The sequence below is a fragment of the Brassica rapa genome, chromosome A08, assembly GCF_000309985.2.
Source record: "Brassica rapa cultivar Chiifu-401-42 chromosome A08, CAAS_Brap_v3.01, whole genome shotgun sequence".
Classification (NCBI taxonomy): Eukaryota; Viridiplantae; Streptophyta; class Magnoliopsida; order Brassicales; family Brassicaceae; genus Brassica; species Brassica rapa.
The window spans coordinates 14,828,626-14,886,718 of NC_024802.2; the positions used below are offsets into that span (position 1 = coordinate 14,828,626).

At 33.0% G+C, this 58,093-nt stretch overlaps 6 protein-coding genes and 1 pseudogene across 17 annotated transcripts; 2 read left to right on the top strand and 5 right to left on the bottom strand.

Annotated features, from left to right (window-relative positions):
- Nucleotides 1-2,035: 2,035 nt before the first annotated feature.
- Nucleotides 2,036-4,850, top strand: LOC103834747 (protein PHOSPHATE STARVATION RESPONSE 1). 2 transcript variants are annotated; one of them, XM_033277152.1, is made up of 7 exons: nt 2,036-2,306; nt 2,791-3,304; nt 3,368-3,560; nt 3,641-3,847; nt 3,931-3,988; nt 4,055-4,124; nt 4,229-4,850. In XM_033277152.1, the coding sequence occupies exons 2-7, from the start codon at nt 2,798-2,800 to the stop codon at nt 4,469-4,471; spliced, it is 1,278 nt and encodes a 425-aa protein (XP_033133043.1). In that variant the 5' UTR covers nt 2,036-2,306; nt 2,791-2,797; the 3' UTR covers nt 4,472-4,850. The 2 variants fall into 2 exon arrangements, with proteins under 2 accessions (XP_033133043.1, XP_033133044.1); XM_033277153.1 differs by lacking the exon at nt 2,036-2,306 and having other exon boundaries at nt 2,775-3,304; nt 3,641-3,717; nt 3,805-3,847.
- A 151-nt stretch (nt 4,851-5,001) lies between these two features.
- Nucleotides 5,002-6,886, bottom strand: LOC103835514 (salicylate carboxymethyltransferase). Its single transcript, XM_009111698.3, has 5 exons — nt 6,873-6,886; nt 6,605-6,752; nt 6,111-6,524; nt 5,697-5,969; nt 5,002-5,600 (listed from the first exon to the last, which is right to left on the bottom strand). Exons 1-5 carry the CDS (start codon nt 6,884-6,886, stop codon nt 5,259-5,261), a joined length of 1,191 nt encoding a protein of 396 aa, XP_009109946.2. The 3' UTR covers nt 5,002-5,258.
- A 6,491-nt stretch (nt 6,887-13,377) lies between these two features.
- Nucleotides 13,378-16,147, bottom strand: LOC103834748. Of its 8 annotated transcripts, XM_033277225.1 has the most exons (10): nt 16,008-16,130; nt 15,727-15,906; nt 15,363-15,591; nt 15,194-15,282; nt 14,971-15,095; nt 14,609-14,881; nt 14,374-14,531; nt 14,194-14,301; nt 13,919-14,104; nt 13,378-13,842 (listed from the first exon to the last, which is right to left on the bottom strand). In XM_033277225.1, exons 7-10 carry the CDS (start codon nt 14,515-14,517, stop codon nt 13,612-13,614), a joined length of 669 nt encoding a protein of 222 aa, XP_033133116.1. In that variant the 5' UTR covers nt 14,518-14,531; nt 14,609-14,881; nt 14,971-15,095; nt 15,194-15,282; nt 15,363-15,591; nt 15,727-15,906; nt 16,008-16,130; the 3' UTR covers nt 13,378-13,611. The 8 variants fall into 8 exon arrangements, with proteins under 8 accessions (XP_033133116.1, XP_033133119.1, XP_033133118.1 ...); XM_033277228.1 differs by having other exon boundaries at nt 14,209-14,301; nt 15,727-16,147; XM_033277227.1 differs by having other exon boundaries at nt 14,609-14,719; nt 15,727-16,144.
- Nucleotides 16,148-19,975: 3,828 nt separating this feature from the next.
- LOC103834750 lies at nt 19,976-22,839 on the bottom strand (annotated as a pseudogene).
- Nucleotides 22,840-25,407: 2,568 nt separating this feature from the next.
- On the top strand, nt 25,408-27,169 carry LOC103834751 (thioredoxin-like fold domain-containing protein MRL7, chloroplastic). Its single transcript, XM_009110834.3, has 4 exons — nt 25,408-26,114; nt 26,328-26,412; nt 26,550-26,661; nt 26,753-27,169. Exons 1-4 carry the CDS (start codon nt 25,441-25,443, stop codon nt 26,854-26,856), a joined length of 975 nt encoding a protein of 324 aa, XP_009109082.1. The 5' UTR covers nt 25,408-25,440; the 3' UTR covers nt 26,857-27,169.
- A 7,962-nt stretch (nt 27,170-35,131) lies between these two features.
- On the bottom strand, nt 35,132-37,769 carry LOC103834753 (TBC1 domain family member 15). Of its 2 annotated transcripts, none has more exons than XM_018653901.2 (10): nt 37,467-37,678; nt 37,291-37,394; nt 36,780-36,972; nt 36,589-36,711; nt 36,432-36,520; nt 36,253-36,358; nt 36,058-36,155; nt 35,723-35,962; nt 35,560-35,643; nt 35,132-35,466 (listed from the first exon to the last, which is right to left on the bottom strand). In XM_018653901.2, exons 3-10 carry the CDS (start codon nt 36,940-36,942, stop codon nt 35,452-35,454), a joined length of 918 nt encoding a protein of 305 aa, XP_018509417.2. In that variant the 5' UTR covers nt 36,943-36,972; nt 37,291-37,394; nt 37,467-37,678; the 3' UTR covers nt 35,132-35,451. The 2 variants fall into 2 exon arrangements, with proteins under 2 accessions (XP_018509417.2, XP_009109083.2); XM_009110835.3 differs by having other exon boundaries at nt 35,164-35,466; nt 36,780-36,979; nt 37,467-37,769.
- Nucleotides 37,770-37,923: 154 nt separating this feature from the next.
- LOC103834754 (casein kinase 1-like protein 6) lies at nt 37,924-41,219 on the bottom strand. 3 transcript variants are annotated; one of them, XM_009110837.3, is made up of 13 exons: nt 40,910-41,219; nt 40,795-40,835; nt 40,641-40,710; nt 40,416-40,564; nt 40,249-40,344; nt 40,099-40,169; nt 39,969-40,030; nt 39,824-39,887; nt 39,646-39,730; nt 39,366-39,578; nt 39,209-39,290; nt 38,992-39,131; nt 37,924-38,432 (listed from the first exon to the last, which is right to left on the bottom strand). In XM_009110837.3, exons 1-13 carry the CDS (start codon nt 40,983-40,985, stop codon nt 38,127-38,129), a joined length of 1,455 nt encoding a protein of 484 aa, XP_009109085.1. In that variant the 5' UTR covers nt 40,986-41,219; the 3' UTR covers nt 37,924-38,126. The 3 variants fall into 3 exon arrangements, with proteins under 3 accessions (XP_009109085.1, XP_009109084.1, XP_009109086.1); XM_009110836.3 differs by having other exon boundaries at nt 39,206-39,290; XM_009110838.3 differs by having other exon boundaries at nt 38,127-38,432; nt 39,227-39,290; nt 40,910-41,218.
- Between the last annotated feature and the right edge of the window lie 16,874 nt (nt 41,220-58,093).

Consider the following 58,093-nt stretch of genomic DNA (forward strand, 5'->3'; position numbering starts at 1 on the left):
ACGAATTTTGATTTAATAATATTAAATTTATATGTTATATTAAATATATAGTTAATTTTATTATTTTTCATATTTTATTAGGTTTTAAGCGTTTATATATGTCATTGATTTATTATTATTTTTAACTAAGTATTTATTAATTTTCACAAAACCCGTAATGAATTATAATGAAACACGGATTTTATTTTAATAATATTAAATTTATATTTATATTAAATAATTAATTATAAACTAATATAATAAAATTGTGAACATATATTTTTAAAATTAAGAGAATTCTTATATATATTGTATTGCTATCTGAAAACACTATTCTTTATTATAAAGTTAAAAATTAAGATATAAAACAATTTATAATTGAATATTAGTCAAACAAAATATTCATATAAAGATATTTTCTAACTAATTTTAATGTATGAGTGTTTTAAAACCCTTAACACAATAATAAGTATATACTTTGATGAACGTGTTTTTGATATATATTAATAATTCGATATTTGATTTAACTATCTGAAATCATAAATAATAACGTAACTTGTGACTGAGTTTAAAAAAAAAATTCTTTTAATTGCTTTTACTTAAAACCAGTTTAAGTTTAATCCGTGAAACATTATGGCTTCAGTTCGTGCCACTAGAAGAATGAAGAAAAATGAACAAAATGGAAAATAAAATTTCATTTGAGGAATTGAAAAAATAAAAAAAATATAAATTTTGTTCAATTTTTTTCTTATCAAAATTGCATAGAGATTTTTTTCTTTATAAATTCATTCCTCCATAGGGAGTTTAGAGGAAAAAAAATGGAATCTACCTTTCAATAATTTGACTAAAATTTCAATATAATTGGTATAAATTTTGAGAAACAAAGAATTCACCATAATTTTTTTTCTTTCAACATGGTCACCAATTAGAGTTTTATCATACTGATTTTTTGATTAAGAAGACATAAATTAATAAATATTCGTAAGATGATTATGTCCGTATGTGCAGACAAAACACCTAGTAAATAAATATATCGTAATTGATAGAATTTTTACTTTTATCCGAACTAGATTTATATACTCGAATATGTTAGCTCTTTTTTAGATTAATATCCAAAACGATATAAAATGTATAAGATATTTTGAAGTTGTCTAAAATATTTAAAAATATATACAAATAGTCAAAAGTAAATATCTAAAATAGCTAAAAATACTTAAAATATCTATTGATTCTCCATCTAAATATTCAAGCCAAACCAATGTTTATGTTAAGTTTAGGTATTTTGACATACATTATTCAAATTTATATGTTATATATTGTTTTTATTTTCAGATTTTGAGAAATTTAAACCATAAATTAATTAAAAAAAAATTAAAAATCATTTAAAAGGGTTATTAGAACCCGAACAAAACCCGAACCAAAATGTCTAAATACCCAAATTGAGCTAAAATCTTTAACTTCGAAAACTCAAAACCCGAATAGATCCGAAGCGAACATGAATGAGTACCCGAACGCCTACCCTTACAAAATAACCTAAAAGTCAAATTAAGGGGGGGGGGGGGTAATTATTTCCCTGCAACGGCTATGAAACAAAGTAATATGAAACAAATTAGGAAGATACAAAAAACACATCAACGCATTTTCTTATAGTTTTTTCATCAAAATATTGTGGGGTGGTTTGGGTCTGTTTGGGTTCTTTTTTCCAACCCTAGTTCTTTCATTTGATACTTTCATCATATCAGTTACGGGCTTTAAATTATAGGCCCATATTTATTAGGCATAACAGTAATATGTATGCTATTGAGAAAAAAAAAGATTTGAGTTAGGGCCTAAAACTGGGTTGAGATTATAAACAAGATGGAGTCGAGCTAATGATAACATCTCTATTCTTACTGGACAACGAAATACGAGTTATTTAGCAAAAAGATCAACAGAGACAACTTTGGGCCTAAGTAGCTTAATGGGCTTATAAGCGAACGAAAGGCCACAGATATCAGAAAAATAATTAAAAAAAAACACCGAAAAAGACCAAGCCTAACTCTTAATGATTCCTCTTATCCAATAAACAGTCTCCAAGTGTGAATTTTAGTTGGTTCCAACAAGCGAAATAACTCACGCGCTGTGACACACCGCGCGTAAGTGCACGACGACTGATCCATCCCCTTGTCAAGACAGCCACCACCTCCGAAATTACAAAAAAGAGGTCCACCGTCGTCGTCGCTTGCGGACCAGACGATTTCTCCGATGATAATTTTCTTCAAGGGTTTAATCATCGCCTAGATTCGAATTCGTTCGTCCCCGACGAGATCCGCATGAGTCGCTGCTAGGTGAGAATTTTCGATTCGTTTCGTTTCGTAATCATACATACATACAGGGAGAGAGATTGTTTATATCTTCGTTATGTTGGGCTTTCTCGAGATTCACGATTGGGTTTTTTACCTTTCCAGAGAAGTTGATGTTTGGTTGTTGGATAATGTGTTTTTGCTTTTGTTCGATGCTTGTGTTCTCCTTTATTACAATTAAGATTTGTTTTGTATGTTTCAGCTGAGTTTCTCATATTTTCTCGCTTAAAGACTGCTAATTTATTACAATGAGACAGGGACCTCGAACTCATGCTGTTTGTTTGCTTTCTGTCTCCTTTTCTTGAGATTTTTTTGGACAGCTTCTGTGTTACATTGAGTTTTTTATAAGTTTGGTGTTTAGTACTATTTAACAGCTTCTTTTGTGTTACACTGAGTTTTTACAGATTCTGACAACTTCAGTTTCAAGTATGGAGAGTTCATTTGTGTATTTTTGTTTTGTTTTGGTCAGGACAACAATGGAGGCTCGTCCGGTTCAGAGATCAGGTTCTAGGGAGCTCAGTAACCTCGCTCGCACTTCTTCAATCCCATCTACACCAAACCCTTCTTCAGCACCAGAAGCTGCTTTCATGAGACCAGACCACAAGCCATTAGGACAACAAACCTATCACTTGCTTTCTTCCAGTAACGGTGGATCAGTTGGACACATATGCTCTTCCTCATCATCTGGTTTCTCAACCAATCTCCACTACTCATCTATGGAGAAACACTACGCAGCAGCGTCGAGCAACGATGATAGTTCTTGGTGCAATGGAGGGTTTCTTGATTTCCCTGAAGACCACCAGGCCGTTCATAACAACAGCCAGATTGAGGACGGTTGCATTGGCATCGGCGCTGGGTTTGATGACATTCAAAAACCAAACGATTGGCAATGGGCTGACCACTTGATCACCGACGAAGATCCTTTACTATCGACTAACTGGAACGATCTCTTGATTGACACCAGTTCCAATTCAGACACAAAGGTTTGTTAAAGTTCCTACTCCAAAGTCTATACTTTGATTCCCTAATTGAACACTTGTTTTTAGGACCAGAAGTCTCTGCAACCCATACCACCGCAATCCCAGACTGTTCAGCAGCAACCTTCTCCTTCTGTGTCTGTGGAGCTGCGACCTGTCAGCACAACATCTTCAAACAGTAATAACAAGGCACGTATGCGTTGGACGCCAGAGCTTCACGAGGCTTTTGTTGAGGCTGTCAACAGTCTTGGTGGCAGTGACAGTGAGCATTTGTTTCTCTTTTACTTTCCATAAACTTTTTATGGAAAGATAATAATCTTTTTATCTTCTGGTTACACACAGGAGCAACTCCTAAGGGTGTGCTGAAGAAAATGAAAGTTGAAGGGTTGACTATATATCATGTCAAAAGTCATTTACAGGTTCTTTTAATTTTCTCCTCTGTGCTACAAATGCATACAGTTTTGTCTTCTTTAATGAAAGATTGTGTTTGCTTTATGAAACTGCAGAAGTATAGGACGGCTAGATATAGGCCAGAACCATCAGAAAGTGGTAGCTACCATTGTCTCTGCTCTCTTTTATTCCGTTGATGATTACTTTTTTCATGAAAATCAATTTATTTTTGAGCGTTACAGGCTCGCCAGAGAAGAAGTTGACACCGCTTGAACATATAACAGCTCTTGACTTGAAAGGGTAAGAAACATAACAAGTTCTGCACCATGTTTAACAGATTCTCGCTGACCATAATTTATACTACAGTGGGATAGGGATTACAGAGGCTCTGCGACTTCAGATGGAAGTGCAGAAGCAACTCCATGAGCAGCTCGAGGTAGACATTGCTTATAGCTTTGGTTTTTATGCCCTTTGTATGAGTTATGGATTCTAAAGATTATGAGTTTGGATTAAACTGTTTTTCTTTTGCTTTTGCTGTAGATTCAAAGAAACCTGCAACTCCGGATAGAAGAACAAGGCAAGTACCTGCAAATGATGTTCGAGAAACAAAACTCTGGTCTCGGCAAAGGCAAAGGGACAGCATCGACATCAGATTCACCATCCAAATCTGAGCAAGAAGACAACAAGAAGACCGCTGATTCAGAGGAGCTCGCACCGGAGGAGACCAGGAAATGCCAAGAGCCTGAATCTCCACAGCCAAAGCGAGTCAAAACCGACAATTGAAAGCATCTATCTACATTTACTAGGAACTGGTGTATTGCTGGATCGTTTCGTAGTTCCAGAGTTTTAACAGTTATAGAGAGAGCGAGAGAGAGAAAGAAAGAGAGCTCTCTTATATTGAGGGTCTTCAGGACTTCCTTCTGTCTCTACTGTTTCAACTATTTTTCTGATGGAAGACTCTCTCAACTCTGCTGTGTAGACAAAGAAGAAACCAAAAACAAAAATAAGAGTTGGTTGAGAGAATCTTCATCATTTGAATGTAATCTAAATGCTGTAACTCGTCGTTAGTTTACGGATACAGATTCTGTGTTTTAATACTTTTTTTGAATATGTAACCCTCAGTTTGTTTTCTTCTATTATGAATGTTATTTTGTCTTGTCATTATATAACCTGACAAAAACCTATTGAGTTTCTTTCAACTCTGGATAATTGATCAATTATTTGATTAATAAGAATACCAAAGCAAAAAAAATATGTTTCTGAGCACATCAAAAGATTCAAAACTCAAAAGCAAACATTAGAGATGTCAAATGTCAAACGGTTTTGGTTTGACTATAGAGGATAACTAGTTTATTACGGTGCCGCTTAGGTGAAGTCTCAATTGTGAATATCCCCTTGGTTAATCAAATTTAATCAAATATACAATACATGGAAAATGCTACATCAAGTAGAAATGAAAAATGATTTAATCAAATTTATTTGCTTGATATGTTTCCTTGATACTCTGGTTTTATTATCGTATATTCAATATTTGTCACACACACATAGAGATAGGTTTCATTTCTATGTTTCAGAGTTTCCTTTTTAGAACAACAACAAATGTAATGGGTCTTATGTCTTCCTTAGCCAACTCCTCGTCAATCAGTCTAGCATATGTATCAAACATCTTGTCCAATATCTTTTCTCCGAAGTGTTGAGCAAGCATTGACCCTTGAGACGCTCTTACCGTCTTTGCAAACACCAGACCGGCACTGATACCATCCTCCTTGCCCCACTTATTGGCCACTTCAATCATCCGTAGCTTCTCTAATTCAAAGGACCCTTCTTTGTTCACTTCACCTTCCATCTCAGCAGCACTTGGTGCGTAAAAGTGATTCTCGTAAGAATCGAGCTTCTCCTGCTCAGTTTCTCCCTACAGTTAAAACGGAAACGAATTACACAGTTTGTAAATAAATATCCATTTTTGTGACATCAGCTTATTATATATAATATATATTATAATATATACTTGTGCGACAAGATCTGCTATGGATCTTGCGAGGAGTTCGCAGAAGAAAGAGTTTCTTCTGCCAACAGGATTAGGACCTTCTCTTCCAAGTAGTATGAGCACTATTCTGCCTGTAGAAACCACCTCTTTTGATCGAAACCTGAGGAACATGGAGAAATCTTCCTTGAATTGACTGCAGTAAGCTTTGGAAACAGCTTCAGGGCTCCAGGAGCAGATGTTAATACAGCCTTTGTTTATGGACTTGCCTTGATCGTCATACAAACCTGGAGGAACCTGAAATAAAAAAAATAAAAAATAAAAATAAAATACCCAGTATGTATTAATGTATATCTGTATACTTACACTTGAAGGTATATATCTTGAATTACAATTATTATAGATTTTTTTAAAAAATTATTATATATATATGTTCACCTTGGAAAGCCAGTGCAAGCTAAAAGAGGAATAGATAAAATGGATGTTTTTTTCAGGGAAGAGCCTTCCATAGAATGATCCAGGGTTGGCTGCAATGAAAACTGAGGGGCAATCACCATAGTTAGTATCTCTCTTGAGCTCTGTGTGAAAGTCAGGCAAGGACTTGAATATAGAGTTGAAGTCATTGCTAGGGAGATCGTTAAGGAAGATGCTGAATTCGGGCAAAGGCTGGTTTGGGATCTCAAGGTGGTGAGCAAACTTGACGGCTTTGATGATGTCTTTAATGGTGGAAAGAGTGTTTGGTCCTGAAGAACATCCCAGGTCAGCTATTTTTAAACTCTTGGGTCTTGTCTCTTTGTAGGGTTGTTGCACTGTTTCTAATGTTATGTGTTTTGTCTTATCAGATGCTTTCTTCTGCAAATATCAAAAAAAAAAAAAAAAGTAATTACAATTCAAGATTTTATATGAGCGAAGATATTTGAAATATCAAGAACCTGTACGGAAGAGTTTCTGGCATAGTCTGTCATGTGAAACTCTCTTTCTATATCCATCACAGTGACGAAAGAAACTATTTCTTGGGTTAGGCTTTGTTCTTTTGGTGTTAGAATTTGCTTCTTAAAAGGACTATTTGGCCTCTCACCTCTTGCAATGTATATAAGAATCAAATAATACCGCTAGTTCGATTGGCACTAGGAAAAACTATTTTACAAACTAGAAGAGACTATTTAAAATGATCGGTTTCGGGCAAAAAGGTGAAATTACTCCCTTCCCTTCATTATCATCACCAGTGCTTTAAAAGCACGACATTATTGTTTTACCAAATTTAAGTTAATAAAAATTTTAATATTTAATTTTTGTTTTTGCTTATATTTGTAAACTGGTTTAGTTTTATTTTTTTTGGTGATAAAATGTTTATTTTTGTTTAAGTTAAAAATTTGGGTTTTAAAATTATAATAAGCTCAATATATATTTTTCGTTTTAAACTAAAACATAGCTAAATTTATGTCTATTTTAAAAATAATTACGTATTTAATTAGTTATTTAAATAATAAAAATTAAAAATATTTATAAGATTTTTTATAGTAAAAATAGTAAATATCCGAAAATTAAAATTTAATTTATTGTAATAACAAATAATTTCATTTGTGCTGATGAATTGGTCTAACATATGACCAAATTAATTTTAAAACAATATCTATAAATAGTTGAAATTTGAGTGACATAAATCATGAATCACACGTAATAACAAAAAAAAATATGATATTTCTATTTTAATAAGATATATTTGTATTCTACATATCTTGGAAAAATTGTAATGAATCGAGAGCTTTATTCACCTCGTTAGTTGGACTTTGCATTCTAAGTTATTTATTGGTTCCTATTCTTTATGATTCCCCAACTCTTTGCCATGATAGTGAGTGTATTTTTTAACAAGTTGTCAATTAATTGGTGCTTCAAAATACACGTTTTTAATAAGTTATCAACTAAAATAAAATAAAAATACATGTATGTGTTATAATATATTTCTTGGGAACAAATAAAGTTTTGATTGAATATTATTTAACATTAACCACAACTTTTTAATATATTAAAATTTTCATAATTAATTGAATTATAACTGATTCAAAACAGTACTTTGATTTTAGATTTTTATCTATGGATTTAGATATATAAAGCAACATAAAAATATAAAAACAAATTGAAAAGATAAATCATTCAGCTTTGCAAAACTAACATATGCATTTACTAGAGAACTCTTCTAGAGCAGTCTATTTCACAAAACATATCTGAAAAATAATAATCAAATATCATTTTTAAATCTGGTGAGATTCATGCTTAGATTTTTCAAGCACACATAACTTTTTAATGAAAGTTATCCACTTGTTTTTGACCAAAATTATGAACTTAAGTAACTCCAATTAGCTTATAAGTTTTGAAATAAAAAAAATTGAAATCTTGGTGTGAAATGAGAGATAAAATAAAAGAAAAATTGTTTGTTTGTGTAAAAAAGATGTAGATATTTATGCACATTTAAAGCTTAATTTTGGTTGTTAATGGTGGTTGGTGTATTGATGACAATAACAATTTGAAAACAAATGATGAAAATGAGCATGTATGAGTATAACAAGAAATTTTGAAGAAATGAAAAAAATAAAATAATGACATTTTTTGTTAATAATCAAAAAATTTAGGGTGAATATGACAAATAAAAATAAAAAAGTTACTTTTGTGTTTAACCACAAATATTAGATCATATTTGAAAACATCCCTTAAAAAATTATATAAAAATGATCTCACGATTTTGAAGCATGAGTTACAATCTAGTTAGTGTTAAAAGAACATTTTCATGTTTGTCGAACTCGTATATGTCTTTGTCATTGCTTTACAATCTTCATCAATTGTAAGAAAAACCTATTTATCTTTTATTCATTATGTCCAAATCTCTTTTTCATGAGTTAGGTTAGGAAAATAGTCCATAAAAATAAAGATGAGATATGTTATCCAACATACGTTATCTGATTCTAGGTCTCTTCTGATTCACTCCAAAAAATAAATGTTTGAGGGATCCAGATCTTGGTAGAAATTTTACAAAGCCGACAAATTTAGATGGTGAAACTTTAAGTTCGAATATTCAAGATATGGAACTGAATGCTATATATTTTAAAAATATTAAAATATAATTTTAATTATATAATTTTAAATAATTTATTCAATTTTTTTCTAAATAATTTTAAGTAATAAATATATATATATATATATATATATATAAATATATATATATATATATATTTATTTATTTATTTATTTATTTATTTATAGTTAGTAAGTTTTAATTTAATTTTAGTTTTATGAGATCTTTAAAAAATCCTTTTTTTTTTTTTGAACAACTTAATTCATATTAGAAAGACTAGGGCCAAGCCCAGTTTGAGTACAAATTGCAGAGGGCTGACTTAGCCACACAGTCAGCAGGTTTATTTTGCTCTCTAGGGATAAAAGTGAAAAAAACAGAAATTCAAAGAACGGGATAGGGTTTCGATATCCGAAAGAACTCCGTAGAAATTTTTCAGTTTTTCCTTCGAAACGATAGCTCTGATGAGCCCAAGGGAGTCTGATCGAATCCAGACTCTTGTGTAACTAAGATGGATCGCGTGGGATAAGGCCGATCGTATCGCCAATCCCTCCGCGAGAAGTGGTGATTTCACATCTGGTTGGAATTGGAAGCCTTGCTGTGGTGGGGCATTGGGAGCTATGAAGATCCAACCAAGACCTGTCTCCTTTGTTGATGGATTCCATGCAGCATCCGTGTTACAGAGAACGGTCTCTATCGGGATTTTTGGTGACAGAGATCGTGTCGGGGCTTTATTCTGATCATTTGGTGGTTTGGAATCAGATTGTGCCCATGCCCATTCCTTAGCGCTTGCTACCGCCTTTGTGACCACCTTCCAGGGAGATGTGTGTCTCGATTCAAATAGAAGTTGGTTGCGAGCATTCCAAATCATCCAGATTACCTAGGAGAAGATTTCGCCAGTGATACCAGTTGGTGGTAAGCAAAGCCACTCTGCCGATTGTTTCTTTAAAAAAATCCAAATTCAGATATTTCACGGATATCAAAATTTTACTCTATATACAATATCCAAATTCTAAATCGAAATCTGGATAAATAATCGAATCCAGATCCATATATCCTAAAATAATTGGGAGTGGAATCATCCACATCTACATAAAAAACAAAAAGACAACAAAAACAATATTTAATAGTTTAGATGTAACATTTTATTTGTCGTATCGATTTAAAAAATAAATAAATATTTGCTCACAACTAACCATGTGCATATGGTTTATTCAGATTAAACATACTAGATTCTTTCTCCGCGCTACGCGCGGATAATATATTTAAATTTGTTACATTTATCATTTTTATTTGTATGTGAATTTTAGTATATTAAATTATATATAATTAATTTTTAAATTTGATTTTTTTATATTTTTAGGTTGAAGTAAGTATTTCTATTATATATAACATAATTAACTAATAAAATATGAAGAATCAAGTCCGAGATTTTAGAGTTACGTAAAAAAAATATAATTATGTATAGAACATAAATTATCTTATTTTAAAAGATCAGAATCTCATCTCGAATAAATTCACGAAAAGAAAAAGTACTCCAATAAACTACTTAAAATATAAAACCCCATTTTCAAAAAACAAAGCGTACTTAATAATATTTTTTTACGTGTAATAGTTGAAAACTGACAATTGAATATCGATCTAGAATATTATTTTAATATATCAAATGGTAAAATATTAATTGTAATAAACAAATTTAGAATTTTGTAGTATTACATAAATTAGAAGTCTTTAAAATCTAAAATCTATTTCATTAACATAATTTCTTTATTCATTTATTATTTTGAGGTTAGAAAATATTGATTTAGTTTTATTTGTATATTAATTTTTAATAATTTAGTTTCTGATTAAGTAATTTTAAAATTATCAAGAATATAATATATTTAAAATTATTTATTTAAATATATATAAATATGATGTCTCATTTAATGTGTGTTTGCATTGAGTATATTTAATTTTTAGTTTGTATATTTAATAACACCTTGTTGCGTGCCGTTCTATGGTTTTAATAAATGTGTTGTCATTTCATTTTTATTACTACTAACATATTTTTTTAGTGATCAGGGATAATGTATTTTTAACGTTATGTATTATGTTTTATCGTATATTTCTAACTCTTCCTGCTGGCACTTTTTTTAGAATCATTTTAATTAGCTAATATTTTTAAAGATGTAAATAAAACTGTGTATGTTGTAAATTTAGACTTTTTAGTGTAACTGAGCACAATCAATTATGGAAACTGTATTATGATTTTATTTTACTAAATCTTTCATTCTGTGTATATATTTTTGTTTTATTTTGTATTTTTACAATTTTGTTGCTTTATTCTTTAGTTGCAAAGAATTGCTATTTCTAATTTTTGTTTCATATACCTTAAAATTCTTCGGTTAATTTTTGTTTGTTTTGTTTCTCCAATTACAATGTACTGTTTACCGTTTTTTTTTGGATCAAACTACTAATATCATCAGATAGAAAAGCTTAAACTCCAAGAATGGAGTGAGTATTTGTGCTATAGAAAACTGATTTAGCTACTAATATAGTGAGATATTATAATATTAGAAAGTATGAAAACTCTTCTCTGTTGTCCTACGCTGTACATAATGAAGTTGTTGTCAATTGATTATATATTTGTGATAACTGGAAATACATCTTTATGTCTTCCTTACATCATCCTTAATTAGTTTACGGTTCCACCATTTCTAATATAGTGAGAGTAGCATAATATTAGATGTTGATTATCTCCTTCCAATTAGGAATGCATAGAATGAAAAAAATTCAAGGTGAGACCACTTTACAATTTTGTACTCATAGAGTTAGTTTATAGATTACTCTATATGTTTCAAAATGTAATCAGTTTTAGTTAAAATCTGTAATATTTAAAAGTTATTACTTTAGAAAACTGTCATTTAATATATAAATTTAATCAATTACACACTAACTTACATAATTTAATTGGCCACACAATATCTAACAAATATAAAGTTACATTGAAATATAAAAACAATTTATATAGTGAAACAAAAAATACTTTTAAACCATTATATTATAAAACAAAAGAAATATTCAAATTATATTGAAACATTAGAATAGTAAAAATCACAAAAGCTGAAATCTCAACGTCGATCATTTACGTCGGTCATGCCTTAGATCAATTATTTATTTTAGAATTATTTATTTTAGAACTATTTTTTTATTTAATTATTTTATGAATCTATACTATTAAAGCATGATCCTATTGTCATAATTACCTTAGCATGCCCCTTCCTTCACTAACATTGCATGTTTCATTAAGGGCAATTAAGTAATATTAATAACAAATCTATATTGAGTCATTATTTTTGGATCCAGCCCACATCAAATCTCTCTTGGGCCATTTGGACCTATTAAAAAATCAGATTCAATTCTCACTTTTTTTTTTCTTTGGGCCATTGAATCCAAATTCAAATAATTTTTTTTCAACTATTCTTAATTATAATTTTTTTCTTTTATTTATATAATTGAAGCATTCATAAAAATAATTGAATTTTTTTATTGAAAAATATAAATCTTTATTAAAAGTATATAATTTTTTAATTAAAATATTAACCCCATGATAAAATTAATTTATCAGAGTTATACCAACTTAATTCATTAAAAAAATAAAGTTTAATTTTTTAAACATAAATAGTCATTTAAAATGAAATACGATAAATAAAGATAAAATTTTTTAAGTTTTTTATAAAATAAAACACAAATATATGAAAATGTAACATTTACTAAATATTTGTCAATTGCAAAAAAAAAACAAAAATAAACCCGCGCTTTGAAAGCGCAGGTCAAAATCTAGTAATTTACTTAAAGGGGAATCTAAAATGGTTAGTTATCCGTTAACATGTTTGCAGAAACAAATTGGTTAGTATATTTTCTATAAGTAAGGGGGAATCATCTCCCCACTTATTTGCCGAGCTTTGATTATAAGATATTAATTTCTTTAACGGCTGTTGTATAAGATGGACCATTTTGGCGTTTGATCTTTTTTCATATTAGTTAATAAAGTTATCAATAATGTGTATTATGGGTTCCACAACTTGTAATAATCTTATAATTATGTAAAAACATAATATTGGTGTTTGATCTTTTGAAAGTGATAAGATGTATTGTGAGTATTATGAGTAAAATGGTTTTTAAATGTTTATAAAACATGTCAAGTTTAAAGATGCCCACGGATTTGCCTAATTTGATTGCTCTATTTGATTGTAAAGAAGTTGTATGATATCTATTTTATTTCAGTACTCAAAATTGCTTAAATATTAATAGTATCTTGGAACTTAAATGATTTTATGTAACTAAAAGTTGATGGTGATTATCTCAAGTAAAAGAGTGTTACGAAAATTCGTAAAATCAATTCACCGCTGGTAAGGTTATTTAAGAAAGAGGCAGTATTATTGAGGATTTAGAAGAAGCAACCTAAATCTTGGTCTCATCTATAGTTTTATTTTCTCTCTGACTTTGATAGTTATTATTTTGTCTGCTTTCACCAATGTTTTGCCGTTCGAGTGTCAATTAATAAATTAGAGGCCATTATACAAAGGCCATGGATTTATGTCTCATTTTCTGTCTTTGTGTCGTTTTAAAGTTCAAATCTTCGCCAAGTAACAATATCAGAACTCGGAAGCATAATATATATTTAATCAGAGGGGGGACAAAGTGTCCTAACCCTTTCTTGAAAACATAAAGAAGTTCAAATCTTCACCGAGTAACAGTACCAGAAGCAAACTAAACATTTATTTAGATGGTGGACTTACGTGTCCTAACCCTTAGTTGAAAATGTAAAGTAATTTTTAAAAAAGCCAAAGCTTAGGTGAAAATGATGGGTATGCTACTCCATGGTGCTCAGCATTTCTTGGATTTATTCTCTGTTGGTGATCCATGAGGGTCATCAACATTCTCAACAATGGATTCCTTCTGCTCAGTGTTTGATGTTGGCTGCACAGCATCTGATGTTTCTATGGGCTCATCACCAGCTTCCGGGGGATTACCACCTGTAGAGGAGTCACCAAGATGGTACTTGCAAGAAGCACAATTTGATCCATGCATATCATCATCATGATTGTTACCACCACCCTGTTGTCAAACAATATAACTTTAGCAGTTTGTTGTTCAATGAGAAAAAGAAAACGATAATTTGTTGATGACTTACATGCGGTGCAAAGGTAGGACCCGAGATTCTCTCATTGTGGTCAAAGATCCTAGCGACGGTGAAGGACTTATGGTGAGATGAGAAATTGGCCTCATTGAGCTTGAGATGGAATATGTATGTATTCCCAACAATGTCCTGGAGCAATTGTGGAAATTCATAGTCGGCTGGGTCTTGATCACCCTGTCCCTGAAATTGTTGGAAATACGTTTTAGCAAATACCAATTCACTAACATGCAAAAATAGTCTGTCACTTTATCTATTAGAAAGGCACAAACCATTGGATTCACAACCTCTGCAGCCCTGACACATGTCAGCTTGGTCATAGCAGAGTCAAATACAACAATCAAAGCTGTATCTTCACCTTCGCCCATCAGTATCTCAACCTGGTACCAGTCAGTTTAAATAATTGATATATTTATGTTAAGTAAGATGATGACGTAAATTTATAAAACAACCTGACAACCCCAACAACATTTACATTGAAACATGTAGAGCATGAGAAGAAATAAATTCCTCGCTGGAGCTTCTTCGAACACTTGGCACATGAGATGTAACACCATATGTTTGAAGTTTCCAGAGAAACAATTGTGGCTTTGCATAAGCGCTCAATAGCCTGCGTGCAAATGAGTGTCATGGGTCAATCTCCAGGACATCGGGGAGGTTGAGAAAGTTTAAAAGTAGAAATCATACTTGTGGGGTGTCTCCAGAACGTAGATGTTCAACTCCCCTACTGAAATAGCCTCCAGCTTTTGCACACCACGGTATTGCTTCTCACTGGTGGAGTCATTGCTGGAAGACAGCCTGAAAATGGTATGAAATAAGTAGATGGATATAGTCATATGTATCATGGGCCTTATAAACGTGTGGAAAAAGTAATGTATTCCTCAAATAAGCTCTGGCTTGCTATCACATCATTGTCAAAGTAAAAGTGTATCCCAGAAGTTGAATTGAGGAAACGACGACCTGAAGTTAATGGTTTAAATATGTGAGAATTCTTTTTAGAGCAACATAGAGGTATGTAAACGTGGCCATGTATTTTAAGAATCACTCACCTCCCATAAACTTGGGGTTGATGTTGGTTGCTACCATCACTTTAAGGTGGACAACACCAGCTTCTAGTCTCATGTGGAGGATTTCAGCCAGGCTATCGTAAACACTAACGCATACAGTTGATTCCCTGCAAAGGAAAGTTCTTTATTTAGAAATTACCGGCACCGGTGACAATTTTTTTTTTTTGAAATAAAGCATTAATTTGTAGGTTGTGAGAGAATTTACTTATCTAGCCGAATGTTAATCAAAAGACGCTGGGTGGTCTGAGTGTCATCATTGTATGTTGCCCTGATGTCAAACCTCCCCAATGATGTCTAAAATAGAAAGGGTGATTGGTATAAGATGTCTGAATTAAAATTTCTGAGTAAGTACAAAGAAAAAGCGGAAGACAGACCTGGTAGCTCGACGTTAGTATTAGCCAAAGCCATGAGTTGATCAACACTACGGAACCTAAATATTTCCGATGGAATCAGGTTTGCAACAATAGTTACTTCGTCCATCTTCGTAAACTCGTCAAGTCTGATGGCGACGATGGAATCACAGAGCTTGAAATGATTGTTTCTCCTCGTAAGATCAAGCCACTAAAGCTTGAACAGATACAGACGCTTGGGTGTGAGAGATGACTGCAGGATGTGCAGATTTGTCAGTAAAATTAAACCACAGTAAACAAAACGTAATAAGAAGCATGAAACAGTCACGGTATTGAAACCAAAAACGAAATAATAACAACGACGAAACAGTTCAAGTAAAACAACAACCCCTTATGATCCAAGAACAGCATGTCAACACCCATGAGTTCACCAGTTTTCTTCACATTTCTAGCTTCCCGAAAATTGTTCGTGTGCAACGCCCTGGCTTACTCGGAAAGAGAGATATGGGAAGCGGCCATTGTTCTTGCAAGAGGTTTTCTAAATTTTTAGTAGAGAGGAGCGATGAATCTGTGGAAATCATAGCTTCGGAGAGATCAGAGAGAAGCTGAAGAGCACGGATGGGGTGAAATACGTTGTGGGGATCGATTTAACTATGATTGAATGTGAACCTTTATGAGAGAGTCTTAAAGAGCGTTCCAGCGGTTACTCAGACCTACGGCTTGAGGAATAGAGAGTTCTTAGGGTTTCGTGACAGGTTGATAAAAAAAAAACTTTGCTATGGATTATTGATTGGACCAAAAGACAGGCCTATCCAAAACGTGGGTATGGATTTATAAGGATTTAGATAATCAATGGATATGACATGACAAAACAGAGATTTCTTATTGGATGATTTTTTAGTCCAACGTGGACAGGCTAAGAGGAACCCTTATTTTACTTTTAGTATTGTACTAGAGTCCGTGTCCGCGCTTCGCGCGGATTACATGTTTAATTAAAGAACAGTTTAATTAAAATTGGAAGTTTTAAAGTTTCTGAAAGTGTAAGTTAAGTTTTGTTTCTTTTATAATGCGAAGACGTTGGAAGCGGTGATCACTTTTTTTTATAAACTAAAGTAAGTTTGAATAATAAATTATGTTGATGAATTTAATATTCGTAAGAGAAAATAGTATTTGAGTGTGCCTATTTAATTGACGTAGAAAGCTGTAACGTAAATTTTAAAAAAATTGACTGGTGTCGTTTGCTATGAGGCTTAGGATAGACATTTATTCCTCTTTTGGAAGCGTTGTATGATATCAATATCGTTGTCAAAGTAGAAGCACGATCCAGGTGTGGTTGTGAGTGATAGTTTCCCTGAAAAAGTGAAATATTTGTAAAAATTTAGTTTGACATAAACTTTATGTTTAGTTTATTACCTTCATGTAACCGTAGAATGATACTTGTGATGATTACAATTTAGTTTTTCCTGGTAGATATGCGATTTTACTCCCTGAAATTAGACGTCTCCTTGTCCCACAAAGTTAAACGTACCAGTTATCTACAAATAATTATTGTATTATATTTCAAATTTTTTATATTTTCTATATATCTAGGGTATTAGGGTCATTTTGGGCATTTTGGGCATTTTGCTACATGTCATCTCTACAATTAAAAAAATAAACATGAGACGGATAATTTTATTTAATGTTGGTAATATCTTATGCATCATCTATAAAATAAATATATATTCATATATACCATTCCAGATTTAGTAATATTATTATTTTTATATAATTATACAATTTGTATTACTAAAGCTTTTAAAAATATGCAATTTTTAAACATCTAATATCTAATCGTATGATATTTAGTTTCTTATATATCTACAAAATTTTAAAAATATTGTTTAGGCCAAATGTTTGATAATTATACAATTTTATATCATTTTTATTAGTTTTATATAATTTGATATAATATATATCAAATCTATATTAAATTTTATTAAGATAATAGTAAAATCTATAACATTTAATAAAATTTATTTTTAAATATAAGTTAGAACAACACTAAGAACCTCAATTGAAATAGTATAATAATGGGATGCGTGAGAAGCTTTGTGATTCAACACGCCTCCGGTCACTGTGGCGAAAGACTAAACAAAAGCATGTAATTTCATAAAATAGAATGAGCTTCTTAGTTTCTTGGTATCATATACCGTAAATGGATATTGGGCTGACTTCAGTATTGACTGGGATTTAAATAAATTGTTTGTGCTTCGTAATTGACATGGATATCAGCCCAGTTTGAGATGAGCTATTAGATTAATTGGCCAGGAATTTTTTGCATATGTGGCACACTTTAGAAGCCTTTAAAATAGCTCCTTTTATATAGTAGGATTGATATATGCATTTAAATCAAAATCCGTTAGACTATGCTAATTATGTCAGTGATGTTGATTTAATTAAGAACCTACTAGACTATGCTAATTATATGTATACAGCTTTTTGATTAAATCAACATCACTGACACGGACCAATTATTAAGGCGTACAAGAAAACACCATGTAGCGTTGCTCCACCTACCACTCCACCCTTTTCACTTCCTTATTTTTTTCTTCTGGATTTACAATCTTTTTAGCATGTCCACCTACTCCCCCTTAATCACTTATACCATCTCCAATGTATTTTGCTATTTTACCTCTAAAATATAGGAACTCTATAATAGAGATGAGATATGCTCCAATGTATTCCTCCAAAATAACAATCTCTAAATATAGAGTAAAAAAATAAAGGAATGCTATTTCTTCCTCTAAATAGAAGAAAAAAATATAAATCTCTATTATAGAGGAAAAAATAGAGGTAGGTTGAAGCAATTTCACCTCTAAATGCTATTATAAAGGTAAAAATAGCAATGGATTAGAAATGCTCTTAGTTAGAATTTTTTTCTTCAGATTTTACAATCTTTTTAGCGTTTGTCCACCAACTCCACCCTTACCATGATTTTAGACTTAGTCAATGATTTTCATAAATATTTTTAATCATATTTATACATTTTAATAATACACAGTTTTGGAAACATAATAGTTAAAAGATTTCATATAGGCAAATATTTGATATTATCTTATTTATTTTTATAAAAACAAAAATTTCGTGATTTTAGGTGAGTCAATGATTTTAACAAATAATTTTAATAATACTATGTACTATATAATAAACAGTATCATCTACAAAAATATTTGATTTTATCTTATTAATATTATATAAGTAGAGTTATTGGCAAATGCATTTTCATCAATTTTGAAAATTTGGGATTCAGTTGTTATTGGTTCATTGATTTTAACAATCTTAATAAAATTCCTTGTTCTTAGTTTGAATTTTTTTGAAATTCATTAAAATATTTTGTTATCAAAAAATTTAGTTATTATTAATTCTCTAATTCTAACTAAATCCAATATTAGTAGAAAAATAATTCTCTCAATTTTTACTCATAAGACATAACTTTCAAAATGTCATGTGTATCCATGATATTTATAAAATCTATATGATAAAAAATTTTAGAAAGCAAAATCTATCAAATTTTAAACTTTACAAACTCTAGAAAATAAATATATAAATTCATGACAAAAAAATAAATAATACAAATTCATGAAGTAGAAATCTAGAAAATTTATGATCAAATGGAGTGTTTGCTCTCACATACCTTAGTGATAATGACTTCTGATTTGTTATTGTAAAATTATCTTTTCTGCAATTTTAAAGTTTTAGTACTCCAAAACTATCGAAATAGAGTAAACAAAACAAAATTAGACAAACAGCATTCTTCAATCTTGAAAGAACTATACAACAAGCAAATGAGATCTAGTTTAAAAAAAACTAATACAACATCCAACAATTAAGGAGATTAACTTCGTATTGTATTTCTGTTGATCAGAAAAAAAACCCTTCATATTTTTTATCTAATTTAATAACTTAAAATTAAGTTAAAAAACTAACACACTAAAATCTAAAGGGCAATTCTCATAAATAGACAAATTTCAAGTTGTAGTCACAAAAGTAGACCACAAGAAGGAAAGTGACCAAAATATTTCATTTAATAGGTAAAAAAACATAATATCCTAGATATATAAAAAAAAATAAAAAAAATAAGGAAAGTGACCAAAATATTTTATTTAGATTATATGTTTTCAAATTCGAATTTTTTTCTAATTTTTTTTCGATTTTTTTTTAATCTTTTTTTTCAAATTTTCTTTTTATAATTTGAAAATACTTTTTGAAACTATTTTTAAAATTTTTATTTTAAAATATTTAATATTTATTTTTTATTTTATAAAATTTTAAACCTTAATCCTAAATTCCTACCCCTTAACTCTAAACCCTAAGGTTTTGATTAGTTAACTCTAGAAGTGTAAATGTATATTTACCTCTTTAATGAAACATTTTGGTTATTTTGATTCTTAAAATCTATATTTGTGACAAAAAAAATTTTAGTGCTATTTTTGGGTATTTTCCAAATCTAAATATGTTGAGTATATTTATTAATCCGCACAAAGCGCGGATTCTCACCTAGTTCTCTTTATAAATACTTTCGTAAACTCTTATAAATGATATTTTATACTTTTTATACCCACACAAATTCTATAATTTAATTGTTTTTTTTAGAATATGAAACCCTCAGTTTGTTTACTCCCAAAGTTCTCTGTTATGAATGTTATCTGTCTTTTACAATACAACCTGACAAAAAAAACTATTGAGTTTATCACAACTCTGTATAACAGAATATAAACTTCACATCAGATGAGATACCCACACATACATGCATCTATAAAAACAAAACACAACAAAGGATCATCTGAATGGCTCCACTGGCATTGTTTCCTCCAGTGTAACGGCAGCCTGAAAACACTCCACAGCTTCTTGCATAGACGAGACAGATCCTTCAGCTTTAAACATCTTCCCAAGAATATACCAAGCCGTATGGTTCAGCCTATCAATCCTTAGAGCCTCCATTAAAAAGCTTCTTACAACTGATCCGTTCCCAAGCTCCATTAGAATCTCAGCCTTGGATACTAGGCTCGGGACGTGCACTGGATCGATGTCCAGAGCAGTTGTGAACGCCTCCATCGCTTCTTCTAGCTGGCCTTGTCTCTTGTACAGTACACCTTCAGTGTGGTATCTTGCAGGAGAGTAAGGACCGATGAGTCTTGATCTCGAGAGACATGTCTCTGCGTCACGCCACTGCGAGAGGTTTATATAGATATGAGCAAGATCATGCCACGTCCCAAGCTCCAGACTCCTCAGCCCCTCTACATCATATCCCTCCTTTGGCATCTTCTTTACAGAACTGAAGCTTTTGCTTTGAACTTGAAGGAGTGCTAGAAGCTGTGTGTAACTCTCAATCCCATCCTTCACTTCTCCTTTAGCTACACGAAGCTTTGCCTTCAGACGCAACAGCTTCCCTTGTTCCCACTTCCCTGCCTCGTTAATCGCTGCATCCACAATAGTCTCCGCATCTTGAAACCGCTTCTGCGCGGATAAAACCCGAGCTAGAAGCAGCCATACTTCAAGATCAGACTCTGCTCCAAGCTTCAACGCGTGCTTAGCGTACGCTAACGCTGAATCCAGCTTCCTCTCCTCTGCCTTCTCCAACGCGAGACGGTGCAGGACTCTGGGGTCTGTCATATCCGCAGACTCCAGAGCCTGCATCCCCTCAGAGAGCCTAGCTACACGCTCGGTCTCGGTAGCTGATGCTCTCGAGCTTTCAGTGAGTGCAATGCCTAAAACTAGACGCGCTGCACTATCTAACTGAACACATTCTTTGCCTAAGCTTCCCATAGCTCTCCTCGCGTATTCTAAGCCTTCCTCAGCGAGTTCAGACCTCTCACCACATATCTTAGAAGCCATCAGCAAACCAGATACCCGGTTTGGATCCTCCAGCTTCCTCAGTAAACCGAGCGCTACAAGATCTTCTCCTGCACCGTGGTAACACAAAGACAACGTATAATAAAGCTCCCTCTGGTCTAATATCTCAGGTCTAAGCTTTTCAAGTTGCTTAGCCAGAGCGGTTAGATCTCCTGCAACCGTAAGAGCGAACGTGAGATGGTCCAAGATGGCTGCATCCCACGAGATTCTCTTCTGGTTAACTTTCCTTAGAAGTAACAAGAGAAGAAGGATAGCTTCCTCCACATTGTTCCTAGGAATGAAAGCTCCTTCAGTCTGAGCGCGCAGGTTGGGCGGGACTGCTTCTTTCCCGGAGTAGAGAAGAAACACTGCGTACTCTTTTTGTATCCTCGCTCTGGTTTCAGGATCAAGCTTCCAGTGATTGAGAAGCGCTCTTCTGAAAGATAAGATAGCATCACGCGGCGAGTCAGCTAGTTTCCATAGCTGAGGAAGCAGCTCAACTGCTTTGGTCAGCGTCTCCTTCAACTTAATGTCACCTATTACATTTTCTAGTAAAGAAGCCTCCACTATATCAAGAATGACTTTGCAAGACTGCGCAGCTTCTGCAAGAAGAATCAATTTGTTTAGCCAACAAATACAGAAACATAAGAAATCGGCCATAGCCGAAATGATTTTCTTATAATCCGATTTATGCGACTCAAATTGGTTTAAACGGTTCTAAATCGGTTATTAAAAACAATTTCTATTCGTTTAAATCAATCTAAATTGGTCTAAAACTTTTAAATCAAGCAATAATGTTAGTTTAATCCACAAATTTGAAACTATTTTTTTTTTGTATATCTAATTTTTATAATTTAACAAAATAATTTTATAACTAAACTTAAAAACTAATTTATTTAATATAAATGTAAATTATATAAAAATAAATCAGTAGCTCGTTAAGAATAATTCGGCCAGTCTATAGTCCTCTATTAAGCTTCTAGCTACTTACTAGCGAGTTTTTGAACATTGATAAAGATTGTGACTTGTGACTACCTTGGAACCTTGCAAGACGCTGGAGAGACTTGGCTTTGAGGAAAATAGCATCAAAGAGCAAATAAACAGTATGTTTAGACATGGGAGGAGGAGGAGGAGCAAAGCTGGTTTTGGAGCGTCTTCTATGTTTTGGTTCTTGTCTAACAGTTAAAGCGGTTTTCATCTTTATTGTGATCCCATTGATATCAATCCGTTCAAAGACTCGCAATGCCGCCTCTATGTTCCCTTTCTGATACTCAATCCTCCCCAAAAACGCACTCGCCTCCTGAAACAACAACAACAACAACACAATGATACGCAGCTGTTCTTTGAGAGGTCAGGGGTGATGAAGAAAACCGAACCTCGTGGTTTAAAGAACTAGTCTCACGCAGAGATAACTCTAGTTCGTCAAAGTTCACATTATCAAGCTTCTCAGCAGCTGAAGCTGATAAAGCTGAGTTCACAGCAAGGTCTGGTGGTTGATTGTTGTCTTGCTCATCTATAAGTCTCATTTGTTCACCAGAACACAAACACTTCATCCTGATGTTACTTAAACTCTGTCTTAGTATATGCTTAAATGCAACTTCTCGGAACTAATCTCGGTCTTCTTCATAGCTTCTCAAACAAGTTAGATGATTAAGAACACGTGTTAAATCAGAACATAACAGAAACATGAAATAAGACATTCACATTGATGTAATACGGTTCTAACTCAGTTCAGTACCGAAAAGCTCGAAACTTTATAACGAAAATTGAGATAATATAATTGAAGATAAAGCTCTGAATCAAATCGAATTGCATATAGAATTGAAGTTATGAAGACGATGAAGAAGGCAGAGAGAGGGAGAAAAGAACACACCTTTGATTTTCCGGGAAAGAAGAAGAATCCGAGATAATAAGGAAGATGACAGACATGGTGGCCTCGAGATTCTTCAGACTTGTTCAGATTCGAAGCAATCAAGGGAAGCAATTGAAAATGAAAAAAAAATAACTGATCTTTTTTACTTTTGTCTCTGCCTTTTGCTTTGTTGCTTTCTGCATTGATGTGAGTGAGAGTCTCTGCCTCTTTGTTTGTTGTTTCCTCAGTAATAATAAAATTAAAAACAAAATATAAAAAGGAGACGGCGTGAGGAAGGAGAATGGGTGCAGTGCAGGAGGAGGGGAATAAAAACAGCAGATGGAATGATCCAAAGCTTTGGACTTTGTACCACGAGATGAGACATGTGTTACTTATTGTATTACTGCCTTTTTGTATTTCTTTCCTTTCTTTATTATTATTTCCTTCCTTTTTGGACTATATTATTATCTCCTTCCTTTTTCTGTTTATTACTTACCTTTTCTTTTTTTCCTTTTCTTCTCCTTAAAAATGTCTCTCACTCTCACATGTTCACTTTTTGGGTTTTTTTTCATTAACTATTTTAATATTTCTTTCTATTTAATTATGGGCCACCAAAATATTAAATATCAAATTAATATTTTCAATGATGGAGCAAAGAAAATGTTGAAATAGCAATAAGAAAATACATTTGATGAATCATGGGTAACTAAACACATACATTCAGTATAGTGTTTTCCGTTTTACTAGTCTAATAGTCTACTATTAGCATTATAGATTTTAATCACGTAGATTCTTTTCATGTTCTTAGAACTTTAATGTGTGGAGGGTTCTAATCGAGGGGGTGTTCGTGTTAACGTAGATCGTTAAGTGAAAATAGTTGGACACAAAATGCGTTTATGTTTGTGAAAGAAATTAAGCTAGCGATATCCTGAAAGGATTACAAATTTGCAACTCAATCTATGGTTATTGGCTAATCCCATCATGCATGCACTAAGAATTATTCAATCTTTGACATTCTGAACGTAATATATAGTAGCCATGACGATATATCTGCAGGCCAACAATTGAAACATCACAAATGATTGTGAAGAGTTTCTCTATGGGTAGATTCGTTACAAACAACCACAACTACTTTTATTGATGTGTGACATAAACGTTTAAGCTATGAAACAACATTGTTAGTTTACAAAAAAAAAGAAACAACATTGTTTTAGCAAAAAGAAAAAAGAAAAAAAGAAACAACATTGTAAAAAAAGAAGTTGTTCTTTTTGGTTTACGGTTCCGAGCAATGGCATCACTATCTTGTTTCCTGACCGGTCCAATACGTTTATGAAGTCAAGACTGTCATGATACCAAACATAAGTAATCCACTTTGATGAGATGTATTATAATTTGCTCGAAACAAGAGATTGAAAAGAAGAAGAAAATAACAATACCTCAAACTAATACAGTAGTCTTTAACGATTTATCAGTTTTGAGGTCATCCGAATATCTTCCCCAAAGATAACCTAATAACTTTATAACAAACACAACACAGAACGCCGAGCCGAAGACAATGGATAGCAAACCGAACTTGTCCATATCGTCTTCAATTCGTACCCTTATGGCAAGTTATTTTTATCTCTATAATCATGTTAGTTTCATTCTTTTTGCACACAAATTATATATATATACTACATTGTCAAGCTTCATTTAACATTTTGAGGTAAAGACAATAAAATGTAAGTTTTACATTTTTCCGGGTCTTATGTAAAGATTACTTCTTTAACTAAATGGAAATATGTACTTGTTCACAAAGAAAAAAAAAAGGAAGAGGTAAAATCTAGACGCTGGCACATTGGATAATCGTACCATACTTGATATATGTAATGTTTACATTTTTCTTAAGAGAGAACAAAATACCTGCATGACTATCAAGTGGTAGGTGAATCTTGTGAATGTCTACAACATTTTTTTCAGGGTTTAAGCCTCCATTGAAACAAAATCTCAGTTATGTGAGAAGTTTAGGTTTGAATTTCGGTCTTTGATATTAGTCGAAAGACATTTCAGTGACCAGTCCATTATGTAGTATTTAGTGTCTTCTTTCCGAAGCCAGCCAAATCAACTTATAGGACATCAAAAAACAGACAAAATATCCATATGGTAGTTTTCTAGCAAAAGATCAAAACGTCAGTTATAATTTAATGGTGCTTGTTTTGTATTACTTGCTATCACTGTTTCGGTTTTGTGTCAGTGGGCTTTGATTTGGATATGTTCTAAAATATTCGTCGTAGTTGATAGAGTCGAAACGTAGTCGTTTCGTCATGTTATCTCTTCCCTAAAAACAGATTCAAAACTCAAATTAAACAAAACATTTCAGCAAATCGACGGAGAGAGATGAATCTTCCAGTGGTAGCTTGCTTCGCGCCAAGAACTCCGATGCTTCACACCGGCTTGAATTATAGATTTTCCGACACGAACCGCAGTTCAACACTGGTTTCCACGGCAAGGATACCATCACGAAACTTGAAACCTCTCGCTGCTGTTTCGTCTGATGCCGTACCCGACCCTGAATCCAATCTCAAACCGAAGAAGGAGGCTACGGAGAGCGAGAACTTTCCGACGAAGGTCCCGCGTAAACCGAAGCGAGGGCGACGGAGCGAAGCGGACGCCGTGGAGGATTTCGTGAGAAGCTCCCTCGAGAAGACGTTCTCCACCATACGAGAGCAGAATCCAGAGGTTTTCGAGAACAAGGAGAAGGCGAGTTTCATCAAGAACAGAGCCGAGCAAAGCGACGAAGACGATGATGAAAGCGAAGGAGAAGGAGAGATGGTGGTGGAAGAGGAAGATCCAGATTGGCCTGTGGATACGGATGTTGGGTGGGGAATCAAAGCTTCGGAGTACTTCGATACGCATCCCATCAAGAACGTGGTGGGAGAAGACGGGACTGTGATTGATTGGGAAGGCGAGATTGATGATAGTTGGGTTAAAGAGATCAATTGTTTGGAGTGGGAAAGCTTTGCTTTTCATCCTAGCCCTCTCGTCGTCCTCGTATTCGAACGGTACAAGAGGTGAAAAGCTTGTTCCTTCTTTGACGCATTTTCGCGAACACCTTGTGTGCATAGGAGAGAAGTATTAAAACTATGAAAAGCTTTTGTCTTTTTCCGTTTTTGAGATTTTCATTGCGTATGGAACGGACCCTTTACGTATAAGAGTCCGTAATCGTCAAACTGTAATGAAAAGGAATCATTTTTATGAGGAACATTGTTGCTTGGCGTTTACAGGGCTAGTGATAACTGGAAGACGTTGAAGGAGCTTGAGAAAGCCATCAAGGTGTATTGGGATGCAAAAGATCGATTACCTCCACGGGTATGTCACAAGCCTTCTCTATATTCTGCAGTTTATCGCTATAACTAGCACATTTTACCCTCATTGTCTCTCTCCTGATGTGATAACAAGTAAGTCTTTGCTCTCTGTTAACAAGGATCACCATGTTTGTTGAACAGGCGGTTAAGATTGACTTGAACATCGAGACAGATTTGGCTTATGCTCTAAAAGCCAAGGAGTGTCCGCAGATTCTGTTTTTACGGGGAAACCGGATTGTGTACAGGGAGAAAGGTGATATGATGTGTTGCTAATTGATGTGTTCTGTCTTTGCAATGATTATGAGGTGTGGATCATCAACATACAGTGTTAAACTTTGATGCAGACTTTCGTACGGCGGATGAATTGGTTCAGATGATTGCGCATTTCTACTATAAAGCAAAGAGACCTTCGTGGATAGACAAGGCTAACGTAACCCCGTACTGCTAGTTTGCAATGTGAACGAGTAGAGTACTAAAAGGTCAGCGTAGGCAAAAGATGTTTGAGACTTAGCATATGCTATGTTCGGAAGAAGAGATCAAGCAGGAGTTACTCGACCTATTATTTTGTTAGCTTATGGAAATAGCAGGTGTCTGGTGCAGAGGTAAAGTTTTGGTTTTTGTGATAAAAATCACAAGTTTTTTTGTTGAATTGTGTTACCAAAGTCGTCTCTGGTACTCTAGAGGCTTATAAGCTTGAACATATTTGTTTATTGTTTGTTATATGCAATTTAAAATTCCCAAGTAATGGGGTTTTTACTATCTTTCTATATTTTTTAGTGCTCCTATCCTATAACCTTTGACTTGTGTGAGAGTGATTTGAATCCAATGGTCTTTGTTACCAAGATGATAATTCCCAAGAGCCAAAATCTTCAAGAAGAAACTATAAACAAAGTTTGAAACATCAAAGCTTTTTTATAATATATTTTTTTGGCACTATACATAAAGCAAAGAGGCCGTCGAGGAAACATCAAACTTCAAGATGATTGCGCTATGTTTCTATATACAAAGCTAAGAGGCCTTCGAGGAGCAACAATGCCAACGTAAAAACCAGTTTTGTAACTTTTCATAACGTGAACGAGTACCTAACTGGTCAGTATGTAGGAACGGAAGGAGTTATTCGATCTCTTACTTCAACTTTTTATGTTACTAGGTTATGAAAAGAAGAGGGCCAAAGGTTTGGACATATATTGCCGCTAAAGAGGTAAATTTGGTTTAAGAAGTTGGAGGTTAACGCTTTTTATTGACATGGATGAAAGATTTTGACACGAAGTTGATGAATTCATATTGGATTACAAAGTGGTATGTTTATAGAGACTCTATATAACCAAAAGCTCCGGACATATACATATTTGCTTGTAATGATTGTCAAGTTGTTGTATGTTCGATGCAATAAAGAACTCCCAAGTATTGGTTTTTGATCTAACATAGACTTAAGTGAACGAATAATCTGAAACCGATCTCTAGCTTTTGTTTTTCTTCAAGATCATACTTCCTAAGAGAATCAAAACCGATATGTAGTGCTTTGCGCTTCTCCTATAGCTAGGGTTTCAACTCGGATTTAAAGAAATAAAACCAATATATTATTTTATAAAACACATCATGAAACAGAGAATTATTAAAACGCTAAAAAGAAGAAGAAGAAGAAGCACGCAAGAAATAATCAACAGATCATATGCTAGACTTCTTTTGTATCTTCGTACTCATTGTCTCGGTAACTCTGAACCCTAAAAAAAAAAGAAAAAGGTCACATTCGATACGTATTAGCCTTTATCAAAAGAAACCTAATATATTACCTTAAACCTGCGAAGTTGTGGCCACATTACCATTCGACGTCGTCTTTTTTCCTAGACGCTTTAGAATGCTTTTGTAGAAGCATGCTAAAACAGCCAACGCGATGGCGATGATGACGACGGCGACGGCTTTGGCATATTGACCAGGACTACTCATATTGTTCCTTGCAATTTGTTTAGTGAATGCCTTGAACAGAGAACTGATTTTATGTTATGTATTATATACTAGAGATTGACCTTGGTTTTGGTTTTTACATTTTTTTACATTGCTATTTATTTTTCATAATTAATTAATGTTATATATTTTAGATCTGTCTTGATATAACTAATTGTAGGGGTGGGCACTTCGGTTATTTTATCGGTTCGGTTCGAGTTCGGTTCGGTTTGGTTAGTTTGGTTCTAGAATTTTTCTAGCTGAAGTAAACCATAGTTAGTTTGGTTTGGATCGATTTCGGTTCAGTTATGTTCGGTTTGGTTTATATTCGGTTCGGTTTGTATTCGATTCAGTTTGTATTTCGGTTCGATTCGATTTAATCGGATTTCTCTTAGTTTATTTATTGTACAAGAAATCATGTTTTAATACATAAATGTATGGTTGTCATGAAATAATCGCGTTGGTCATAATAAAAAATTAAGTATGTAAATTAAATTCAATATAAAACCAAATAAAAATCTTTTTAAAAGTTACAAATATAGTTTATAACTTTATAACAATTAACATGGAAATTATGTGGGCTTGATGACAAATATTACAAAAGTTAGATGAAGTGTCATGGAAATCAAATTATATTAGGATTTCCTTCGTGCAAAAGGAAATTACTTGGGCTAAGTCTTAGGATTTTAATATCTTGATATCACTAATATTTTTAATTTAAATAACGATAAAAACACTTCGGTTTATCGGTTCGGTTCGGTTGAAACCGAACTGAACTGAATCATTCGGATTGGGAAAATCTTCAACCGAATGATTTGAAATGGACTTTGGTTTGGTTCAAATCGGTTTCGGTTCAGTCGGTTCGGTTCGATCGGTTCGGTTCGGATTTTTTGCCCACCCCTAACTAATTGTATTCAAAAGACATGGACCAAATCGGATAATACTGATTGAAACTAAAATAAAAAGAGTTTAAATAAAACAAACTAAACCGAACGTTTAACCATATGCAAAAAATTAGTTATTTTATATTTTTGATTTTATAATTGGCAGAAAGTTAATGTTGATTAACTAATAAATAAAAATCTGCATTATTATTATTATGATAATATAATTAATGATGTGATGTATTGTTAAGTTAATATAATTAATGAAATTATTAAACTGAAAAATATGGAAACATAATTAATGTAATTATATTAATAAAATTACTAAAAGGACAATATACTTTTTTTTATATTGCTAACAATTCGCATTTATATTGTTATCCATGTTTTCAAATAATATCAAAAAGTATTTTAGTTTTAATAAATATAGATATATGGATACTCTAAGGAAGCTGAAATATTCTCCAATTTGATAAAAGCTAACTTAACATTTGATGAGAAGAAAAGGAAAGTAAATTTACACTTTCCTCCGGTGTTTATATATGTAATTTGTCATTAAGGAAATAAATGGAACGATATCATTAATGAGGAGAGTATCATACATCGGTTTACAAAACAAAAGAAAAAACTAAAACAAATATTCAAAAATAAAAATCTCATAAGTAACATTGTACGATTATTAGCTCAAAAAGAAGATTTAATTATGTTTTTGCAGTGCAAAGTTAAAATCTAATTAATATTTTTGAATAGTTTTGGATTTTATGATGGAACAAATTTGAAATTTAGTAAATGGTTTAATATATACTTTCGTTTAGTTTGAGTTTTAAAGTATACTAGATTTTGACCCGCGCTTAAAAGCGCGAGTTATTTTTCTGATAAAATATATGATATGAATTACTATTTTAGTCTTGTTATCCATTATTATGTGATAAAATTATAGTATATCAAAAAATAAAATTATTATTTTTATTTAGTTAGTTAATGTAATTATATTTTTAATCGTTTGATTTTTTTAAACATTATAAGGTTTGATCAGACTCAATGTCTATTATTTTAAAATAAATTATTTTAAATTAGATGAGAACAATACTTTTATATCGAATTTGGATATGTGGTCAAACCGGTAAACATGATGACTTGTACATAAATTGGTTTGAATTAATGAAAACTCGTTAATTTAAAGCATGCAAACTTCGAAAAACACTACAAGAAAACTCAAGCTTAACGAGGAATATTAACGAGGAAAAAAAACCCTCGTAAGTTTACGTCAACTTTACGAGGATTTTACGTGAATAACGGTATCATCGTTATTTCCTCGTAAACTAACGACAAAAACCGTTCGTCGTAAAGTCGATGTAATGTGACGTGTCATTTACGAGGAAATAACGATGATATCATGTTTCACGTACGTTCCTCGTAAAGTAGACGTAAACTTCGCGTCTTATTTACGAGGAAACTATTTACTTGGATTTAGCGAGGAAATTTTAAATCCACCAACTTTGTAAGTGACACACGTTTTTTTTTGCACCTAATTAATTTTGAATCCACCAACTTTGTAAGTGACACACGGAGATTATTGAAGTCGAATTTCCAGGGATACTGAAGCTGAAATGCGTCCTCTTCAAATGTGAATGGTTCGACCCCGTCGTCAACAGAGGTGTTCGGTCTAACAAATTCGGTGTAGTTGATGTCAACGGTGGACGACGGTACAACAAATTCGAGCCTTTCATCTTAGCTTCACAAGCAGACCAAGTTAGCTTCCTTCCATACTCTCGGATGAGAGATTCGGGTATAAATTGGTTAGCAGTGATCAAAGTAACACCTCGAGGACGAATCATCAGTGGAGAAGAACCACCATTGCAAGAAGAACAGATAAATGAAGTCGAGGAACCTGAACAAGAAATTGATGACATCCTTCTCATTGATCCGCATAATCACGAGTACGAAGATCTTACCGATGATGCCACATACGAAGCTGTTGAAGACGAGTTTAATGAAAATGAAGACATTTCTAGTGATGACGAGAATGTCGATGAATCCGATTGATGTATTTTCGATTTTGTGTAGTTTGTTTTATGAATAAGGTAATGTGAGAGTTTGTTTTATGAATAAGGTAATGTGGGAGTTTGTTTTGTGAATAAGAAAATGTGGGAGTTTGTTTTATGAATAAGTAAAAGTGGAAATTGTGGTTTGGAATATATGAATTAGAAGATAAGGAATTGTGGTTTGAAATGAAAATAAAGATAGGGTTTGGAATATATGAAGTAGAAGATAAGGAATATGGGGTTTGGGGTTTCGGATTTTAGGGATTTAAACGGAATACTCGTTAATTCCTCGTATGTTGACGTTGAACTTACAACGAATTCCTCGTTTATTCCACGTAGGAGAGATTCGTCGTAAATACCACGTAGGACAAATTCGTCGTAAATACCACGTAGGAGAGATTCGTCGTAAATACCACGCAAAATAAATGATGAACGCGGCCCACTTTAATTCCACGTAGGACGGAATCGTCGTAAAAACCACGTAACCAAAATCGTCGTAAACACCTCGTACTGTAAAAACTAGAAAAAAAAAGAAAAAGAAGAAATATACTCGATTTTGTGTAGTTTGTTTTATGAATAAGGTAATGTGAGAGTTTGTTTTATGAATAAGGTAATGTGGGAGTTTGTTTTGTGAATAAGAAAATGTGGGAGTTTGTTTTATGAATAAGTAAAAGTGAGAATTGTGGTTTGGAATATATGAATTAGAAGATAGGGAATTGTGGTTTGGAATGAAAATAAAGATAGGGTTTGGAATATATGAAGTAGAAGATAAGGAATATGGGGTTTGGGGTTTGGGGTTTCGGATTTTAGGGATTTAAACGGAATACTCGTTAATTCCTCGTATGTTGACGTCGAACTTACGACGAATTCCTCGTTTATTCCACGTAGGAGAGATTCGTCGTAAATACCACGTAGGACAAATTCGTCGTAAATACCACGTAGGACAAATTCCTCGTTTATTCCACGTAGGAGAGATTCGTCGTAAATACCACGTAGGACAAATTCGTCGTAAATACCACGTAACCAAAATCGTCGTAAACACCTCGTACTGTAAAAACTAGAAAAAAAAAGAAAAAGAAGAAATATACTGGATTTACATGTGGCAAGACTTCCAGCAATTATATTACTTAAGTCTCACCAACATAAATTCCAATATCATCTTCTCTTCCTTTTTTCTCAAATTTTTATAATTTGAATAGGATTGGATTTGAGAGTATGATGTGAGATAGGGTGTGATTTGGGATTTTGGGTGTGGGTTGAGAAGGAGAGTTACGGGTATATTTATAGGGAAGCTTTCCTCGGTAATTCCACGTAAGCAAAATCGTCGTAACGTCCTCGTACCTAAAAAACACGGGCCTTTGTAATTCCTCGTAACTTCCTCGTATAATAAAACGCGGGCCTTTGTAATCTCTCGCTGTTTCGTCGTAAAAAAAACACGGGCCTCTGTAATTCGTCGTAAAATTACGAGGAATTTGCGACGGTATGTAATCTTATATATACACCCCGAGCGCTCACTCTTTCTTTCCTCTCTACTTCCTCTCCACTTCCTCCCTGTTTCGTTGCAATAGTAAGCCTCTCTAATTCCTCTCTAATTTGGTTAGTTTAGGTAGATTAGGTGGTTAGTATAGGGAATTTAGATAAGTTTACGGATCTTATGTTATTTAGTGTTGATTAGGTGGATAATGTTGGAAAATATACTGTTGACGAAAATTTAAAAAATTAAATTTTTTTCTCAGGTTCGAAAAGGTAGACTTACTGCCCATTACAGAGAGATGTTCGGTGAGCCGGGTAATCGTTTAGACCCGTCGTCTTCATCAGCTCCCGGTTCTTCGGGACAAGAGACTGTCCCCGAGACTCAGTACACTCAGAGAGTCTTTGGGTCTCCTTCTTCTAGAGGACCATCGGTTCCTCCTCCCCCGATGACCATGCGACAACGAAATCCTATTCCAGGCGAGTCAACATCCGACACACATGCCGAGGCGGATGTAACGGCGAGGAGTGATGAATTCTATCGGGCGATTCACGACCCTTAGTTCTTTTTAATTTCGGTTCTTGTATTATGAATTCAAAACTTATTTATATATAAAATATTTTGGTTTTGATTTTTTTAGAATTTTAATTTTATTAATAATTTAAATTATTTAAATTATTTTTTAATTATAATTTTTTATATTTCTGTAAAATAACGAAACGAAGTAAATTCGTAGCTAATTTTGTGACTTCTTTACGTGGAAGCTTAACGAGGTTTTTACGAGGAATTGTTTACAAGGAAATGACGTGGAAAGTTCACGTGGTCTTTACGAGGAAAGCTATCAAGGTATTTACGTTTACTTTACGAGTATTTACTTTCGAGTTATTTACGTGGTTTTACGAGGAACGTCTTTCGTGGTATTTACGAGGAAATTTAGCGACGTCCTTACGTGGAAGCTTTACGTGGTCTTTACGACGAAATATTCCTCTTTGCTTTTACGACGAAATTATTTCCTCGCTATGTTACGACGAATTAGCGAGGATATATGCGTTACGACAAACGTATAACGACGAAACGGGTTTCCTCGCTAATTCCTCGTAACACTGCTTTTACGACGAAGTCACGAGGAAAACTGCCCTCGTAAAACTTGTGTTTTCTTGTAGTGAAAATCCGCAATCAAGTGTGACCGACATTTCGTTGACCTAGTAGAAAAAATAAATAATCTTCAATAATATTTTATGAGAGGAATGAAACTTCTAATATATTTTTAATTTATGATTTTTTATTAACTTAAGTGTTTAAAATTTATATTTAATTAGTTGTTTTATATGAAATATTTGGTTTGATATAAATATAGGATATTTTGCACTTCTAGTAAGATTATATATAAATTGTGTAAAAGTCAGTTAATATTATATATACATTGTATATACATTATTTAAATTTCATCATCAATTTTCATTAATAATAATTGGGTTTACATGATATGAATTTGTAGCTGGTAAAATAGGTTAGCAATTATCAATAATGCATTATTTTAGAATACTACTGAATCTATATGTAAAAAAGAATGACTATATATTCATGTAAGTTTGTAAAAAAAGAATATTTCAGATGTTATAAATCGTGCTCAAACACTTGTCTACAAACTTATACAAATATATATGTTATGATAAAGGTTGTCTTAGAAACCTATGTTTTATACAACAACATAGAATTCAATAATAACATTTCTATTATTATGTAGTACTATATTAGAATGCAAAATTGGTTTGTGAAATTTTCATATTCAAAGAATATGATAACAAAAAATTTACGGAAAGTTAATTTGATAAAATATTACCGAATTCATAGAGTCTATTTTTATATTCATAAATATCATTTTATATTCAGTTTCTTAAACAATGAGAAGTAATAAATGATTTCATTAAAAATATTATATAGTTAGAGAAAAATAAAGTGAGACCAAAAAAATAGTTAAGTCTAATGAAAGGGTCTAACAACTTTTCATAGGTAGATTTTTTAAAACTCCTTCCCTTTTAATAGTATAGATATATTCAGTTTCCTAAACAATGAGAAGTAAAAAATGATTTCATTAAAAATATTATATAGTTAGAGAAAAATAAGGTGAGACCAAAAAAATAGTTAAGTCTAATGAAATGGTCCAACAACTTTTCATATGTAGATTTTTTAAAACTCCTTCTCTTTTAATAGTATAGATTGGGAAATAGATCGACCATAGCAATGGAAACACGAAGATAAGAAAGATCTAGAATATTGAAACGAATCAGAGTAAAAAGAATAGAAAGTTAACATTTATCTAATATACTATTCTATATATAGTTTAAGAAATTAGTCGGAACTCGGAACTAATCGGAATGTTTCAATAAAATTAATATTAAGAAGAAAAAAAACCGAAACAAATATGTGGAATTTCAGAATGATTAATTAGTTGATTACACTTGCATCATTTTCCACAGAATATCAAAAAAAATAAAACGGCACACGGAGGTAGAGTTTCTTTAGCACACATCATATCAACATGTAAGAACAAAAGAACTAGAACGTTCTCATGGATCCCTCCCGCGATCTTTACTACATTTATCAGCGTACCAACGGTAACCAATCCAGGCCAAGATCAATACCGAAATCGGTTTAACAAAACCGGGAAAAATATGGTTGAAGGTTAAGCAATATGTCTATTGCTTATTAGCCTGAAAGAACATGTAACATGTTATGTATCCATTAGTAACTCTCAGAACGTTAAAAGAGAAGTAAGCTGATGATTAGTAGAAGGGTAGTCACACCTTTCTCAGGAACTTTTCATGAATCTTCAAAGCTTCTTTACACGCTTTTCTAGCGTCCAAATTACCCGCAATACCACCCAATATCTACAACCAAAAACACACTAAACAGTTGAGTTTCTCATGAGGTTTCTTGGTATAGAGAGACTCAGAGAGATAGAGAGACCTGAACAACGTCGTCTAGGCCTTTAGCTTCTTTCAGTAGACGTTTGTTCTTTGTTTCAAGAACACTCGCCACAACAAAAACAGCCAGCGTGTTGTGGTGTTGCTCGTTTTGACCACTCTGTATATACTTTCTCTCAAACTTTCCATACTGTTTCAGTAACCTTGGATCCTGTTTGGTTCCGTTCTCTGGTTTTTCATACGATGAAAAATTATTTGGATTGTACTCCATAGCCCACATCATCTGAAACCACATTCTTATTATCATCATCAGTTCAAAAGACAAGAAGAGCAAATGAAGATGTTGCCCACAACAAAGTGACCATGAGGTCTTGTTACCTCCCAAAGGTACAAGGCATCAAGGAAGGAGAACTCTCTCCTGAACAAAACCATCAACATCCTTATAGCAAACAGATACTCTCCACCGTCCAGATCCTCTGTTGTGTAAAGAAGAGTAGACAGTATTTAACTTACCATCATGACAAGTGCAGACAAAACAAAGCTTAAAAGTAGACAAAAGTAAGGACTGAGTACCTAGATGTTGGTGCAGCCTAGGATCAACTGTCTTAATAACCTGTGAGAGCATACCAAGCTGAGTCTGGACCCCCATTGACGTTGTGGTTGTCCTGAAGTTTTCTCTCTGAAATTTTTTTTTAAAAAACTATAAAAACCATGAAAAACAACAAAACAATACCAACGTTTTGGATTCTTACTAGTCTTCTCATTGCACGCTCAAAGCACCAGAAAGCATCAGCTTCATCTTCTAGTAGTATTATCATCGGAGAACATATATCATTCATTCCTAAACAAAAATATATGATTAGTTACCATACAGTAGTTACATCATTAAGCAACCAAGATGGACTTTACCTTGAACATAACCAATATCAGGATTCAACCATGTGTATATAGCAAGAACATCCCAAAGTCTTGCTTGGTTACTCTCACTCTCATAAAAGCAGAGATAACGATCCGTTCTAATCACATCAAGACCTACATTTCACCATATCATAACCAGATACTTGAAGAACATAGTAATATGAGTAAACAACCAACCATACCTATTTGACTCAGTACTAGCATCCACTGGAGCACACGCTTGTCTGTAACAGCGGTTTTCACAAGCCATTCTTGATTATCTGCTGATGATTCTTCTAATGTCTGACCATCTTCAGCAACAATAGCCATTGTTACAAACTTGCCACTGCCAACTAGAGGAACCATCTTCTGACATTCTTCTTTCCAAGCATAGTACTGCTCCCTTAGATATTATAGAGGTTTAAGCCATCAAGTTGCAAAAAGATATATCATGGTTTTTGACAAGTCTTTTTGGTATTTTCGTGTCCTTTGAGTTATTGTAGGTTCATGTACGTTTTAGACAAGATTGGAGTTTGGATCATTTTGGAGCCTAATAATAAGTATATCAGCTAAAAACAACATGCCGGAATCCATCTTTTGACATGGTGACTCAAAAAGACTTTAAAACCGAACTTATTACACGGTCAAAAGTCCACAAAAACCATGATATGGATCCTACCAAACTAGTTAGCATCTTATAGAAGACAGAAGTACCTTCTGTGGTTCCTTAGCTTGGTTCGTTCATCAAACGTGCTGTCTGGATCGTAACCACCTAACAGAAACTCCCAAACCTCTCCTTTGATTGATGGATGAATCCCCTGGAAAAGTATCAAAGTGAACAACAAAGATCATACACCAAGAAAGAGATTGAGATGCAAATATAGACTCACCCCTCGTTGTATACGACGAAGAACTCTCTCCATATCCAAATGACCATCCTTAGTAAACGCTGCGTGCCATCTTCTTCTACTTAGAGTTTTGCCAACCCTTGATTTGAATCGTGTTCTGGGAACATCTGCTTGACATTCTGATCTAACTGGAAAGAAACCTTGCAAATCTTCGGATTTCCACATAAATCTACAACCAATCATTCACGCTTTTACTTTAGCGACAGACTATAAAAGTTAGAATCAAACAATGTTGTAGTGAGGAAGAGGCCTTGACTCAGGACACGATCGCCGTCATGAGCAGCTGTTACGCTTGACGTTTTCAAACAATGGTCTGGTGGAATACGCGTTACTACTTTAGTTACACGTGGACTAATCTAATGTCTAATGGCCAACTAAACACAACTTGTGTTTAGTTTAGTTTGCAACTAGTTTAATTTAAAAAAAAAACAAAACACAATAAAAAAACGAATCTGTTATTGCAGACATAAGCTCAACAACTTGTCGACATTACAATAATTGTAAAAGTGTAAAAATGAATACAAAAATCCAGAGAACGTTACATTCATAATAGTACATGAAAGCTTGGGAGTTTCGTGGAAACTTAGGAGCAAAACAACACATGTGTAGGTAAGGAAGAATCAAATGTACAGAAAGAGTTTTTCATTTGCGGATGGAAAGAAGCTCGAAGCTTCTGAGAGCATCATCACGTGCCGTCCTTGAAGCAGTCACTCTGTTGCGGTTAAAGGCAGAGGCTGTCTTTGACTCGTATCCGGTCACAGCACCAGCTGGCGCTTGTGTTCTCTGAAAGAGTGATGGTCTGCCACCGCCGCCGCTTGAGGCCACACGGCTTGAGCCGCGGCTCTCTCCTTGGTCACCTGATGAGCTTGGTCTACTTCCAGAGGCTACTGCTCTCCTCGAAGCACTGCCGTATCTGGAAGAGTTTCTTCCTTTATCAGATACCATATTCTGACCACACAAACAACAAAACATGTCATAATGAGGGAGAACAACTAGTCATCTAGTACATCAACATCGCTGGGATTTTGAACCGAACCGAAAATTCGGTTAGTTCGGTTCAACTCCGTAGGTTTTCTAAACTCGGCAGTCGGTTACTTCGGTTTTCTTTTTTTTTCTTTATGAAAAAAAATATGCCCAAGCAATACCAAAAACCCAAACAGACCAAACCGTACTAGCCAAATTTCGAACTGAACTAACCAAAATTAACAGAATTTATCAAAAATTTTAACTAAACTAAACAAAAATCTAACCGAAATCAAAAACTTCGGTAAGAATTTCAAAACCGAACTAACCGAAAACCAAACCTTTTAGGAGACTTCGGTAAGTTTTAAGTTGAACCAAACTAACCGAACTACCTGAACCGAATAACCCGAAATAACCAAACCCGAAGGCCTAGTTTGATGTCATGAAAAGTGTTGTATCAGTTCATTATTACTCATGCAAGCACATTCTACTCAAAACTATTTACACATATTGAGAAACGGATGATTATATATATAACTTTTACCAGAGCAGGTTTCATTGGTGAAGGGACATCGTCAAGAGTTCGATGTCTGGTATGATTCTCATGGGGACTAGCTCCCGTAGCGTTCCTTCTCGCGAATGCTTCAACCGCACCTGAGAATCTATCGCGGATCTCCTTCCCAACTGTAATGAATAAGAATCAGATCATCCGACCACTTGGTAGTTGAAGCGTATAGTTTAGTTTTACATGTTACTACTACCTCTGTAAAAAGAAATACCTGAAACCCTTTCAGGCTTTTCAGCAGACGGTCCTGCACCCACCCCTGGTTTACTGACACGATGCTGAAGAAAGAAAAGAGTATGTGATCAGAGACACTCCATAGAGAGATAACTTTAGGGGACAAGTGTTGTACTCACTCTTCCGTGGGAGCTGGAACGGGCACTGGAACTACTCTGAGGGTGTTTCAATGCAGTCCAGTCGAATACATAGTCAAACTGATAACCTTCACGGATAAACAAGTCTCGGAATAGCCTCCTTAGATAGGAGTAGTCTGGTTTGTCTTCGAATCGCAAAGACCTGCAGTATTGGAAGTATGATACGAACTCGGGTGGATAGGACTTGCACAAGACCTGTTACAAGAATAAACTTGTTATTAACCTCTGACTTATTATGTGACAATGAGCTAAGCCATAATACCTCTATAGGAGTTGAAACTTTCTTCTCGCTGATTCTGTCATACTTTTGCTTCTTTGTGCCAGCTTTTAGTCCCTGCCATGGGAGACTGAACACAGAATAACAGAGGAATCAGATCAGAACAAGCAAGTGTAAAGATTTAATCAGGCAAAAAAAAAAAGAGAGGATATGCGTGAACAACCTTCCTCTGAGGAAATACATGAGCACGTAACCAAGAGACTCTAGATCATCTCTCCGACTTTGCTCTGCCAAAAAAGGTCACACGTCTTGAAAACGGTATACAAAACTTTGGAAGTAGATCTCAAGAAGGTTTATGAGATGCTTACCAACTCCAAGGTGGGTGTTGACGCTAGCATACCGAGCTGTGCCCGTAAGATTCTTGTTTTCTCTGTTAATGAAAAACAGTATTGAGTACATGTAAGACAAAAGCATACAGAGATGCACATGAAAGCTCACCTGTAGGGGATGTGTCTATGTGTTTGGAGATCCCTATACTTCTTTGCAAGTCCAAAATCAATGATATACACCTACATTACATACCAACACTACCCAAGATAGAATCTAACATAACTTTCTCTATGGGAAATCATTAGTTTAGTGCGGTACCTGGTTTGCTTTGCGACCAAGTCCCATCAAGAAATTGTCTGGTTTGATGTCCCGGTGAAGAAACCCCCTTGAATGCATATACTCAACTCTGCTAATCTTCAACGGTGAACATACAATTTAAGTTGGAACCTCAAAACTTCTAATGCAGCAATTGAGACAACACTCACCAGTTGATCCGCAAGCATCAAAACTGCCTTCAAAGTGAGTTTCCTATTACAATAGTTGAACAAATCCTCCAAACTCGGTCCAAGCAGATCAATCACCATCGCATTGTAGTCTCCCTGAACCCCAAACCACTTGAGGCTAGGGATGCCAGCTTCAACCACAGCAAAATAAACAAAGTAAGCCATATCAGATGAAGCAAAACTAAGACTTAGAGTTTGCAAACTTACTTCCCCCTTGTAGAAGCATGTATATCTTGGACTCATAATGAAGCTGTGGATGCTTAGTCTTCGCAGGCTCCTTCAGAGTTTTACACAACTAGATGCTAAATCACATGTTGTTATTAAATATAAAAAAAAATGGGATAGATTTGAATAAAGATACCAGCTTTACAGCGACTTCTTCTCCGGTCTGCACGCTTACACCTGATAATATTTATTCAATAATCAGATTCAATCCAAAGGCAATCAATCAATCATCCAAAGGCAATCTCATTTACCTAGAAAAAGCTCTCCGAAAGAGCCACCGCCGATCTTACGACCAAGCTTAAACTTGCCGCCGATTACATTATCCATTTTCAAGAACCCTGACAGCTTTTTTCAAACAATTGAGAAACCAGCTTCTTCTGCTGCTGCATCAAATCCTCATCTGAGATCGGAAACAATCACCTTTATCTCTCTCGCCTGCGTCAGCAAAAGAAACCATATAATGCCGTGGAAGAAGAAGGGTTGAATCGCCGGAGGAAAAGATGTAATGAATCAGACAGAAAGTCACAGAAAGCCGACAAAACTGGATTTTGTCGTTTTCCCGAATTAAAGGTGACCCAGTAAACTTGTAGTAAATGTAGAGATACGATGGGCCTTTAGCCTTTTAAATTTTCAGTGGGTTTAAATTTTGTTGGGCCTGAAATTTGGATTTTTGTGGCTTCGACACGTGTTAATTCACGTTGTCTATTAAAACCTTCGGGCTGTGGACTTCTGGGTCAAAATCGGATTTCCAATTTCAGATTTTTGGATTCAGATATTATAAAAGTTCAGGTCGTGTATAGCTGGGGTTTTGTTGGGTTTGGTTTAATTATATATCCAAAATACAATTAAATCCGAAATAGTTTCGGTTTCGGATATTAATCAGATTATCGGTTCAAAAATATTAATTTGTACTTTATTAAAATCAACATATTTTCAATCTTTTCAATAAATTTGTGTATATTGCTTCTTCGAATTATATTGTTATCCTTCAAAATAATTTTGGAAGACTTTATCAACCATACGAAACCAAAGGCTTGTACAAACAAAAATCATAATAAAGAAATATAATTAAATTAAAATTAACAACTAACAACTCTATAAACTTAAGAAAACACTATTTAAACCTTTTTTCAAAAACAACAACATTGTTTAAACTTTAGGATCAAACTTATTTATAACTGAACTTCAAATGCAATTATCAAAACATGAGAACACTAGTATTGACCTCATACCAAAAACCCATATTAGGTCAAGTATTTGAGTTAACTATATGTAATAAATAATTATTTTAGGTACCTAATAATATCTTAATGTATTTGAAATATATATTAGAACATCTCCAATATATAACTGCATTTTTTTACTTTAAAATGGTGCAACACAAGAAAAGAGTTTGGTTTTACTCTAATGTATTACTCCATTTTTACTTCAAAAAGAATATTCTAAAATAGTTCCACTTTTATTTAATTAATCATTGTTAGTAATACCTTTTACTTATAAAAAAATACAAATTAACCCCAACTAGTTTAGGTTAAGAAAACTTCCATAAAAATATAATTTATTTAAATTAAACATTTATTATTAAAAAGTATAATAATCATAAAGATATATAAGATAGCATATTTTGGTTCTATAATGAACATCAGATTTTTTTTCCACAAATGGTCAACTAATGCCTTTTATAATGAATAATGAGTTTTTTATCTTTGACTTTTCTAAATCGAGTCGGAAAATTTTAAAATCGATCATTTTTATTGTTTGGATAATACTTCACCGATCTAGGCGGTTCCAGAAATGATTTACCGGATTATTAAATCACTTATTTTCTTTATTTTATATTTTTACGTTTTTTGGTCTTTTTATTAGTTTGTGCATCATTATTTAAAATTATTAAATATTCTCTTATGGAAATCATATTTTCATGTTATTGTATTATTTTAAAAATATTAAAATATTAAATAAAAATAAAAATAAGGAAGAAGGTATGAAATAAAATATTTAAGATTTGAGGACTATTTTATAAATAAAAGAAGTTCAACTCCTAAATGCAGTAATTGGTAAGATTATTTCATAAATGGATTAACGCTAGCTATTATTTCATTTTGGAGTTGAAAATAGAGTGAGGTTAGAACATGTTTTACTTTAAAATGATGTTTGGAGTAGAAAATAGAATAAAGTTGAAGATGCCCTTAAGGATTAAGATCAGGTTTAGCATACGTTATTTTTGATATTTTGAATTTTTGGAGTTTCTTGAATATTTATTTAGTTTCGAATTTGGTCCGAGTGAAACCCATAACTCAAAATATTGTAGAACAAAATCAATTCAGCATTTATGTCAGTTTAAATTCATTTTTATGAGATCGGATTAGGTTTAGATTTTAGGATGGTTTATTTGCTGGCCCTAGTCTCTACGTTTATGGGTTACACAAAGTGGGGACATCAATTCACCAGATTATCTATTTTTATTTGGGCTTAATAAGAGGCCTTTTTGAGCTTTATAGGTAAATAACGTAGCCCATTATTTCCAAGTTAAGAACTTCGTACTACATTGTAGGCCTGGGCATTTTACCCGTACCCGACAACCCGACCCGGAACCGACCCGAAAAACCCGGTTCGGGTCGGATACGGATATAACCAAATTACCCTATTGGGTCTTACTTCTCAGGACCCGCGGGTAGAGTACCCGACCCGAAAATTACCCTATACCCGATAGGGTTTTATTAGACCCGAAACCAACCCTACCTACTTCTACTATTCCCTTCCCCGATGTACCATTAATCCCTTACTTTCCAAAATCAGTTCCACTCCCCCATAAGCAATTGAATCGAAGAGTTTGTCGATTTATAAATTCCAAAGCCAAAATCAAACAATACAAACTGGAATCTCATCAGAATCAAGTTCCCCTAACCCTACCCACTTCTTCATCAGCAACAGCGTTGTCTACAAATCGAACTAGGGTAAGCCTCGAACTTTTGATTTGAATCTTGTTTATGTTTTTGGTTTAATCCAATTTTGATTACTGATTTGTGTTTATGGTTTTGTTTTAACCCGAGTTTGACATTCTTCTGTTCCTATGTTCTGTCTATACTTCTTTCTTTGAAGCTTCTTTGTTGTCTATAATGTAGATGGCGTCTTCTGTTCCTAGAGTTTAATGTTGTCTTGTCTATAATGTAGATGGCGTCTTGTGATGATGGTTCAGAGTCCGAGTTAGATAAATCAGCAGATGAAGTTGAGACTCCAATCTCTCGCAAGAAAGCAAAACGTAAGAAACCAGAAGGCGCAAGTGGTTCAAGATCAGAAAAGAAGAGGACGTCAAAGGTATGGGAGCACTTCAGTAGAAAGAAAGAAGATAATGATAGAGCCATCTGCAACTACTGTGGGAAAGAGATGGCATGTGCAACAAAATCAGGAACAACAAGCTTGAAGAAACATGTGGCTCTTGCGTGCAAGTCTTACCAAGCATGGCTCTCTGTGAACAAAGAAAATAATCAAGGAGCTTTAGATGTCGGAGAAGATGGTAACATGAGAGTGTGCAAAGTTTCTGAATCTGTCTTCAGACAAGCGACGAATGAGATGATGGTTGTGGGAGAGTTGGCTTTATCTTGGGTTGAGAGCGTAGCTTGGAGGAATTTCTGCGAGAGAACTAAGCTGTACGTGCCTCATTCTAGAAGAACAGCAACCCGTGATATTGTTGAGACCTTTGTGAAAAAGAAAGAGGAAATGAAGAAGCTTCTTAACGAGAACAAGCAACGGCTGTCACTGACGACTGATATCTGGCTTGCTCCTCATACCGGTTCCAGTTATATGGTGATCACAGCTCATTTTATAGACAACTCATGGCAGTTGAGGAAGCTCATCATTGGATTCAAGAATGTGTATGATCACAAAGGATCAACAATATCTAAGGTACTTCTTGATTGCTTAGAGGAATGGGGTATCAAACGATTGTATGGCATAACCGTAGATAATGCCACAGCGAATGGTTCAGCATTGAGGAAGTTTAAGGAAGCTTTTATTGAGAAAAATGGGGATGAGGCACTGGTTCTAGATGGAAAGTATCTGCATTTTAGGTGTGCTACTCACATTCTCAATCTGATTGTTAAAGAAGGTTTACTGGAGATAGAGAGCAGTGTCAACGCCATTCGCAATGCCATTTATTTTGTGAGGTCTTCAACTCCGAGGCAGATTTCGTTTGAGCGACATGTAGAGTCACGACGAATCCAGAGAGGGAGCTTACCGTTAGATGTGAAAACTAGGTGGAATTCCACCTATTTGATGTTAGAACAAGCAATGAAATTCAGGGTGGCTTTTAAGAAGATGGAAGCTGAGGACAAGCCTTACAACGACTACTTCAATGAAATTGTGGATGGAAAAAAACGAGTTGGACCACCAACTAAAGATGATTGGGAAGCAGTGGATAGGTTAGTCCAGTTCTTAATCATTTTCTACAAAGCTACTTTGGTTTTGTCTGCAACAAACTCTATTGCTGCGCATAAATTGTATCATGCGATCGTCACAGTCACGAGAAACATCACTGCTTTAAGCAAAGCTCCTGGTCCTGATGAAGCTTTAAGGTCTAAGGCAGCAAACATGTTAGGGAAGCTAGGCAAGTATTGGAATCCATTTGGGACAAATCCTGAGAAGATGAATAAACTTGTCATTGTCGCTGGTGTTCTTGATCCAACCAAGAAGATGAAGGTTACCAAAAAGCTATTTGAGAAGTTGTATGGAGAAGGCTCGGTTGAGGTTACTCATTTGGAAGATGAAATCGAGGACATTTTGAGGACTTTGTTTGATCTGTACAATGGCAGTGGCAGTGGTGGTTTGGGTTCAACGTTTAATAGTCAGTCTCAAGGTCAAGGACAAAGACCATCTTCTCAATCTCAATCTCAGTCTCACTCACAAGATCAGTTAGGAGATGAAGTGTCTCAAAGGACAGTACTTGGTAATGGGCTTGCCTACGAGAGCATGAACGACATCTACAAAGAGCTTATTCAAGAAACCGGATTTCAGGTAAATACTAGTGAGTTGGATACTTATCTGAAAGAGAATGTAGAGATTCCAAACCTTTTAGGTGGTTTAGAGTATGATGTACTCTCTTTCTGGAGGGTTAATAGTGCAAAGTATCCGGTTCTATCATTGTTAGCTAGGGATGTACTTGCAATGCAAGTGAGTTCTGTTGCTTCAGAGTCGGCTTTCAGCACCAGTGGCCGAATTTTAGATCCAAGCAGAAGCTGCTTGACACACTATATGATAGAGGTGTTGATGTGCACAGAGCAGTGGCTCAAATGTGAGATTAGACTCAAAGGAAAAGGAACCCCAGGAAAAGAAAAAATGCTTAAACTGATAGAAGAAGAAGATGCTCTTATGAGAGGTATAATTTCTAGTTTCTAATCTCTTTCATCTTTATGTCCACTATAATGATCTTCACTGTTTTTTTTTTCAGAATTTGAACCTATCTTTCAAGCTTGAAAGCTACTGATTGCGGCTGTTGGAGACTCAAGACTGAATATCAGTTTGTTGTTGTTGTTGTGTTTTCCTTCTCGTTGCCTAGTTTTTATTTTTTGAAGTTTTACTTGGTAAGTTTGTTGTTGTTAAATTGTTATGTCTACTACTCTGCTTATGATTTATGTTAAACTTGTGTGTGGGTTTTATGACATTTATGTTATGAAACTACTTGATCAGTTTGTTATTGTTGCTATTAAGTTTAAAATGTGCTAGTAAAATTGTAAGCATTGCTATTGCAGGTCTGTAAATTGTAAGCATTGCAGGTAGCTAATTGCAGGTTTTTAGTACATCTCGGGCACACAAGGCATTTTCTACCCGACAATTCTAATTTGTACCCGAAATTAGAAAAAACCCGACCCGTAAATCCAAAAATATACCCGAAAACCTCAAAACGACCCGAAAACCCGATAACCAAACCGAATTTTTTTTAAACCGAAAAATGTCGGGTATTACCGGGTTTTACAATCAAGGACCGACCCGACCCGGACCCGGACGAACCCGAACCGACCCGAAACCGAAAATTTAAAATTACCCTATCGGGTCCTCTACTCTTCAACCCGAAAGACCCGGACCCGGAAAGACCCGACCCGAACCCGACCCGAGGACCCGAATGCCCAGGCCTACTACATTGACTAGAGAAGTTGCTTTCGAGATTGACATTATTACAATAAAAAACGCTAATCTTGTTGTATAATTCATGTTTATGCCCATATCTTGTCTTTATCACAGAATCGACGTTTGAATCATTGGGTCTGAGACAAGTGGATCAAGCCCACTTTGCGACATGGAATATTTTCGAATTGTGTAGAGAATATCCTTTCTTGCTGCATGCACACGTCAATGAAGTCATGAAGAAGCGTCTAGATTATGAATTTTCTTTTCTGTGAACTAAGCTTGTAAGTTGTAACTTACTCATCCTTATTTTTTGATACAAACTTTAAAGTTTGTAATGGTATCTTTATAACTTACAGCCAAGGAATATGCTTTTTATTTTTCAAGATCTTTGATTCTTTTTTTTTTTTCTCCTTGATCGTCGTATATACAAGATAACCTAGTTTAGTAACCACTTGCTCGCCAGTTTATTATTTTTTTTGTGGGGTGTTATAGATGGATCCGGACGCGGTAATGTCCTAATCGTGTTATAAAACTATTATTGTGTTTATAGTTTATTGTGTTTCCTTGTGTGCTTAAGATGGGTGTGTTATTCTGTTGGTTTCTAGTTAAGCAAATTAAGTATGTTGTATTTGAATAGTTAAGACTCATTTCTTCTCTTTTTTTTTCTTATAACAAGATTTTGGAGACATATATATTGTAAACAAACGTGAATTAAATGTGAAAAACAAGAACATTTGATGAAATTCTTTTTATTGGTGCAATGAGATTTAAATCATTCTAAAATTTATTGTTTTTTTTTTTTAGTTTTGCGAAAAAGATGAATAATGAATTTTCAGTAATTTTGAATAGAACGGTTTGGATAAAATGAACTGAAAAGGTGTCGGTACATTGGATTTGGTTCCATTGATTGAAAATGCTTTAGACACAAGTCATAAAATATCATTGTATGTTTTGATAAAAGTAACCCCGACTCCAAGAGGTTGAGTACATTTCTAAATCAAGAAAACTAAAAACAACAAAAGATTCTTTGGCGGTCCCATGAGGCTGAAGTTCGAAAAGCTAAATAGACTTAAGAGTTGATCTCTCTTTTTCTTCTTTTCAATATTAGATTTCTTCTTCTTCTTTACATCTCTTTCCGGTTGGTCTTATAGTTTCAAATGTCATTACAGTTTCATCAGCGAATCTACGCAGATATTTTTTTATTTTTATATAAATTAAAAATTAATTTATATGGCAAATTTAAAAACATTATGTTTTAAATTTGATTTTATATAGTTTGTAATTGTATAACATTGTTGTTAATTTTAAAATAATATTGTTGTTCATGTACACTATTCTCTGAAGTTTTTAAATTGGATGTTATATCATATGTAATATAATTTGTTGTAAGTTGCTTCAAATGCTACAGGCTTACGTGAAGGACACACACAAATTAATATACATACATAAATATTTGCCAAAAAAGTACATTTATAAATAATACATATTCTATATAATAAGTGGGTGTGTAGATAATCTTATAGCTAGGGCTAGCTCAAGTACTTATATAGATGCTTATTGATGCATGGACTGCCCGTAGTATCATTTCTCTCTTTAGATGATTAATATGAATTTTTATCTTTTATTTTTACGGTTGGAACATCAGACAAACATGAGCTAACATGAGCCTACATGTTTAATAGAAACGTTGATTGAATACATGCAGCTCTATGCTACAAAAAAAAAATACCTGAAGCTCTAAATAAAAGATATTTACCAGAATACACAAAATCAAATGTATATATCATCCTATTATTATTATCTTTTAAAGTTTGGTGCGTGAAAACTTGTCTAATTTACAAAGTATTTGAAGTGCGGGTGAAAATTTCAACCAATAAATCGTATATATGTAAATACTTTAAAACAGTGATTTTAAGATTAAACTAGATTTTGACCCGCGCTTTCTAAGCGCGGGTTTATTTTTTGAAACAGTGATTTTAAGATTAAATATCTCATATCGTATAACCAACTTGGATATGTTTGACTGTTCGCAGAGGATTGGATGATGTCTACAATCGATACACATTAGTGGTTATTAATTAGATTGTTTTTTTTTTTTGAACAACTCGGCTGAACTAATAGATTGTTGAAATCGTTTCATATATATTTGCTTTGTGTGAATTTCAAAATTATTTTTTGGTAGTTTGTTGTATAGATCATGAGTTTTGATCTTATTCGAAACAAAACTAAAATAGAGAAGTTTATTCATACTCGACAAATATGACTTCATTGCCCATCTAATTTTATATATTTTAACATATCTAGCTTAATACACAACTACTAATTAAGATTAAGGATATAAGTTTCAATTATTGCATGCATCTAGTACGAACAACACATTGGCATGCGGCATGCATCCATTTAAGCTTGTCATATTATCTTATTACATAATCACATAAGCACACATGGAATATCAGCTTTAGGTAGGAGGGTGGCTTAAAATCGATTCTGCTTCGTTATCTCTATGACTAATTTAATTATAGTTAGTTATTAAATTAGTTTTTAAGAAAAGTAATTTAATTATATTTATTGTTAAATTCCTGGATATATATATATATATATATATAAGAGGGTGTATGATACATGGTGAAATGTTTTGGCTAAAACAAAAAAAAAACTAAAAAAATGAATCAAGAACAAATAAACAAAATCTGTTCATATGATTATGAAAACCTGTAAATCAAAGCTAACTATAATATATTTACATATATACAATACATATGCTTTAATATGTATATATCTTTATAGTTTTTATTGTTGTCGTAAATACAACTACGAAAAAGTCCAATAGGCAATAACATTGCGGCGGAAAAATAGAATAATTATTGGCCAATATACTGGGAATGATTGATTGAACTGTAGCTATAGATATTTTGCTATACAATTTAGTCTGTAGAAATGTTTTATTGTAATTATATCTAATATAACTGAGAAAATGATAAAATGAAAGATATTCCAACAGCAATATTTTTCTGTTTTAAAAAATAAGACTCCTAGAGCCATTTCTTTTTACTTTCGCTTTAAAAATGACTTAAAATATAATTGGTAATTTATATAGTTGTAGATATAAATTAAAGCTAAAATCACCAGTTACGTTCCAACCATTCATCCTCATTATATATACAAAGACATATTTTATGTGAATGAGTCAAATCGACGTAGGTGTTGCCATAAAATTTTGATTTGATCCTTTCTTTTGATTCGAACCAAAAAAAACCGGATATCCGTAACTCTACGACACAAAACAAATAATAATATGAAATATATGTAAAAACGAATGAAATCACAAATATTAATATTTTGTGAATGAATATCCAAATATATACAAACATTTAAAGAATTTTTTATATAACATATATAAATTTTATATTTTATATATTTTTAAAAATATTTTAATTTATTATATCAATTATTAGAAATTTTAGCATAAATAATTTTTATTTTGTAATAAAATATCATTATTTTAGATTTTTAATTGATTTTTTAACTTTTTTTTATCTGTACAGGTAGAATCGAATATTCGATTAAAATTTTAAATTTCCTAGATATCCGCAATACTGAATATCCAAATGACTAAGAAAGAATCATATTAGATATTGATTATTCGGATAAAACGGATCGGAACATAAAACTTTCAAAATTCGGATATTCGATTTGTGTCCACCAGCCTTAAGTGTCATGGAACTGGAGGTATTCCAAGTTGGACGTCTATTATATAATAATCATCAGTAATGATTGATATATACAAAATATGCGTATGTATATTATTAGACATGGAACATCTTGTTTTTTCTTTCAAAGAAAATGGGGAATCTTGAAACAGTGGAAACTATAGGGAAAACCCTTAAATGTCAAAAGGGGAAAGGTTTCAGCTTTTTGTGTCATACTTTTCGTAAAATTCTTGTAGCATAAATCAGATTTCCGTAAATGTTTTAAACACCCCGTCTTAATCACAAAATCATATGTTAACTCACATTAATTGACAAAATGTTATATATGTACACACATGTATATATGATCAACGAATTTGAAACGAACTTCAGCATAACTAGTTCGTTGGAGATAATTTGCATCCATAAAAGAAATATTGCTTAAGTTGATTTCAATCAATTTTTTGGTGACTCTTGTTGTTATTAGCATGACATTGACTACTGTACTGGAACATTAGCACTGATTTTAATTGCTGCTGTTTGGCGAAATAATACTGAATTTTCCTTGGTGAATGTCCAGACTCTTTTTTGACTAAACTGAATGACTAGACTCTTATAAGAGTATATTCCAGTTCATTCACTGACATGTAGATATAAATGTTGTAATTAATTTAACAATGTATTGGCAAGTAATATAAAGAAAACTAGATTTTGATCCGCGTGCCCGCGCTGGTGTATTTTTTTAAAAATATAATGCTATTTGTTTTTATGTCACTTTTTAGGGTTGGGGAAAAAACTCGAATTCGAAGAACCGAACTGATTTCAATCCGAATAAGTAGTACCAAATCCGAATTAAAATTGATTAAATATCTGAATTATTCAAAATTTTGGTATTTGAAGAACTGAAACCTAACCTGATCCGAACATAAGTATTTTGGGTATCCAAAATAGATTTATATACTTATATACTAGGTGATAACCCGCGCTATGCGCAGAATGAATAGATTTAAAAGTTTAGTAATTTGAAGTAATCTATATTATAAAGGTATACTACAAAAAATGGTAAATATTCAAAAATAAAATGTTAGTCAAAATTGCGCGTTTCACTAACAAATTAATATTTTTTTTTAAACTTGTTTATATTTTACATTATTTCTCCTATAAGTAATGGAAGAGAGTCAATAAGAGTGATAAGAGTAAACAAACAACTAATATAAATCAATTATGAATTAAAGATAAAAAGCAACATAAGCAATAATAATAAAACCCTGCAGAATCAAAATATAATTTAAAAAAAAATTGAGGAAACATGACTGTTGTGATTGTTTGAATGCAGTGTGGTAAAGTAGTATTGAGAAGGAGATAATTGTGAGGATGTAGCTAGGGGTGGGCACTTTACCCGAAATCCGAAGTGGCACCCGAACCCGATCCGAAAAACCCGAACCGAAATCCGAACCGAAGTAGCAAAATATCCGAACGGGTATTAAATTAGGAGAGATTGGATATCCGAACCCGAACGGGTAATATCCGAACCCGAATGGATATCCGAAGATAACCGAACATATGTATAATTAACCTTATATTTTTAATTTACATCTTTCATTTTATATAAAATATTTATATTGATACTACACATACTTTAAATTCATATGATATACATACAATTACGTAGAAGATGATTTGCTATGCACTTAAAATACATGTCAAACTTTTTATTTCAATAATTAACAAAAAGTTACATCCAAAATTTAAAAACAATAACCAAATTAATGTCTTTTTAGTTTGAAAATGTTATGTCCAAATCTATTAACCATTCAATCTATTAAAAATACAAAAAATAGTTAAGTGAAAGTTATATATTTAAATACAAGAAATTTGAAAAATGAAAATTTTAATATTTTTTTTCAAAATCTAAATATCCGAACCCGATCCGAAATAACCGAAACCGAACTAAAAATACCCGAACTCGACCCGAAGTACAGAAATACCCGAACGGGTTCTACACCTCTATACCGAAATACCCGAAAATCCGAAATACCCGACCCGAACCCGAACGGGTACCCGAACGCCCACCCCTAGATGTAGCTATCAGGCCAAGTATATATATATGCAAGGTGCCTAGGTCTAGGTCTAGGATAAACTCGACGTAATTAATAGCCACATTAAAATCATTATTATTCAAAATCGAGATCACAATATATTTGTTGCAAGGTTCCAAAAATTACACGATATGTATGTTGTATTTTAGGAAACAAACCTAGTACATGGATTCTAAATTAATATTTGAAAGCAATCAGTGATTATGTCACATGTGTCTTTCGAAATTTGAGTCGCTTAGATTTTTAGTTTCTATTTTTTTGTATGATTCTACTACTATGGTTTCCTAATACCATAAAAGCATTTTATTTGACACAAATATAAACAAATTATCGTCATTTACGCATTTAGATTCCTAATGTGTGATAAATTAAAGAGATTGTCAATTAAAAACCACCAAGTAATCCGTGATTGACAGAGGATTTGATGTATTTTAAATAAATTTAGCGTATCAATAGAATAATTAAGGGAATCACACCCATATTGCAGGTTTCAACTATAACTATAATTATAAATTATAAATGACATAATCAACGTATGAAGATCACGTAAATCATGTGAGTTGTGATGCAAGTAAATCGTGATTGAGAATTCATATTTGATGTTTTAGGAAAATACATCAAGCGAATCAATGTCCAAATTATTGTGTTTGATTTTTTTCATATATTTAATATATTTCTACATGCGTAATATACAAATAGACATAGTCTATTATATGGTTTTTAATATTTCTATATTTTTATATATGCGTAATACACAAATCGACATAGTCTATTTTGTCTTAACCCAAAATTTTATATGGATTCTTATCAAATAAATTAACATCAAACTTGACTAACTTAAAACCAGTTCAAACGATCACTTCAATTTAGATTATAGTTTTCAATATTATATAAAGTAAAGTGATCGTTTGATGTTATCAAGCCAAATATATTTAATTGTATTTTCCCTAAATATATAAAATATAATATGATTCGAAGTCTCAGATCTTTTTGATTTAATAAGATAGATGTCAAATGCTACATGATTAATATAAATGTATATAGACTTTTAAACCTTCGATGAGTAAATCAAATGTTACATTTGCTATATTCCGTGTAATAAAACATGGAAAGTATTAATGCGCAAACATAAATCGTATACATTTTATATTGTAATGACCAATGGCATATGTTGTAATAAGTATAGTTAACCAAGGGTTTTTGAATATAGGTTGTGAGAGTGTTTGTGAAGGTGACACGTAGGAAATGACACTCTTGTAAATTACACATGAACTAAAGGTTATTTATTTTTAATGCTCCTCAAATAATATATAAGGGATATTAATTATTTTTAGATTGAATATATATAAAACATCCAGAATATATATGATACTTTTAAGTTCTTTTAAATACTTGAAAATATATACAAATAATCAAACGTAAATATCTAAAATAGTTAAAATATACTCAAAACTCCAAAAATACTTAAATAATTATTAATTCTCTATCCAAATATTTAAACCAAACCAATTTATATGTTAAGTTAGGTACTATGACATATATATGTTATTCAAATTTATATGAAATATATTCTATTGTTTATAAATTGTTTAAAAATTAAAGCATATTAATAAATTTAAATTTTTTAAAAATAATTTCAATTAGTTATCCAAATCCAAACTGAATCCTCAAAGATCTGAACCAAACACGAAATTCCAAATAGGCCCGAAAACGAACCCGAACGCCCACCCCTAATCACTATTATATATCATATATGTGTCATCATAGGTTATAAAAATATGTGTTGTCATATAATTAATCGTATTTTATATGTACCATCAAATAAGTAATCTTATAATTAATAATATTTTATACGTACAATCATAAATAATCACATATATTATATTTTTAAATTTCAATGTGAAATATAAAAACCATAATTTAAGTTGGTGTTCGAAATTGACCTTTGTATTGTATTTTTCTTATATATATTGAAAATACTTTTATAATGGTTATTGGAAAATATGATAGTAAAAATCAATTTTTGAATATATGAATATTTTTGAATGAATTTTTGATAAAAATCAATTTTAAATTATTATTTTGATTTGAATATGTATATCAAGTAACATAAGCTCATTACTTTTTAATATAATGTAATGGACTTCCAATTTTTTTAATAGCATAAACTCATTACTTTTTTTCCTAACTTACTGCTATCCATGTTTTCAAACAGCATTATATTTTTTTTTTTACTATTATCCATGTTTCCAAACAAATACTATATGTACTTCTACTTTAATAAGATAGATGCATATTTTTGAATGAATTTTTGATTTAAATCAATTTTAAATTATTATTTTGATTTGAATATGTATATCAAGTAACATAAGCCAATTACTTTTTTAATATAATGTAATGGACTTCCAATTAATTGTAATAGCATAAGCCCATTATTTTTTTCTCCTAATACTGTTATCCATTTTTCCAAATAATATTATATTTTTATACTACTATTCATGTTTCCAAACAAATACTAAAAGTATTTCTACTTTAATAAGATAGATAGAGAAATGGTGCAACCATTAACGCTGGTGGATATTAAAAGTGGATCATCGACTATTTTTCGGTTCGATGTTTGGTCACTATTGATAAATCTTTTTTATCTAGCTGATTGAAGTGATTACATTGATCTTGAGATCCATATCAATGCAACTGTGGAGATAGGTATAACCACAACAAAAACACTGTCGATTTCTAATGGAAAATTTTCCTCGCAAATTTGCAGTGTATCGAGGGGATTGTGAGGCCAGAAACAGCTTCTACAATAATTTTTGAAAAATACGAAGGATTTGCGTGCCACTTCTTCTTTCATCACAATTTTCTCACAGTTTTGCGAGGAATATACAAGTAATATTAGTTATCCCTCGTATATCTTTCAAAAAATTTGTGAGAGACTTAAATTTTTGTAATTTCCTCTCAAAAATCAAATAAATTAGGTAAAACGCGTTTTTATATGAGTAGCTCGTTTTTTGTGAGGTAATATCACAAAGAACATATGTATCTTGTCAACGGCAAATCTCAGAAGCTCTACAACGATGACTTCTAGACTGGAGGAGTTATTTCAGGCTGCTAGTGATGATCCCAAGTGCACCGGGTCTGGCGGATATTTCCCGACGGAGAAGAACAAGAAATATTATAAGGTATATATTACAACTAATTTTATTTTAAAATTTTTAAATCAATTTTAAATTTCAATAGTTTGAATTTTATTATATAGCCCGCTCAACGCAAAAAGGGACGAATGTACGGAGTGTGTTTTATAAGTAAATCTTTATCATCCACTCCCGCTACGTTTTCTTGTGGTGGCTATTGAGATAATTAGTTGAAAAAAATCAACGAGGAACAAGCTCATTTGGTTCAGGAGCAAAACATCTCAACAACCAGAATGCTCAAACCAGGAAGTTGAGCGCTGTCTGTGATTATCTGGCTACAAAAGATTCGACTGTGGCGACCATTCTTCAGACCCCTACCATGTCTTTTGAGAACTTTTAAGTTAAAGATAACAATTCCGAATATGATTCGGAAGAAGATAAGTTTTTCTGTATTTTATTATAAAGCTTATGTTTTTTAATGTTCTGTAATGAATCATTTGTTTTTATTATATTTTTATTTTATATTAAAATTCATTTATTATGAAAAGTTAAACAATATTTATGTAATTGTTATCTAAATTTTTCTCAATTTCCTAGCAAATTTGTAAGGGATTTTAAGAGGTATTTTAAAAAATTTCACGAAAATCTTTTACAATTTTGCTACGCAATTTCCTTGCAAATTGATGATGAAATTAAATTATTATCACGCAAATCTCTTTTTGAGGGAGTAATTCCCTAGAAAATTTGCGAGATATTTGTGAGGGAAAAGTTTTTGTTTTAAATTTGTGATAGAATTGTGAGCAATTTTTTTTGTGAGTACTGATTTGCGAAGAATGGATTTTCCTCGTCTTTAACTCGTAAATGGTTATAGAGGATTGTGAGGTATATTCCCTCGAAAATCGCAGTGTTTCTTGTAGTGAACAATACTAGATGAAGAGACAGCAACAATTTAACCTAGTTTGAATAAAGGCCGAGATCACGAAGCTCAAAAACTTAGGGTCTAATCCAGAATAGTGATGTGAAGTTGTGGAAGAGTTTGGCGGACAGGTTTAAACCACATTTCAGTACTAGACACACCTGGAGCATTACGAAAGTGGTAAAAGTTAATTGGTATCGAAGCATTTGGTTTCTGGTTGTGCACCTAAATTATCGGTTATTGTAAGGATAGCAACACGAGATATATTAGCAACTGGAGAGCAAATTTTACGAGGGAATGCACAAGATGAACCATGTTATATTCTATGCATTGAGCCAGTTGGAACCAAATATAGTCTTTTCTTTGGATTTCCTTTCTCTAAAGGAATTTGGCGATGATTAATTTAGCTATTTGGTAGTTGATACACGGCTCTTTGGAGTGATATTCTACTCATGTTGGTGGACACTAACTGGGATAAACAACTCTGTTTCTTTTAAGGTATGTCTTTCAAGCTATGGTCCATTCCATATGGAAAAATAAAACTGCAAAAAAACATGGAGAACCAGCTCTGCATCCAAATTGATTACTTAATTACATTGATAAAGTGATCTACAACTGCATTAACTCTCTCTTAAAGTGAGAAGGGAAAATATGACAAAACTGTGGGTGTTTGGTTTACTTATAGGTGATTGTTTCTTAAAAACATAGATAGCTTGTATTAGAGTTAACACGTTGCATTAAAAAAACATTTTGAGTGAATAACTTTAACATTAAAAATATATAGGAAAAATAAACGGAAAATTTTCTTATATATCATGAAAACAATCCTTTATTATGTTGGGTTGATTACTTAGTTTAATTATATTATCTTCTTATAAGGACTAAACTACTAGTAAAAAAAGTATAGGTTTCAGTGCATTATGAGATTGATTGATATATGTGCCAATCACAATCGAGGATAAGGGTAGACACCATATATATAAGAATGTACAATAATAAGTTGGGTTCGCCTCGATGATAGTAAGAAATTGATGCACCAGATGATAGGGGAGTCTGAGAAGTGGTCCTTGGTCTAGTCCATACATGTGGATGTAGAGATTTAGAAATCCATGGACGGTTTCTAATCCTTTGTAGACCAAAACAAGATCTAACATTTTTGCTTGTAGTCCTTGTGGCATCATTGAGATCATTTCTCTCAGGGATTCTGCTGGATTTTCTGGACAAAGAGCGTAGATCATCGGGATGATTGTTCAAATTTGTCGTTTAGTTCTTGATAGTAAATCTGGTAGGAAATTATATTTCCCTTTGATATGCTTGATGACAAATTTCCATTGAGATCATATATATGGCATCTGGGCTTGTGTTTCGGGCTTGTTTTGTAGGGATTGTAGTTGGGCTTTAAGGATTTTTAAGCCCGACTCTTTTTGTAACATGAGTGAATAGGGCACGGAAATGGTGGTTGCCATATGGAGGA

Excerpts from the sequence above, each read along its gene's own strand:
- LOC103834747 (XM_033277152.1), top strand. The coding sequence starts at position 2,798 with ATGGAGGCTCGTCCGGTTCAGAGATCAGGTTCTAGGGAGCTCAGTAAC. Across the intron at positions 3,848-3,930 it reads GCCAGAACCATCAGAAAGTG|GCTCGCCAGAGAAGAAGTTG; the intron begins GTAGCTACCATT and ends TGAGCGTTACAG. Across the intron at positions 3,989-4,054 it reads ACAGCTCTTGACTTGAAAGG|TGGGATAGGGATTACAGAGG; the intron begins GTAAGAAACATA and ends TTTATACTACAG.
- LOC103835514 (XM_009111698.3), bottom strand. Across the intron at positions 6,525-6,604 it reads CCAGAAACTCTTCCGTACAG|AAGAAAGCATCTGATAAGAC; the intron begins GTTCTTGATATT and ends TGATATTTGCAG. Across the intron at positions 5,970-6,110 it reads GCTTGCACTGGCTTTCCAAG|GTTCCTCCAGGTTTGTATGA; the intron begins GTGAACATATAT and ends TTTTTATTTCAG.
- LOC103834748 (XM_033277227.1), bottom strand. The coding sequence starts at position 14,517 with ATGCAAAGCCACAATTGTTTCTCTGGAAACTTCAAACATATGGTGTTA. Across the intron at positions 14,302-14,373 it reads AATGTTGTTGGGGTTGTCAG|GTTGAGATACTGATGGGCGA; the intron begins GTTGTTTTATAA and ends GACTGGTACCAG. Across the intron at positions 14,105-14,193 it reads CAGAGGTTGTGAATCCAATG|GGACAGGGTGATCAAGACCC; the intron begins GTTTGTGCCTTT and ends CAACAATTTCAG.
- LOC103834751 (XM_009110834.3), top strand. The coding sequence starts at position 25,441 with ATGAATCTTCCAGTGGTAGCTTGCTTCGCGCCAAGAACTCCGATGCTT. Across the intron at positions 26,115-26,327 it reads GTATTCGAACGGTACAAGAG|GGCTAGTGATAACTGGAAGA; the intron begins GTGAAAAGCTTG and ends TGGCGTTTACAG. Across the intron at positions 26,662-26,752 it reads GATTGTGTACAGGGAGAAAG|ACTTTCGTACGGCGGATGAA; the intron begins GTGATATGATGT and ends ACTTTGATGCAG.
- LOC103834753 (XM_009110835.3), bottom strand. The coding sequence starts at position 37,667 with ATGATTGGTTGTAGATTTATGTGGAAATCCGAAGATTTGCAAGGTTTC. Across the intron at positions 36,712-36,779 it reads GCTAGTACTGAGTCAAATAG|GTCTTGATGTGATTAGAACG; the intron begins GTATGGTTGGTT and ends GGTGAAATGTAG. Across the intron at positions 35,644-35,722 it reads GCCTAGACGACGTTGTTCAG|ATATTGGGTGGTATTGCGGG; the intron begins GTCTCTCTATCT and ends TTTTGGTTGTAG.
- LOC103834754 (XM_009110836.3), bottom strand. The coding sequence starts at position 40,985 with ATGGATAATGTAATCGGCGGCAAGTTTAAGCTTGGTCGTAAGATCGGC. Across the intron at positions 40,031-40,098 it reads CATAGACACATCCCCTACAG|AGAAAACAAGAATCTTACGG; the intron begins GTGAGCTTTCAT and ends TTTCATTAACAG. Across the intron at positions 38,433-38,991 it reads CACCAATGAAACCTGCTCTG|AATATGGTATCTGATAAAGG; the intron begins GTAAAAGTTATA and ends TTGTGTGGTCAG.